This window comes from Haemorhous mexicanus, chromosome 6 (genome assembly GCF_027477595.1).
Source record: "Haemorhous mexicanus isolate bHaeMex1 chromosome 6, bHaeMex1.pri, whole genome shotgun sequence".
Classification (NCBI taxonomy): Eukaryota; Metazoa; Chordata; class Aves; order Passeriformes; family Fringillidae; genus Haemorhous; species Haemorhous mexicanus.
Window position 1 is genome coordinate 42,179,141 of NC_082346.1, and position 70,998 is coordinate 42,250,138.

At 38.5% G+C, this 70,998-nt stretch overlaps 2 protein-coding genes across 3 annotated transcripts in view; one reads left to right on the top strand and one right to left on the bottom strand.

Annotated features, from left to right (window-relative positions):
- Nucleotides 1–31,979: 31,979 nt before the first annotated feature.
- SEC23A (SEC23 homolog A, COPII coat complex component) lies at nt 31,980–60,256 on the bottom strand. The gene is made up of 20 exons (XM_059849941.1): nt 60,115–60,256; nt 56,440–56,679; nt 54,629–54,686; nt 54,283–54,369; nt 52,872–53,108; nt 52,706–52,785; nt 51,683–51,827; nt 51,182–51,340; nt 50,215–50,330; nt 48,693–48,816; nt 47,551–47,631; nt 46,221–46,310; nt 44,872–44,978; nt 43,729–43,882; nt 42,887–42,964; nt 41,743–41,904; nt 40,185–40,271; nt 38,308–38,463; nt 37,644–37,709; nt 31,980–33,422 (listed from the first exon to the last, which is right to left on the bottom strand). Exons 2-20 carry the CDS (start codon nt 56,658–56,660, stop codon nt 33,333–33,335), a joined length of 2,298 nt encoding a protein of 765 aa, XP_059705924.1. The 5' UTR covers nt 56,661–56,679; nt 60,115–60,256; the 3' UTR covers nt 31,980–33,332.
- A 3,034-nt stretch (nt 60,257–63,290) lies between these two features.
- GEMIN2 (gem nuclear organelle associated protein 2) overlaps nt 63,291–70,998 on the top strand; it is an 8,160-nt gene continuing 452 nt past the window's right edge. The window contains exons 1-9 of one of the 2 annotated variants that reach the window (XM_059849944.1): nt 63,293–63,457; nt 63,980–64,064; nt 65,245–65,334; nt 67,289–67,348; nt 67,505–67,615; nt 68,197–68,241; nt 68,948–69,016; nt 70,345–70,455; nt 70,662–70,720. In XM_059849944.1, coding sequence (XP_059705927.1) covers nt 63,336–63,457; nt 63,980–64,064; nt 65,245–65,334; nt 67,289–67,348; nt 67,505–67,615; nt 68,197–68,241; nt 68,948–69,016; nt 70,345–70,455; nt 70,662–70,720 — 752 coding nt within the window. In that variant the 5' untranslated portion in view covers nt 63,293–63,335. Of the gene's footprint in view, nt 63,458–63,979; nt 64,065–65,244; nt 65,335–67,288; nt 67,349–67,504; nt 67,616–68,196; nt 68,242–68,947; nt 69,017–70,344; nt 70,456–70,661; nt 70,721–70,998 lie in introns of both variants that reach the window. The other variant, XM_059849945.1, reaches the window with a different exon arrangement.

Below are 70,998 nucleotides of genomic sequence, written 5' to 3' on the forward strand. Positions count from 1 at the left end.
AGAGAAGACCTCCATGCTGTTTAAACTTTCTCACAAGAAGAGGGGACTCAAATCATAGGATGGAACAGACACAATTTTAGAAAAAGACATAATGGTAATGTCAGATTTTCTCTTTGTTTCTTTTCTGCTGTTCCCTAGTACTCCATAGTGCAAAAACCAGTGATGATAAGATCTTTACTGGGTAGTAATAGATGGCTGAAAGCTCCTGACCCATACACAGAAAGTGATGATAACACAAAAGCTGAGACTTTTGACAGTCACTTTTCATCTGACTGCTTTGAAAATCTAGTGTCATTGCTAAGTTTTGCCACATCATTACTCAGCTCCCAGGTTTATACATGAGTAGAATGAAATCATTATGCACATGCACAGATCTTTCCTACACACTACTTCCACTCTCCTTTACGTTGTTAAAAATGTCTCTGTCCCTCCCTTTTCCTCCCTCTTTGTTAATTTTGTTCTTCAAAGCTCTTAGATGATCTAAAGACACCATAGGACAAAAAGGAAAGTTTTCTCACACATCAAGAGTTGACTAAAAAACAGGCACAGAACAACTGGAATAAGTGGAAGGAGCTTTTTGGTACAAGCAGTCAAATGTCCTCTGAGTAGTGGGCTTTCAACACTTTGCTTGCTTAGTTCTTGCCCTTGTAAGGCTCAAAGGAATGACCAAACTTTAAGGCAACTTTGACTTTAAGGCTACAAAACCTTCTGCTGTGCTTCCTTTCTCTTTCTTTTTTTTTTTTTTTTCTGTAAACCCTCTTTACCAGCCTCTTCTGTTAATTTGTCTGATTTTTGTACCCCTTGCTGATGAGGTGATGGTATTTTTCTACTTCCTTTGTCTTCCCCTATCCCCACCCAAAAATGCAGAAATCTTATTTCCTTTGTGTTTCCATTAGTAATCACAATGGAACAATCATCAAGACTAAATTATCTCTGTTGTCCTGCCTGATACACTTCTTGAACCATTGCTAGTCAGGGAAAGTGTATTCATAGTACAGCAATTTTCATGGCAACAAATATATGAAAACAACAGCATTCACAGGAGCAGAATTCCCTTTTACTTTAACATTTTTTAAATTGTTTACTTCTACCTAACCCTACTATGTCATTTTCTATCATTGACTTTTTTGGAATCACTGAAGTATAATAAGTAATTTGGAGTATCTGTTCAACCCACAGTTGAAAATCCTAAAACAGACATTGAAAGAAACTTGTCTTCTGCGGCACACCAACATTGAATTTCTGCTCTATAGCCAAGAGGAGTATAACAAAAGGATTATTTTTAGCAGTCAACAATATTAAACCAGAACATATCAAGACATATAAAGGTCTCAGAAAGCCTTGAAGCTGTTTGTTAATAATACAATTTCCACCATTTGGAATAGAATAACGATATTTTTCTGGCTATATTATTCTTAGATTTGCAATTCATGGGACTCCAAACACATTAACTGACACCACACAATTCTGTTCTTGTGTGTTTTTTCCCATCTGGGTATTGCTGGATGGAAACTTCTGGAAAAACTTGCCTCAGGGTTTCCAACTGAAGGTCTCATTTTCAATGCTGATAAACTTCCTGAACTCTATGAGCCTGGACTAAAATTTCCTGTGCCTTGGAACACAAGGAAGAACTTCTTTGCTGTGTGAAGGAGTGCACACGAGAACAGATTGCCCAAAGAGGTTGTGAGTCTTCCTCACTGAAGATATTCAGGAACTGTTTGGAATACACAGCCCTGTGCCATGTGCTCTGGGATGACCCTCCCTGAGCAGGGAGGTTGAACCACATGACCCCCTGTGCTCCCTTCCAACCTTACCCAGCCTGTGATTGTGTGATTTAGTTCTGTGATTTTCCATATACAACTAGCCTTTTGGGAGAGTGAAAAATAAACCAAAAAAGCCAACACTACAGTATAACTATTGTTTCACAATTAAGTTTTCAATTATGCCATTAATGCTATGCTCTTCTAGTTAGACATTGCTGTCTTTGTCTAATCTAACTAATACCACATACACACACAACAATAAACTGGTTTTAACAAACACACATCCACGTGTTTTCTCTCCCACATGATATAATATCACTGTCAGTTGCTATGATAAAAAGTCTTTTTCTTTGTTATATTAACTTTTTTCATGTGTGCCTCATTATTTCTTCATGTTGATTACCCAGTGGAAGAGTTAGAATTCTATTTAAGGCTATGGAAAAGGTCATGGACAAAAGGGAACTCGAGTCTCTGTTTGCCATTTAAAAAGAAAACTACCACACTTGTGTTAATATTTGCTTTCACTTACAGCAGGTATACTTAGGCTATCTGAATAGCAAATCATGGTGGGCAGTGTGAATGAAAAAGTACTGAAGTTATTGATCTCAGGAGAAGGATGTAGACAGGCAACAACTGATTCTTTTCCAACAGAAATCTCTGAAAATACTTGGGATTTTCCTGTTATGGTTAAAAGCTGTTCAGCTACCCAAACTTATCATCTACCCACTGCAGAGAAGAGAAATGGCATTATTTGTATCTGATATCCAGAGAAGTAAAATAAGAATCAGAACATGCAAGTTAAAAGAAAAGTCTATTAAAATAAATGAAGCAATGCAAAGTAAAAGTTGCTACCAAAAAAAAAATTATTTCAATAAAAATAAAGTTACATGAGCACAGGACATGAATGACTTCTGAGTTTGGTCAGCTGGTTGGTTACTTTTGCAGGGGGGGAGTGAAAACATTGTGAGAAGAATTATGGTTGCAATTCCAGTCTTAATTCACCAGACAGTCTTTCTTAAATGCAAATATTACCACTGCCTTCAAGGAATGGTGTCAAACCAGGTTTTCTAAGAGATAATAAAGGTCAGGATTTGAGGTTTGCTGCCTGGATCCATCAATAATATTCCAAAAACCAGTATATTTTATATTGTAAAAAATTATTTATTGAGAGGCAATATTTCAAAACTTGCAGAAGTGTTTGATTGCTACTTGTGAGAGTTTGCAGAGACTGTAAAAAGGGTTCAGTCAGGTCAGAATCTTCCAAAACAGGCCCTGACAGATACAAGCAATATTTACCTTGCCTGCTCTGCCTTGATAACTGCCTTGGTTGTCAGAAGTAAATAATGCAATATATCCATTCCAGTATGATATTATCTCTTTCCTCACAATCATTCATCCTTTTGCCACCTTGCCCATCTTGTAAGTGGGAGCAAACAGAGAAATTAAGCACAAGAAGATCAAGTCTGTCCCTGCTTCCAATTAGGAGAAAGGCTGTGAGCAAAATGAAAAGTGCACTGAAGGAATATGCAAAAGACTGTACTAAAAATGCAATTATGCTCCTGGTAGAAGACAAATGGCAGGAACTTGCACCTTGGAAAAGTTGATACAGAATGGTATTTCCTCCCACACAGCTTTGGTAACAATATGCTAATGCTGTATATTTGACAGTAGTCTGCTCCAGCTTCTGCATCTGTGACAGCCAAGGCATGAAACAGCATTTAAAATAGCATTTGCTTATTATTTTAAAGTATTATCTAAGTTCATAGCTGCTATGGTATTAAAACATGACTCAGATAATCACTAGTCACTGTTCAATCCAAAATTGCAGTTAAACTGGAGTTACTTATATGAAAATGGAATCCTAACACATGTTAAATTCTTCCTTTAGACATGTTGTCCAAACAGCCATCCTGGAAACAATACTTCACACATGCCAACACATCAGGAAGGCTAAGAAAGCTTTGTAATGTCTGAAAATTGCAAGGCATGGTTTTTTGATGGGATTAATGTAGGTGTTATTTTGCCTTTTTAACATAAATTAACTTCATTTTTGCTTTTATAAGCTTTTAAATATCTATAAATGACAGCTTGGTACAGCTATTCACTGCAGATTGACTTATTCAGTCCAATTACTTCTTTTCTAATGTTATATGAAAGCATTACTCATAAATTCAATTTTATTGGATGACTGATCTAAAAATACACCTGCATCTCCACTCCATTTTATACACTAAATGAACAGATAAACAACATAATTCATTTCAACAAGTTTTTTTCTTTAAGAAAATTGTAGACTTCAGTCCACAGAATTAAAAAAATTAAGTTGTACTAAGTGATTAAAAAGTACATAGATGGTTTTGAACTCTGCAGAGATTGAGAACATAGAAGGCAGTTAACAAAAGTTTCAGACCAGAACAACCAAGCAGGGAACAACAGGACATGGGGTGCTAGGGGAAAATTAAAGTGTTCAGGATTGTGTCAGAGGCTGCTTCTAGTGACTCATTTGGCAAGAAGAGAATGGTTTCTTTGTATTAATCCTCAGTGCCTCTCAGTTCACCTAGAACAGGGAACGTTTTCTGTAACCTGCCCAGAATGCACTCTATTTCCTTTCCCGTGGCCTCTCCTAGAAGCACACCATCAAAATGTACCCTACCCATTCAGCAGAGTACCCTGGGGAGCAGGGCATGAATGAGGAGAAAGTATCCACACCCAAAGACAGCAAATAAAGTGACGGTCACCATGTCCTCTCCAAGAGGAACTGAGGAAAAAAAAACAAGTTTCTGCATTGCCTCTTACTTTCTCCATTCCCAATAACTTTTGAATTGGCTGCTTTCCCAAGCAGCATATATACTCATTTCCACACAGGCAAAATGTGCAGGCCAAAACCACAGAGGGGGAGAAGGAGCACACAGGGAGAAACATCTTCATACATTTGTCAGTACCTTCTCTTAGTTGACCAATATAACAATGAAGGAGTTACTGTCCAACATCAGTGGTTTGAAATAGTTCAGGATTGTTAGTAGGTCAGGGTTAAAAATAATCTATTTCCAAGATTCACAGCACAATAGTTTATACAATTCTGCTTCTTTTAATACCTCACAGCTTTTATCATCTGACATTTTTCTTTTTTCCAAAAAAAAAATGCAGCTTCCTTAGTGTAGTGCTGCTTATTTTATTGCTTTCATTTCAATTTTCTCCCTTGCACTAAGATTCCACCACAGAGATTACATAGCCATTCATATGTTCAGCAGGGCTAAACACTTACTGGACAAATCCCAAACCATCTTACTGCCTGGGGGCCAAGAAAAGGAGTTTTCACATGTCTGCAAAACCATTCTTGGATTGGAATTACTGACCCTGAGAAAGTTCATATCATCCTCTTTTCCTGCCTGCTAATTGCACTGCTCATTTCCAATCAGCATGTTCCATCTTGAAATAATTGCACTCAAGAGATTACTTCTACAGTCATGTGTTCAATCTCAGAAACTTCAATTACTTGCACGCATCACAAACAACTTTGGCCCATTTTTTATGTCACTGAATAAAAAGTCTTAGAATTTCACTCTCCTTTCAGAAGGAAAACACAGAAAACCAGGAAAAACTACTTTGTTATACAAACTACTGCAGTACCAAAGCACTGTCACTGTACCCCCCCTAGGAAGGGAATAGTGTGGCAAGTGCATAATAAACAATTTAAGCTTCTTTCTTCTTTCAAATTATTGAAGAATAATAAAATTATTATTCTTCAATAATTTCTCCTAAAATGATTGCTTGCCTCACATATTTAAAAAACAAAGTATATAAGTTACAGTTAGGACTGTGATTTCCCAAGCACAAATCCTAAAGTTGGACTGAATCCCAGTTTCACATTACAGTTGTGTGTTCCAGGTTGCGGGAAGCTCAGATTTACAGCCCTGGGACCACTGCTATTTGTGAAGTTTAAAACAGAAACCAGCTCTTCCCACCCTCACCCTGAGCTTGCCCTCCAAGAACAGTGTATTCCTAGATGGGTTCCTGTTCCTAGAAACAGGAAGAGTTTCAGTCACGACCACTGCCTGACTCAAGAAGAATTTTGAACATTTGCAGTGTTACCAAACTCCTCTTCCTTTCTCAACCAAGTATTTTCATAGAATCATTTAGGTTGGCAAAGACCTTTAAGTTCATCAAATCCAAGCCTTAACCTGGCACTGCCAAGTCCACCACTGAACCATGTCCCTAAGTGCCACAACTACAGGAGATGGTGACTCCACCACTTACCTGGACAACCTGTTCCAAAGGTTGAAAAATCTTTCAGTGAAGAAATTTTTCCTAATATCCAGCCTAAACTTCCCTTGGTTCAGATATTGAAGGGAGAATGGTAATGTGACACAGCTAGTAATGGTAGGTTTACAAAGTTGTAAAAAAACTAAGCATATTGAAAACAAACTTTAAGAAGCACTCAGCTGATATTTTGACTATCTGATGATGCACAGACATAGGAAAAAATGCATCACTTTTTAAAACTGAGTTTTCACCTCTAGATTTATGAAGAATTTCTTTTAAAAGCATCCTACAGAGTATATTATTTATAACTAGCATCAATATAAAGAAGAGATGGTGTAGGAGAAGTAGAGTTACTATTCAGTGTAAAAGTAATCAACAATCATCACACTCTTTCAAAGACTGCTGAAAGGTCTGAACATGAAGAAAATCTTTTGACAGCCCTTGTAAAATGGTCTCAGAATTCCAAAAATTATTCTTTTAATGGATATAGAACACTGTATCTGCACAAGCCCATGGATACCTGAGGTCAGAACCTTTCAGCCTGGTACCTGCATTGCAAGTCAGACTTCCAAGCCTTTCTGTGGCCTTCAGCTTTCAATACAGTCAATACACTTAAACATTCAATCTGCTGTTGCAGTGTAATTTTTATGTGTTGACTTTCTTGTTCTCTGTGACATTTGCTTTTCCCTTCCTTTATACATTCTTCCTCTGTCAGCCTAAGGCCTCTTTCACATAGCTACCTCTTTCACTATGCCATTAAACCACTTTTTCCTGTGATTCATTGATTTTAATTCTTTCCAGCTAGTAACTGCGTATTTCTATTTTATATGAGCAACTGTCCACAAAATGGATTCCTGATTACATTTTCTGCTGAAAAACAAGGCAGATTCTCCTTTATTCTAATCCATCTTTTCTTTTAATAGAGATGAAAATTGGGCCCTATATTCATATTTTCCCCTGAGATAACACATTTACATCAATATTTCATTATATAGTTGATTTGAATTTTGGGGATTCTTTGTTTAGGTTGATCACAGTAGATACCAGTGTTCATAATATTTTCAGAGATGGAAGTGACGACTAGAAATCACAATGGTTTCTTTCAATGTCTTCCAGAGCAACAAGGGGGCACGTTGAAATAGCAGGACAAATGCAAGCAAAGATCTTTTCTGAGGAAATATCCACAATTACTGTAACTTACCTGATCCAAACAGAGCAAAGTAACAAAGATAGATGGGTTGATTTTACTGAATATGAGACATAATGAAGTCTGGTATCTTTGTTTAGAAGGAACATACAAAATCCTGTTTCTTCAGAGTGCCAGAGAACTCAAAAGGAAACAAAAAGTCTTTTCTGAAATCTTCATCTTTTTTCCATTGGTCAGTACCTAAGCCTCAACACTGAAATCCAACCTTTCTCTCAGAGGTTCTGTGTTCTGTACAATTCTGTACAAAAATTTTAAATTTTCTACTTTCCTTTGTCATTCCCCACTTTTTACATCTATACACCAAGATTCCTGTGCCTCTATAGTCCTACTTTCTGAGGGGTCTGACCATACCACAACTAAGCAGTGACACATGCAATTTAAGATGGAACTTGCTTCTATTTAAGGAAAAATAGGTTTTTCCCATCATAATTGGCAAAAGATAGCATTTGCACATGCTGACTTTAACACCTCTTGCTCAAAACAAAAAAAATCTCCAATAACTACTTGGAATTTCCAGGGTAGATTTAGAAGTGAGGACAACAAAGTTTTTTAGACTTAGTAAGAAACAGTGCAAGTAGGGGAGATGAAAAGTTCAGCTGCCTCTCCACCATTTCCTGCAGTAACAAATTCATGACATTATTACCTCAGCATGGGACAGCAAACCATAAGTCTTACTGCTTGCATTGCAGGAGGAGCATGGACTTTCTGTTGCCACGATGAAGTAATGGGAACATCACTGTTGCACTGTATGTTCTGATTCAAGGATGACAAGATTGATATTTAGAAGTACACGTTAGCCTAGAGACACAACCCAGCTCTTCTGAAAAATGTGTGCTCCATGCTTGGTACAGCAAAGTTTCCTGCAGTTGTAAGCTATTAAAGATTTGTGTAAAAGCTTCTTTTTAGCAAAATACCTTGAAGTCACTTGAAAAATGCTTGTGGTTTCAGGTAATTATTGCAACCATTAGTAAAACAGATACAAATCCCCACTAATCAGCTCTACAGTGGATGCTTTAGTCATTAAACTGCAAGGCAAATATTTGTCAGTTGTTAAGCTACAGATCCTTGACATTTACCAGGGCCATCCAGGACTCTCTAGTCTTCTACCAACCCCGAGGTTCTAGGAACACTTCAGTTTTTTCAATGTATGGCCCTGGGTATAGGGAAGGCAGTCTAACCCTTAGGCTTTCTCAGTTGAGATCATTGACAAGCACTCTTTCCACCACAAAATGGGCAGATTTAACTAGTTTTTAAAGCAGCATTCTATTTAAGAACAAATGGTACACATGCAGTCTGAGCAGGTTCTGAAGATATCAGTTCAAATTAATATCAAGCCAAAACATCCTGTTTAAAAGGTAAAATGTTCCATTCATTTCTCCTCCCAGACCTTCAGTTAACAATCTTTTAGAAGAAAAAGTCAATTTCAGGGAGATCTGAAAAGAGAATGGTACTAATAATTATATCCTGTAGTTGTTCAACCTTGTAAACTAGTTCTTCTCTGAGAAGAAAACAGAATGACCCAACTTGCCACAACACAGCTAAAGTCTTTGACAGCTGACTCACCATGTCATAAGAAAGAAGAAATTCAAGCCATGCATTTACTAATGTTTCCAGAATTAAAGAAGCAACAAGAGTGTGAAATAAAAAACTAAAGGTAAATTAATAAATCAAAACTCTTCTAGAATATTTGTTCCCTAATATCAAATACTATCACAGATACGATGCAACTTCAGAAGTCCTGTTGCTTTCAGTTCCCATTACAATTTTGGGCAATTTCAGTTGGGTTTTTGTAGCTCTTTGGCTTAGCGCATGATTTTCACCATGGGTATCATTGTACAACTTTGGAAATATGCAATCTCATAGTTAGGAATCATCAAGTTTCATTCCCTCTTTAATATCTATACAAGTTTAGTTTTATTTTTTTAAAAAAAAGATCTTCCCCAAGTGAAAGAATATTGACTTAAGACACAGACACTTAAGAAAAAAAGATATTGTAAGAAATCTTGACTAGAGAAATAATGATCTCCTAGTTTCATAGTTTATAACTCATTCAGCAGGATTTTCAAACTTCTCACAGATCCCTGAGCAATGGAAGCTTATGTCATGAATTTGAGGCATGATCTTACAAACTACTTTCTCTCCTAGTCATCATATAAGAGAAATTAATCTGACCACACACACAAAAACCCAACCACAGCTATGAGCACTAACCAAAAGAAAAAGACAGGAGAGCCAAGCAGGATAGAGATCAATTGTAAGTGGACATAAACAGTTTTTGGAAACTTGGGTTAGAGAATGGACACCTTCCCACCATGTTTTGAGAACACTTCACCTCAGATAGCAAATGCACCATGTTCACAACCTATTTGGATTTCTACTTAGGAAACATTGGCAGTGAATTCAGAACTCCCTTGATCCCAGGAAGGTCATAGGAGAGCTACCTGCTGATTAAACATTCTTGTACCAATAAATTCATTTAACATCTGTTGTAAGCTGAAACCCTCATGGTGCCTCATTGAGCTTCTTCTGCTTCACTGCACTTTTGTTTATAATATGAGGCTATATTTTCAAATTGCAGCTGAGTCTAGAAACTCCACACAAACTAAAAGGAAACGTAGCAATAAAGAACATTGATATTTTTTTTCCTCTTTTTTGCTTTTGTTTTTAAAAAAGCTACCAGATTTCATGGGGAAATGATTTAGAAGAAAAACACTGCAATTTCATAGATGTCCTAGAAAAGATGAACAACATGATTCAAAGTAAGACATTTCTGCTATGGAGCATGCTATATATATTTTGTAGTATTTGTGACTGAATTTCTGCAGTCTAAACTAAATCATACCTGTGACAAGATGACCCTCCTCTTGTCAGCTTAGATCAATTTTCCAATTTTCCCTTTCTCAGCCAGTTGATATCTACTGATATTTTACCAGAACCCTTTAAGGTATGGCAAATGTTTGTCTCTATAAAGAAATACATACAAGCAGCACTCCCAAAAACTGATCAAAGCTTGTATTTCTCAACACAGGCTTCGTTTTTCCAACAACCTCTGAGAACTTCTGCACTGTTACACAGCTGCTTGATACATCCCAACTGAGATGAATGCCTCAGGATCTGTGGACCCCTTCCAAAGGACTGATGCCCTTGCAGAGACTTTCTCAAGTCTGTTTCAGAAGCAGAGTTATGGAGTCCTGAAGAAGTGCATAGGACAAGCTCTGCCCCAAGACTGCAGCTTGCTGTCAGCCTGGCCCATTTCTGGCATATTGAAGCTGGTGTATTCCAGCAAAATGCACAAACACATCTCAGAGCTGACACACCAGTGCCAAGATCCACTCCCAGCTGGCAGTGTGGACAGGTTGCACTAGGTTTGGCTTCCTCCCATCCTCTAAGACTATCCCAGACAGCTTCACACCCTAAAGCATACTTGCATGTCCTTGTGCCAAGTTCCAGGTTTTCATGCTACAAAGACATGTCGTTTCACAGGTTCTGAATTCATCACTTCTACCCTGGATTATAGTTGAGTGGGACTGAGGCTCTGCATGGGGCTTGCAAGAGATTTATGGCACTACTACAAGTAAGCTGTGGTACTTGGCCTCAGTTCCTTAACACAGTTCCTGGCTCCATTTCACCTGGAACAGACAGAGGCTCCGATTTCTTCAGCCTTGTAACAGAAATCAGCAAGATGTCCTACTTTTTCTGAGATGCTCCCCTTATTCCCCACACCAACTTTCACCTACACCCTCAACATTCATGAAGAACAGACTCTATGTTTTGCTTTCCTTTGTACTCCTTCCTTCTTCATCTGTGTTGCGAACTTGTCAGCTCTCAGGTGAGCTGTTGTGGTTTTGCACTGACCAGTGCAGTCACCAGCTCAGCTATTCACTCCCTAAAGGAACAAAGATATACTTTTTTTCTTGTCCTTTTCTCCATTGATTGGGTTTTTAGCTGTTGAAGCACTCCTAAAGCCACATATAACAAACTGAATTAATTCACCAAAGCCCTTAAGGCACAATCTCAGCATACAAAAGAAACCTGCCCTTAAGAAAACAGATTCACCACCTGCAAAACAGGCAACAACAAAACAAAAGAATCTGTTGTACCAAAGGAAAAAACGTAGAAAACTCCAGTTACATCCTTCTACTAAGATTAAGTACAGCCACTGGCAAACTAATATTTGAAATGCCAGCATGAAAAGTGCATAAAATGTTAGAGTACTCCTTTTAGTATGAGGTTTTAAGAGAAATGTTGTCCTTTTTTTTCCACCAGTATCTGATGTCCCAAAACAAAGAGGGATAAAACCCAAACACTCACAGAAAACAAAACATGCCATCCATCTTTAAAAAAAAAAAAAAAAAAGTAAAAAAAAAAAAGTAATAATAACAAAGATAATTTAGAGAAAAATGCATTTGGGCAACATGTATTTAGACAAAAACCTCTTCAGTGTTAGCCTAGAATAGAAGTCTGAGAAGCTCTCCTCCACCCAGCACCAGTTAACAATGTAAAATTTCCTGGACTCCAGGCAGATATCTCTCATTGGTCACAGGGGAAGTGGGGAAGATGTCCTCACTCCACCACTTCCAGCACAGCTGACTGAACCTGGCACAGCAGTATTACTGGGGCACTGACTAATTGAAACAAATTAGTATTGATTTTATTCCATTTTTCACAGCTCCACTCAAGGTCTTGTTTCCCCAGGTTCTACAAATAAACACAGAGCTCTGCTTTCTAAATTAATCACTTTTATAAGACTATCCTATATAACACAGGTTCTTAACACTGGTCCCTGTAAAAGGCAGCAGGAATAATCACAGAATCCTTTAGATTGGAAAAGATGTCTCAGATCATTGAGTCCAACCTACTTGATGGCACTAAGTGACACATCCAGTCATTTCTTGAGCACCTCTGGGGATGGTGATTGTGGAGGCCCTGGGGGGGAACTCCTAAGTTACACCCCCTTGGCTCCTTCCCCTGCTCCTATATCCCTTCCTATGTTCCTGAGCCCCTCCCTCCCATTTCCCTGATTGGCCCTTGTCTTTGTACAGCCCCGAGACCAGGGTCAGCCCCGAGGCCCCTGGGGCGAGAAAGCTGGACCCTGAACGTGTGTGTGCCTGGGACCTGAACATCTCACCGCACAGCTGAATTTAGCATCTGTGGATATTATGCAAAGGCCCTTTTTACTTCTTTACCTTGGACTTTACCAGCAGCAGTGCAGGCTGCAGCAGGTGATTCCACCACCTGCCTGCCCAGTGCATTCCAATGTTTAACAATTCCGGGCGGAATTCCTCCTGGTGCCAAACTGTACCTCCCCTGGAACAGTCTGAGGCTGAGTCCTCTCCTCCTGTCCCTAATGTGCAACTAAATGCCAGGAGAGGATTAGGGATGGCCAAAAAACCAAAACCAGTCCATTTTACTGGCAGGTCAGAGGGCAGGTGCTAAAGGACACAAATGGCAATTATATCCAATACTCCAGAAACTTGAACCGCTGAGCTCCCCAGCAGCAGCACAGACACATCACTGCTGAGCAGGCAGATAAGCCTACATGCTTGTTCTTACATGGTGCAAATGAGTGTGCAGTTACCTTTCTACTGGTGCTTTGACAGAAGAGACCTGCCCTGTCTGACACAAACTGCAGAGCACACAGCCACTGCCAAATGCTTACACCACATTATCAGCCTAGTTACGAACAGAAAGGTCGTTTCTGTTTAACAAAGATAAAACCAAAGCTGGCTTTTAAGCATAAATGAAGGGGGAAGATGAAAGAAATACACTTTTTCTCTTCATGAAACCAGGAAAAAAAGACATTTGTAACAACTTGATTTATAGATCACTTTTCCTTGCTTTTCTCAGGGGAAGATCAGAAATAGCCACAAATAGACTTATAGGCAGACTAGCCCATTTAAATGTTAAATTGCAATCCAGTCTGGCATGAGCTAAAACATCAGTGCCTGGCTTTCCTATCTGTTGACACCCCACACAGCAAAATCCTCCAATTAAAATGGAATTGCTTTTCTGCTGGTGATGCAAAAGGGAGTTTGGGTGGGGTTTTTTTCTTATTACTTGATGCTAACGTTTTCCATTGGCCTGGGCATCCCTGAGGAACTAACTTTTCGCTGATCCACTTCTCCCCTTTCCATGAAGGGGAAATTGCTACAATTGCTGCAGAGGCTTGGATGAGCAGGTTTCATAATTGCCTTGCATTGCTCAGGTGTCAGATTCCAGTTCAGAAAGTCTCAAGTTCTTAAGGTAGATGTGCCCAATACAGACACCATTCCAGGGAATGGCAGACTGCTGAACAGGTCTGTCTCTTGAGTATGGTTCACAACATCTCATAATGCTTCTCTTCAGGTACTTTGTACCCTCAGTCACCTCTGTGGGTCAAACCTCTCAAGCAGGTGCAGTCTCCTGTAATGCACCACAATGCTCCGGAGCACGAGGCGCCGCACAGTGACAGAGCTCAAGGCTCGTCACTCCTAGGGAGAACACAGGCTGGTAAAGAGCACAGGGACATATGTTACCACTCCACAGAAAAACTTTGGGATTTTGTGTAACCACTCACTTGCATCTATCCAAAGCTGGCAGTTCAATTAAATATACAATATCAGGTATTCCAGGGAGAAACCTAAATATTTCAGCATAAGTGTCAATGACACAAAAATCCTTTACAGATCATCCCTGGACTAATTTTAGAAATTCCTTGCTAGCTAGTGGAGGTCAGGGAGGATAGATAGGATGCGTCTATCCAGGAGGCTGTAGCTTTCAGCACTAGCTTCCTTAGTAATCTATGCTGAAGCCTCAAATCTAACATTTAATAATGGCTGTAATATTTTGACCACAATGTAATATTAGACCACTGGTGATGACATATACAGACAAAAATTAGAAAATATAATAAATAATGAGTACAGCACGTGAGCAAAAACCCTGTCACTATGAAGCCATGAACCTCAGCACATTCCTTAATAATTTGCTTGAACAGTTTTATCAAATGATCTTTTCTGCTTCCAAGGGCTGTACTAACTCGCAATAAGTGGGAGTGCATCTAAATGTGATGAAAAACCTACTAGTAAGGCCTAAAAATATGCTCCAGTTTCTTCCCAACACCATCTGTATTGAGATGGGATTAGTAGTATTTTAAACATATACCAGCCCACATTTCTTCATCAGTTCACTTAGTTTTTCATATTAAACTTTTCCTCCTGTGGCTCTCAAAGTTTAAGCACTCCCCTACTGTCCTTCTGCTTGCTATTTTTCCTGGTGTCACCAGTGTATTAGAGGAAATTTCTCACTTGTGGAAATTCTTCTGTTATCAAGTCCCATACTGGTACTTCCCTTCCACCAAAAAACACAATAAAATATGGCTATATTGCTTTGATACTTTGCAGCTATCGTGGAAAATCATCTTTAAAGAGAGGCTATGCTAAAAAGTAAATAAAAATTAATTAAAATTAAAATATAAGTAATGTCATTTCAACATTTTTATATGCATATACAGAAAAATGAAAAACTTCCATTTATTTTCCTTCAGTTCAAGAGATTTCTCTCTTCTTGTGCCAGCTGCATTACTTTGAAGTTATACTTGCTCACAGAGATTATTTCTACTCTCTTTCCACTTCCCCTTTGGTATTTTGGCTCCCAAAAATATCAATGAAACTTTGTAGAGATAAATGCAAACACCCCTGGCCAGAAACAGAATCTGTAACTGTCCTGACTGTCAATAAGCTAGAAATAAGACATTGACACTTTGTGTGGTTATGTGAATGAAATAAACATAGAATTTTCCATCTCAAAATGGCAAAACAGACACCTCCAGAATTAGTGCTACCTGGTTTTTATTGCCCTTAAATGAATCTGCACAGTGGTAAACATTCGGGGGTGGAGATGTGTTTCAAGTGACTTATCCCAAGTCACTGTGAAAACAGTGACTATTTTATTGCTCTGCAAATATATTTACTATAACTACATGTGAAAGTTGATGAGAGAGCTAATTCTAACCGAAGAAGGAAAGGTAAGAATTAAAAGGCCATTTTTCTTCTTAAGAGGAAGTACTGGAACTGGGGGCAGGAGTTAGGGGGGCAAGCAGGGAGAAACCAGTCATGCAGATAAGCAGGGCCAACTGGCTTCCTTTGATGAGCTGGGTGAGGAAGAACTAATTTAAAAACCCAAGGTGAATGACAAAACATCTACAAATAAGTTCAAGATGCTGGAGGTGCCAATTGTGACCTCACCATCTGGAAGTCTTCCAACTTCTGAATCAGTCCATGGGGGCCTGTTCAGAACCCTCCTAAAGAGCATTCAACCATCAGGACACACAGATACCAGCTATGTCATGAGTGCCATAGCTGCAAGGCTTGTAACTTAGAAAGGCATGTAATACTCTGTGTGTGCACACATTGAAAACCAGTGGGAAAACAATGTGCCTTTTTGATTATTTAACTTGACACTCTGCTCCATTATATCTAAACCTAATTTATTAAAATAGAAGTCAATGGAATATTTATAAGCATCACAGAACACTTCCTAGAATAAAAAGTGTTTCTGTTTCATTCCTTGTCAATGTCCTTAACTAGCAGCAGACAAAACATACCATTGTGCTAGCCAAAATGAAACTAATTGGAGAATTAAAATCCTTCCTGTTACTGGAACAGAATTCATTCTAATATACATCATTTGTAAATTAATCAGCATGGATAAGCCATCACTTATAACACCAATCTACTTGACAAAACAATTTCTGTAGTTCTGGGCCTGTCACTGAGCCATCTCCCCCCCATTGCAATTAGCTCCCAGTCAAACGTACTGGCTTCCGTTCAACAGCAAAGTTTAGAAGTGTCTGACTGTTTACTTTGTGACTGAAAGCATGTTCCCACTTCTAAGGACACAAAGAAGGGCTGATAGAAAGAGGAAAAAGAGTGAAAATAACATTATCAAAGCAGGTCAGTCAATACAGTAAACTTAAAACCTAACCTACTAAATCTCAGTCTGATCAGCACACAGGGAAGATTGCCGTCCTTTTTTCCTGTGGGAACTTGTACATGGGCCACTGCTATAGAAGAGGTATCTTGTAGGTCTTTTCTGGTAATGTTGTTTTACTGACAACATCTAAGAAATTAGATTTTCCCATATACCCCATGTGAGAGAATCAGCTCAAGATGGTCAGAAATCTGTCCTGCATAAACCATCTGAAAGGCAAAAATCAAACAGTAACTTCTTCAGGGACTTGGTTGAAAAATGAAAGAGTTACAAAGGCAGAAATAATAACTTATTTTTATTTATTGTAAAAAGATTATCCTAGATGTAGATGCATTTTTATAATGAAAGCTGCATAATACTGCATTTGCATGACAATTTTATGTGGTCATTAATATTTCCTTTATTTGTCACAGTTTATCACAGGATTAGCTAATAAAAAGGTCTGCTGCATCCACTAAAGCTTTAGACTGAGAATTCTACAGAACAGCTTATATAGCAGAGATGAGGTCATGAAACAGTTACTGCTGCAATTATAAGCAGTTTCAGAACTTACTTGAATGTTTTAAGTCATAGCCAGAAATTTGGTGTAAGATTTGCGATCATGCAAGATAGCTATCCATATCTCATGTCACTGAAAACCCTTTCTGGATATTGAGCAGTAATAAAAATGTTAAATAGCAAATCAACTAAGCCTGGGCAGGAAAATAATTGAGTCTAGTGAGTTTAAGAAAAGTGGACCACATTAGAACCCAGTAATTACAGCTCTTCATTTTATCAGCATTAGTGAAATTCTTGCATACTGCACAAAGAATAAAATTTTGGGAACATGGCAGCAAAAGAATGGTCCTGGAGGATTTGTTGGAATAAATGATAACACAGCTCACCTTATCTTATCTTTGACAGCTAGTGAAAGGGAAAGCTCAGGCTGAATTGCAGAATCAGTCAGGCTGGTATGGAGCAGAGTGGGTCACCTGGTCCAGTCTCCCTACCCAAGGAATCCCTGCACAAGTTAAATCCGAGCATTATTTGAGCTAGCCCCAGATGGCATTCCAACTCAGGAGCCTTGCCCACAGTGTACAGCAACAAACATGAACTCTCACCCTCACTCAGCAAAGGTCATCTGGAAAGCTGAAATTTGTGTGCTGAAGATTGAAAGATACTTGGATAGAAAATCTGTTACTTGTAGAGGTAAGAAGTTAGAGGTAGCTTAAATCCCTATATATTTGAAAGACCATTTCATATCTGCTGTTGTACAACTGTATTTGTAATGAATGCATTTTATTGGTGTGTTTTGAAAGCCAGCTTTTTCTATTTTATCTGTTTTCTGTTCAAGGTCTTATGTTTCTCCAAGCATACAAAAAATCCCACAATAATGACTGAGTTGTTTAAAACTTTTTTTCCTGTAACAGCAAAGCCTATGCAGGTATGACACAATATTTTCAAGCTCTAAGAGAAGTATGAAGATTTCACACATGACCAGTGCCATATATAGCACATATCCAGCGTTATTTCAGTTCATACATGGGTAAGAACCATTAAATCTAAACAATCATTGCATAACTAAACTTGTGGACCAGTTCACTGAAACAAGCCAGAAAACACTGGGTGAGCAACAGGCACACTGAGTGATTTTGCTACTGCAGTTGAGACAGTGGTCACCTCATCACAAACCAAATTGCAAGCAAATCAAAATTTCTTAAAACAATTTTAGCAATACAACTTAAAATGAGAAAAGAAAAAAAGGAGCCAAAAATAAATTTAAATCTTAAGGCCTGGTTTGACTAAATTATTATCACAAAAACTATTACTATTACAACACTATTTATGGCCTAGGCAAAAGCTACAGACCCATTTTGAGAACAGACAAGTTAACTCTTTAAACCCTAGTTTTTAATCAGTACAGTGACATGATCTGAGGTAGATGCCTAAATGTAGTGGACGTACTCTAGACTACCATTTCAAGAAGAAACAGATTTTAGTCCACTGGACAAAAAGCATCAGAAGGCAACCTTAGTTACTGTGGGTCTGAGGAGAGTTGTGTAATAATCCTATGATAGCACTGAATTTAGACAGGAAGCTCTACAGAGAATGACAATCAGTCTTTGTTTTGTGCATTTGAGGACCATTACTGCATTGACATATGTTTCAGGCCAGAATGCTGAGGTGTCACACTTTCCCCTTAAGGTGGGGAGCATTCTCTTGGGATAAGATTACCTTCCTCTTAACATTAAAACTGTAGTGTTGTGGAAAATGCAGTTTACCAGTTCAGTTTGGTTTTCCTTCTACACAATACCCCATTAAGATACCCAAAGACTGATAAAGATTTCGTTCCTCTTGTCAAGTCAAGCATAAAGACCACGCAGTCATGCCAGAAAGGCCTCAAGGAAAATTATTTGCTAGCATTAAGTGGCAGCTGCTCCAATTTTTTTCCTGGCCTGTATCCACACACCATCCTTCCATTGAGTTAGGAAATATCTACAGTGGCACAGACAAAACTCCCTGCAGCCCACCACATCATACCATACTCAGAGGAATTTCTTAACAGCTGGTCTGCAGAACCAAGCTGGAGGCAACTTTTACAAAACACATGTATGTGGTGGATTTCTAACCACAGCTGAGAGAGTGGACTCTTCATTTTATATGAAAGATTATCAGTGTGATACATTTCCTTAATGAAAAAAGTTACACTATATTTCATTAGGCTATTTCTGTTTCTACTGTCATCAGCAGCATCTACCACTTGTTATTCCACTTTTTTATCTGATATGTAATACTGGTTCCCTTCCACACCATATAACATTTTTTTTTACTTGAAGACTTTTCAAGATAGGTAAGGGCTGTTTAAATCTTGCTCGAATAGGATTTCAGCTAGGATAAAAATCCCCAAAAACTTTGAAACAGAGAAGGGCTGGGGCAAAGAACAAAAAGGAATGGGAATTGTGCAGGATGGCAAGAAATTCCCTAACCACCATAGTTCAGATTTGCAGCTGGACCACCAGAGGCTTATCATGACATTTCAGTCTGTTCTCTTGGAGGTTTGCTCTAAGTGCAACAAGGCTGAATGCATTCAGCACCTCTAACTGCAGTCTGTACACTGACATGAGCAAAGAAAATGTCTGAGGAGTTTCATGCTCACAGGGTTTTCTGTGCCTCTTTCAGTGTCAGAGTGGGGACAATTATTTCATTCACCCTACATGGTGAGTTGAATTTGGACTATTTTCTGGACATACGTGCATATCAACAAAGTCAAGACTGAAGACAACTGTAACTCAAGGTACATAAAACATATTTAAACAATATCCCTTTTTGCCATTAAGGAGCCCTAGACTTCAGAGAGCAGCAAAAGCTCAGATGTTTCAAAAAGTCAGAAAATTTCTGACATTCAAGAAATTTTAAGCCAGCCTCTGTTCTCTTACTCCATTTTCAAACTCTGTTTCTAATAGAGCACCATCCGTCTTCCATTCTACAAACATAAAGTTATTAAACAAATAGGCATCTAAGGCAATTAGTCACTGATTCTAAGACAATTAGTTTCCTGATTCTAAACACTGAGGCTGTTTAAACTGACAATTCTCCCAGCTTCCCTGGGCAGATGAAATTGTTTGATACATATTTCCCATATGTTCATGCATATTTCACTAGGTCCACAGACATTTTGTTCTCTAGCTCCCTCAGTCTCATTCCTTGAAGTTCCTGAAGTACTTCAACTGTGAAGCTGTAGTTTTTGTTTTACACTTTGATAGTAGAGGTGAAAAAATCCATGGTATTCAAATTCTGGAGAGCCTTATGATTTTTTTTTCACCTTCCTCCATGTCTACAATATATATTGGACTAATAGTCACAGGATTTCTGTTACATTCAGTTAGCATTAAAGTAGATAATGAGAAAACGGATTTGTTTTCCAACATTGATAGTAAAAGTTAGCATTGATTTATATTGCAACTCAAGGAAAAAGGGTTATCAAAAGCCTAGGATTCCTGTCTCTACGTCTGCTGTGAAAAGCATTATGAAAACAGGTTACTACATAGAGGATAAAAGGAATTCCAAGTGTTATGGCCTACATAGTAGGAACACCCAGGATGTGACTTGCCACTCAAAAATCAGGCGTACCTGTGTCTTCAGCTATGTGTGTGTCCTGACAGAAGTAGAAAAGCAATCCTTTTCCACATTGAAGTATGCATAGCCTTCAATCAGAGATGCATGCACAGTTAGAGCAACCAGGACTTTGCCACATCACTCTCTGACCTGAAACTCATTCTGAGCATCAAGAGTGGCAGATCTTACAGGGCTGGGTGTATTCTAAATAACCGCATTCACAGTCTTTAATCCTATAGGAACTTTCTTTGTCTCCTATGGAACCCAGCAGAAAGCAGCAACACAGATTTTTAGGGGAAAATTTTCTAGGTCATGCTGTATTCCAAAAGCCATGTACTGAATACACAAGGAAGTAGATGGGTTTGATTTTAATCAGCACTGCACTTCAAACAGGCTCTCATCTAATCCCATTTGAGGATGCAGTCACACTGAACAAGGGAGCTGCACTGAAGGAAGAACAATGCTGCACAAAAATCTGCTGTACAGATCAGGCCACAGTTGTGACATATTTCACAGCAGTACAAAAACTACAAAGTTAAGCCACTGGTACTTTAGAAAGGAAGAAATTGTCTCCCAATTATTTCCTTTCTTCCTTTTTGGGTTGCAGGATAATGTTGAAAACTGCCCATATTTCCAGCAAATAGCAGAATGAGCATTCTTTTCTGTAATGAAAAAACCACTGTAAAGAGTGGAGTCGGGTTCTGTCTGGTGCTCAGGTGAATAATGGTGGCATCAGCATAAGGGTGGCACCATATGCAGGCCTTGCAGAGGTGCTCTCTAACCTACCCCTCACTAGAAAGTCATAGGGCAGCTTTAAATAAATCCTCCTCTCAGGTCCTGCTGGCGCACTGAAGGGAGTCACCAGGACAGTACAGCCACCCAGCGTTTCCTCACACAGCTGACATTCACCATGTCACCATGCGTGTGGCACCTGAGGCTCGGTCAGACTGCCGGTGACCGCACTCCGGGGAGAAAACAGCTGTGCCAGCGCCTTCCCAGCACGGAACCCTGTGCGTGGAGATGTGCTCCTAGAGTGCACAGGGGAGCAGTTTGGACCTTGTCACGGCACCAGGGTGTGGAGCACTTTCAGCAGGGAGCGTGGTTTTGTGCTTGAGGAGCCCAGGACTCGCCTCACAGCAGCAGTGAACCCAGCGCTGGGTGTGCTGCTGGAATGGGAGTTCCTGCACTTCCCTGGAGACTGAAGAAGCCAAATACCTCAGTTTCTGACAGGATGCCCTGACAAATGTTCCTTCCACCTGAAACTGAAGCAGAGGAGCCAGGCTGTGCTGCCCTCACAGGAGGGAGGAGGGCAGGTGGCAAGGACATGGCCAGGCTGGGTGCCGGCAGGCTCCTGATCCAACACAGTAAGCAAAACGAGGTGTTACACAAATCAAATGTCTTAGTGCCTGCTCCCAGAGCTCTGTGGGTTTACAGCTCACTCCCTCCAACAGATATTTCAAGCTGTAAGTGAAGCCTGAGCCTGTACCTCTGCAGCCACAGTTCAGGAAATCAGCTAATTCAATCACGCGGTGAGAACTGCTGCTTCATGGCGCAGCAGCTCCTGTCTGCAGCTTAACCTCTGCGTGCAACAGCTGCTTGGCAAGGGAAATCAAATCCTGCCCTTACCAAAGCCATCGCTGGATGATCCCGTAGTAGAAGGTAATTTTACATTGCCTGGTTCTGAGTAAGTTTTTTATTATATAATTTTCTCTGTTTTGAATGAAAAAAAATTTTTTTAAAAGCTATATATTCAAGCTATTTCCCAAAACATAGGGTCAATATATTCTTACTACTAGTAATGAATCTGAAAATTGATTCTTTGATCACAAGTTACCACTATGACCTTGTTCTTTTGGATTTTTCTTACAGTCAAAATCACCTTTTTTTTGTTACTGATCCCACTCACCCTATTACTCATGGTATGGAACAAGCCTTGACTTCACACTACTGGATATGCTGACCTTCAACACCTCTTTTTCCCAATAGAAAAATCTTCAATTCTGTTTGACATGGGAAGAACTTAGTAAGGTCTCCATGGTCCTCACATACATAAAAACCTTCTATCAAAATTGAGTTCTTGTGACCTCAGCCTTCCAAGCCAACAACTGAGACTGATATTTGTGGAACAAAGATTTTCTTTTCTCAATTTGTGTACCTTGAGTGTTGTGTTCAAAGATAAAAGCAGTTTTATCAAAAGCTGAGTCCACCAAAAGCCATGGCCTTATGCAATATGCATGTACAATAAACACATTCCGTGGTGTATGACATTAAAGACTTGGAAATAGTGAAGTATGCATTAGCAAGCTGAATAAAGATAGGTCAGCTGGATCTCAGCTACATCTGCATCTTGCAAAGGTTACCAGTGAATGTCACCTTAACTACATCTGCATTGCATTAAAGTAAAAACTCCCAATTACTGAACGAAGAAACAGAAGGGAATCATTCAGATTTAAAGTAGCTCCTGCAGGGCAGGATTGTCATAAAAACTGGGGCACAAGATCTGTGAGTTGGCCAATGGCAGAATTTAGCCTAAAAATAATAAATGGATAGATGTACCAAAAAAAAAATACTCTTGAATTCTAATTAAGGGCTAATGTTGCATACTATGAAAAACTTTGGCAAAAGGCCCAACTGACAAAGCAAGGAGCAGCTAATGAATTAAATTTTTAAAAAAAAATCCAAAAAGCAGAAAAAAAAGACAGGCAGCAAAGGAGGACTATAAAGTATTACTTAGGCAGTCAGGGATGGTGTCAGGAAAGACAGAGCCCAGTTGAAGCTCAAGCTGCCCAGGGGCATAAAAGGTAAAAGGAAAAGAATCCTGTAAGCAGCCCTGTAGCAAACTGAGGTTCAAAGGAACTGTGAAACTGGTGTTTAACAGGGAAATAAGGAAAGTTTTTTTTTTTTGCCTCAGTCTTCAAAACATTTCCAGACCTCCATACACATGTGCAGTTTGAGGAATGAGGAAACACACAAGTGAGAGAGCTAAGGACTATTTGGAGACAAATCCAACCTCTTGACACCCTCCCAGGGGTATCAGCTGCTCCCAACCTTGCGTCCTCAGTGACTTGGCTAGGAAGGTGTTTGCCCCTTCATCCAAGTTAAACAGTACAGGGCCCACTGTTGAACCCTTTGGGATGCCAAGTTTAGTGACAGATCTCCAACTAGGCTCTAGTTTTGCCTGCTTCATGCCATAGGACAGCCCCCAAATGAGTATTCTGTAGGGATGCTTAACTGTACAAGACACAGGACACTGATCAGGTGTCATGGTCCTCTTGTTCTATGAACTAATAATTCCTTATGTATTATTCCACGGGGTTTTGTTCCTAAAAATGAACCTGGAGTTATCCAAAGCATTCAATCAATCCTAAAAATCCTAACTTAAGAAGTTTTCTTCAGGCCATTTTACACCTTCTAGATAATTGTCTTTTTATATTAGTTCCAGTTGAGTAAACATTTTGGGCAAGACTGTGACCAGCCTCTAGACACAAGACATCTCATTTCCTTTAGTCAATCACAGCCTGTTTTCCTCTTTTCACAGATATAAAAAACAAAAATATGCTCACAAATCAGTGTCTGTGTATTCAGTTTCTTCTCATTTTGTATATGTGTTAGAAGATGAGGATGAAAAAACAGGATCATTGTGCTGAATTTCCTCTCTGGTGTTTATTTGTGCATGTCTCAAAAGTTCACCTTTTTAAAAGAATATGCTATGTTACACCTAGGGGAATTTCAGGTTTACATCAGTTTTTTGTAACTCTTTTTATATTATTTCTTAATACAATGTCAAAAATCTTTATGACAGATTGTTTCCTTTAAAGTGCTGTCATTTTTGTCATAAAAGTTCGAACTTTAAAAATAAATAAATAAATAAAATATTTCTGTGCTTTTCTAAGTGAATGTGAATTTAACTGAAATTCTACACTGATTGGGTCCACACTTTTATGGATGTATCCTGGTTTCAGGTGAGATAAAGTTATATTCTTCTTAGTAGCTGGTACAATGCTGTGTTTTGCATTTTGTATGAGAATATTATTTGATAGCACACTGATGTTTTAGATGCTGCTAAGTAGTGCTTAGCCAAAGTCACAGACATTTCCTAGTGCACAAGAAGCCAGGAGGGAGCCCAGCCAGGACAGCTGACTGAACTGGCCAAAGTGATGTTCCATACCATAGAATGCTATGCCCAGTATATAAACTGGGGGAAACTGGCCAGGAGCTGCCAATTGGTGCTCAGGGATGGACTGGACATCAGTCAGCAGGAGGTGAGCAACTGCATTGTGCATCACTTATTGTTCTTGGATTTTATTCCGTTCTCTCCTCCTCCTTTTCATGACTATTATTATTGTTGTTACTGGTTAAAGGAAGATGTTGTATTGTGAGGCAAGTACCAGCACTTAATGCTAAATAAAGATAAGCCCTGTCATTTGCATTCTGTGTTTTTGTAGGACTGCAGGAGCAGGGCAACTTTCATTTTATTTCTTTTCAGTCATTAAACTGTTCTTATCTCAAACCATGGGTTCTACCTTTTTCCAGTTCTCCTTTCTATCACACCAGAGGCAGGGTGGGCAGTGAACAAGCTGCTGAGTGGTACTCAGTTGTTGACTGGAGCTAAACCACAGCAGGATGTAAAAGAGGAACAATCTAAGAGACTCGATTACACCAGTAACTAACTGGAACAAGAATCAGAGCAGAAGCTTCATGTATCTACTGCCGTCTGGAGGTTTGCTCAAGGTAATGCAGTGATGGAAATACTCCCACTCACTGGGAAGCTGCAAATCCATATAACTGTTTTCTCTACAGTTGGTCTGCTACTGCAATCCTACAAAAACATGGAATAGCAGCTAGAATGAGGTGGAAAGGGCTTAGCTGTTAGCATTAAGTACTGACACTCATCTCAGAAGAGAACATTTTCTTTTAACCAAAGCTCTGATCCTGCAGGAGATTAGCACACACACTTGATCTGCACACAAAGCAAAGCAACCACTTATTCCATTGGGATCAAAGCTGCAAAATCAAATTATGCCATTCCTTTGTGAAACTAGAGGCAGAAGCTGTAAAAGTATTCTCTGCTTCTTGCAAGGACACAGGAACTGTCAATTGCAATGGGCAACACAGATTTCAAGTATGACATCTTTCTGAAATATAGTTCTCTCAGCAAATGAAATGGTTGCATCTAAGATTAAGAAGCTGCAGAAACCTGACTAAAACAGATGTCCTATTTGTTCTGTTCAACTTAATTCCAAGTTATTTCAAGCTCTGCTTTGAATGGCATTATATCATACATTACCAAATATAGCAACTCAAAAAATAAATCCAGACTTATTTATATACATTACTTAACTAGGACAAAGTATAATTTTTCATACTGATGCAATTGGCCCACTCTGCGGACCTGTCACTTCATGTATTTAAGACACTCACACATAGGGAACAATTTAATTTTTTATTTAATCTGCTTTCAGTCTACTTATTAAGATGGATTAAGTCTTGAAAGCATCCTGCACATGTTTTCTTTTCAGTTAAAATCATCTCTCAAAAAATACTCCCTGTGTGTTTATACACATAGCTTTGCACCATGCCAAAAAGAGCATAGGAAGCAGAGAGATTTTGGTCCACCTCCTGCAGTTTGTGGGACTGTTTCCATTTGGGCTACAATTATGTTGGATAGCAGGTGCCAGTGCCAGGACTTGTCTTTAAGTTTGTAAATTTTCAACTCCTTTTCAAGTCAAAAAGAGCCCTCTGCACAAGATCCTGGGAAACCAGCTGCAAGTGTGCTTGCTTGAACAGGCTGGACAAGAAGGTCCTTTCCAGAGGTCCTTTCCAATCTTTAGCTTCCTGTGATTCTGTGAAAAGTAACACATACAGTAAAAGGACACTCTACCCTGCAGCAGTTCACATCTAATTACCAAATCCATCCATTTTCTACAGTTACCTATCAGGATTGTATTCTCCCTTTCTTAAGGAAAATTCTTTCATATCCCTTAGCCAGAAAGAGGATATGAGGTTAGTAAGTCATTTAATCACTTCGATCTGGAAGCTGCAGGCATCAGTTTGTGCACCTGTGACCAAAAGTATCCTGGCAACATGCAACTAACACATCTCATAAGTACAAAGTAAATCAATTTCAGGTATTCACAAAGGAAAGGAAGTAAGAGCAGAACATTTATGCACTAAAATTTCAGCATAACCATCTATTTTATTGTAGTCAGCCAAATTATAAAAATAGCAATCACAGTGTACTTGGCTCAATTTGCTTTTGATGGGCCAAAAATCAGAAAACAGAATTAAGAACTTTTTGCCATGAACATACTGTATAACCTATTCTGCAAGAGCTGCAGCAGTCTGCTCCACCACCCATTCACGGCACAGCTGTGCTTCTGGGGCCTTTTTGCCTTCCTTGGAAACAGCCACTAACAACTGCTTGCTCTAGGATGCCAAACTGGTGCTCATAATCAAATGAAAGCTCCAGGGTGTCTTGCTAGCATTTCACATTAAATTAGCTTCCTGATTGGAACATAGCAAGGATTCTTCTGCTCTGGTTAGATTGGCAGGGACCTCCAAGGTACTTCATTTCACATGGCTAACTTGTTCCATCACCTGGGCATTTCACTTAAAATTCTTTGCTATTGCAGAGAATCCCAGACACATGCTTTCAATCTCAGCTGCTTTTTCTGCCATATCACAGAGCAAATTTTATCTTACATTTTTGTGAGAGAAGTTAGCTTTTCAATAGATGGTAAAATATTCTTTGTGGCTGACATATTATTCACAGAGGAAACAGCAAAACATTGACCCACCTGAGCAAAGTCTCTGTTACGCAAGTACAGCTGTGGGGACTAAGCTGATGGCAATCTCTCTTTCCAGCCCCATCTGCACTCCAGTGAGAAACTGCTGGATGTTCTGCAAATGGTTTTAACTCCAAGCAGACTGTGACAAAACCCTCAGTTTCTAAATGACAAAATACACATTCTTCAGAGTTCTGCAGTAAATTAGCTTTCCCATTTCTGCTTTTACAGGGCCAAAAACAGAGAACAGTTCCATTGTCTGGTTCAATGCCATCATTTAAAGGGCGTCATCTCCATTTACCTCCTCCTCTAGCAGATGAGTGGGAGCAAGTCTGAAATGAGAAGTTATATCCCTTGTGCTCAAGCACTGCTCACACCACATCTGGGCTATTTTCCCCCTCAGTGCAGTGTGTAAACCTAGAGTGGAAGGAAACATCACAGCAACTTGTATGGGAGGGTTAGATTTTGATCCTAAGTAGACTGGCAGCATTGCCTGAAACCATGAGCCCTGAAACCAATAGCCACAGCTTGGCCCTTGAGAGCCAGCTTGGCCAGCTGTTAGTACCTCCCCTTGCTGTTTGTCTCTCACATCTGTTCTTAGACAAACGAGTGTCAGCAGTTGGGCTTCACACAGACAGCAACTGGGGTAGCAAGAAGAGATCTGAGGTTTGTTCACTGCTCTTTTGGCCATTTCACACTGCAAGTAGTGTTCTGCCCACCTATAAACTTCCTGTGAGTTTTCCAGAAAAGTTCATGTCCTTTTTAAAAACAGGGCTAACAAAAGTACACCCAAGGATGAATGAAGACCAGCAGTGCCATAAAATCCTTACACAAGTACTTCATTAGCCAGGTGTGATTTGTTTGCAGATTAGGATAGCTCAGTTTAAACTGTTCATGTTTCAACTGGTAATGCAAGCTATCCTGTTATGCTGACATATCTAGCAGGAAGAAACACAATAAAAAAGGAAAAAACAATCTCTCTCCCAAGGAAGCACTTGCTTCAGGTCACAGAGGATAGGGCCTTAAAATGTTCACAACAATTCAGATCAAGACTCAAACATCTATGCTGCTACAGAAAACAGCAAAATCCACACCAGCTCATGGTATGCAGCTGAAAAGGAGCTCACACTTGAATGCTAAAAACATAAAATTTTCTTTGGTACTTATTAAATGCAAGGGCTACTTCATACCAATCTAGTGCCACCTAAGCTTGTCTGGGTCTCTGCCTTGCTTCAGTTTTTCACACATGGCTATGCTCCCTTGCTAAATAATAACTAACTTTTACTAATAACCTTAGAAAAGCAATGCAGTTCCACCAGCTATCTGTAGACTATGAACTCTGGTACATGAGTCACTGGCACGTCTTCTGAGGTTGAAAGGCTGGTAACCACAAAAAGGTGAGTTCTAACCCAGAAGGAAGTGCATGTTCAGGGAGTTCAGAGGCTGTCCCAATTTTATTTTGACCCCACTTCAAACAACCATTACGGTTGCAAGTTATCCCCATCACATAATTTATACACATGCTTTGAAAGTGGTAAGTCCCTTGAGTGGTTGTCTGTTCCCAGTATTCAGGAAGTGAGACTATGACAGGGCTGCCATGCCTGGACTTTGTAAGATACATGTTCTTTTTCTAGTAAGGTGTACTGGTATATTGGTCTTTGCCCATTCTCTAGCCAAAGAAACATTCCCTAAATGTGAACAGTTCAAATGCATTCAGCTGACTGCAGATCATGACATAACATACATATTTCTCCCCAAGAAAGCCAAAGAACAGCCTACCAAGCAGTAGGTAGGCTGTTCCACACACATTAGCCAACAAGCAAAGCCTTACCTGCTTCATGGCAAGTGTACCACACAGCTGGATACCTCCAGGCAGTCACAGAAAAGGATGGAAGGACACACAAAATGGACAATCTGTAGGAGCTGAGGACAGCCTCCCTTATTGAAGTATGTGGGGATTATTTTGCTTCATTTTTTCTAAAATCAATTTATGGACATTGATTAAATTGTTTATCTTTTAGCATTGCAGTTCTTCCTTCAGACAAAAGCTTACACTATTAGGAACAATCTGCTATTTTAAACAAGATTTTAGATTAAATTCAGAGCAGAGCAACAGCTTCATTAATTTTTCCATCTGTTCTGTTCAGGCTTGTTGGCTTTCATGTAACATTTAACTTTTGTATGAACACAAAATGCCAAAAGCTAAACTGAGCTCAATTCTATTGTGCTTCACAATCTGACAGAAGGTAATCTAATAATTTGCCTTAGATTTGGTTGAATAGGATAGGCTTCTCATCACTATTCACCAACTATTCTGTTTAGCCAAGGAAAAGAGGGAACACTGAGAAATGCAATTTCCCTAACATTGACGGCAGCCATAGGACCACTCATTGATGTCACCGTTCCACACACGAAGATGTGAAGTGCTAGGAATTTAACAGTATTTGTATTTCTAGGTAAATCCACATGCCTTTAAACAACTTAACTTCAACTTTTGGCTGACCTTGTTAAATCTGTGTCTAAACCTGGGAGTTATCCCATCCAAGCAAGAGAAGACAGTCTACAGTTAACAATCCAGTACTTTTTCCTCTGGAAGAGGAAAACAAATTATTAACAGTTGATATTAAAAAAAAACAAAAAACAAAAAACAGAAAATACAAAACAGAGTAGCTAAAAAAAAAAAACAGTCCTAGACTCTCAAAAAAAAAAAAAAAAAAAAAGTGATCCTGTAGCTGTATGGCAACAGATTAAACTATTGTCAAGTATTTCCCAAGGTTCTTAACACACTGACTGCACCAGACCCAGTCCTGTGAAGCAGGAACAGCCAAGAGGCCAAGCCAGGACATTTATCAGAAAGAGCTCTGAGTCAGCAAGAAATCAAACAGCTGAGACTTGATGACTTGCTAGTGAAAGAACAGAGCACTGTTCTTTCAGAGCACAGTCAAAGATGTTCTGACCTTCTTTCCAGCATACTTAAATCTATGTGGATGGCAATGATTCTGGTTTTGCGGCCCAGTCAGAAATATTTCAGAGTTTAAAGGTTTTCATACATATTAAATTATTATCCACATTTTAGATTATGGCTTCTATTGCTCTAAATGGCTTGTTTCAAAATCATTAACTACCATTTCTCTTCCAGAACGAAGGGTAGCTCTCACACTTACAAGAGCTAATCTTTTAGACACTGACAATAGGAGCTTTGTGTAGTGGGCTGATCCAAACTTATTAATGGCACATCCATTTTATTTATATATATATATATTTTTATATATATATATATATGTGTCACAGTCCATAATAAAAGTACCTTACAGACCAGGCACTTTGTAAGCACTGTCAATCACAATGTGCTTTTCTATATGTCCTAACACCAGACACAAGAACATCAAAGAACAGGAACAGCTGCTATATTGCTGTGAGCTCCATCTGATTTTATCATCCTGGCAAAATTTTAACTTCAGAATCTTCCATGTTGCTCTCTGAGACAAATGTATTTCCCAGATGGCAATGCTTCAGTTTTACACATGTCAAGTGAGGAACTTCAGATCAAGAACAGATCTTGCACTGTTCTCAAACCCACAGCCTGCCTAACATGAAGAAAGCAGCACCTGGCTGCTTGTTCCCCTACCTCTGATTTGCCATGGATAATTTTCAGTCTTTTACTTGCCAGTCATTTACAGAATAGTCAGCACTGGTTTATTCCTTGTTCTGCAGAAGGTTAGCTCTTCCAAGCCTTCTTTTCAAAAACATTTGACCAACTCTTCATCTGATTTCCGATCTGTTTCCAGCCAAAATCAAATGTTCAAAGGAATCGTAAACAGATCAACTTTGAGTGTCATGAATATTGCAGATTGGTAGAAACTCTTCACCAAGAAACCCAGTAATACAGACACTAGCAAGGACTTCAAATTGTAGCAAATAATCTTTTTTAAACCACTTTCTCCCGTAGCACGACCCTACAAACACATTAATTTAAAATGTTGATCAATTCTCAGTGAGCAAATGGCTTCCTTCCCCTACTGCAGCTCACCTCACCTATGCCAATGTGCAAGAGGTATTGGATCAAGTAGATGAATGAGACGTTACAAATTACCAGGACTGGATGGCCTTCACTACGGAGTTCTAAAGGAAGTGAGACATGGAAGGGCAGACGTGCCAGTGAACACTTGTAACTACCATTACAGGCAGTCCCTGGGCCAGATGACTGGCAGACCACTGCCCATGTCACTCTCATCCACAAAAAGGGCTGTTGAGGGAATCCTGCAAGTTACAGACTGATGAGCACGATCTCAATCCCCGGTAAAATTGTAGAGCCTGTAGTAAGACTTATGAGCCTATGGTAAGATATGGACACTTTGGAAAGCATCAACATGCTTCTTCAGAAGGAAAATCCTGTCTCACTAACCACAGAGTCTCTGGAAGAGGTGAATAAGCAGAAGGAAAAAGGTGATACATCAGACATATCTGGATTTCAAAAAAGTCTTTGGCAATGTTAAATACTTGATAAGCTAATCTTGCTAAGAAATTGGATTAAAAAGAACTATTAAAAGGTGAAAGCTGGTTAAAGGGTAAGGAAGGAAAGCACAAAAAACCCATTCATTATCATGACTTGGTGATGAATTTATTTATAAGGCAAACTACCTAACTGTCAAATAAACTGGACATATTTACCGTTACAAAAAAAGTAGTTAAAGTAGTTAACTCATTTAAATTAGTTTAAATTAGTTAACTAGTTAAAATTAGTTAGCTAATTTAACTACTGGAAGTTAAATTAGTTTGATACCAATTATTACAAGAACAAAAAAATTGAAGTTATTCTAAATTTTATCACTACTACATTTATTTCCACAGTTCATTTCAAGAACTGACAGAAACCAGCACAATAAATACAAAAAGTGAGAGAAAAACATGTATTTTATTTGTTTTGAGGCAAAAGGAGCTCATCTCATTTAGACCAAAGAAATGGAGAGCAAATGATTGAATCAAGTTTTTAAGAATTTACAGAAAACAGAAAAACCATCTTCATGTTTATCACACCAAGAAGCAACTGAATTTCCTATGAACTCTCTATTCCTTTAGACTTGGCACATTTTTTTATCGCCCACTACTGCACTTCACCTCTTTGCTTGTCAAAATGTTATATTACCTATGTAAACATCTGTTTCATGTGTAAACTTCAACAAGTTAATGGGAAAGCCTACTAATTTATCCACCCCCCAAAAAATCAAGTATGAACTAAATATCAAATTAATTGCACCATATTCTATGTAATACTGTTTCAACAAGAACTATAGCCTGTTGGATTCATAACAAAAAGGATGCAGAAACAAAAAGCAGATGTGCAGTGTCATGCATTAGTGTAATAACATTATAAGGCAATAGTAAAAAAAGGTAAAATTTATTTTTAACTATACTCACCAAGACAAAAATCAAGCCTGTTCTCTTAGTTCATTTTGGTAGTGTAGGATTTCTTCTTAGCTCAAGCTGAAAGTGTTAACTTTTAGCATATTCACCTGTTACTGAGCTTAGTAATAGATACTTTGGTCAAACACATGTGGATTTAAATTTTGTGCAACAGTGGAGTTTATATGTTTTTAGTTCAAATTCTTTATGTTGAAATAAAGAAAAACTCTGTTCCCAAAGAAACGAGTAAGGGTAAATGGGAAGAAATACTTGAAATTAAATACCCCTAAAATCAGCAATTCATGAACAGCAATATCTCTGCAGAAAATAGAAGTTCACCAGCCTAAATCAAAAGACTGAGTTAATACTATTCTTATAGTTTTTTGTTGTTGCTTTGTTCACTTCAGGCTCAGATTGAGTGAACAAAAGTAATCATATGGCAGTCTGGAAAGCCAGACATCACCAAAGACTTCCTTTATTGTTCAATGGGCCTTTGTACTGCAGAGCATAATCAACCCCAACCATTTTAAACAAGAAACTGAAATCACATCTCAAAGCTGTTGCAAATGATCTCAAAGTAATTATAGTATCACAATAATCAAAATGACTGTTCTTTCCCCTCTGCTTATAACTTAATCTACTACCTGTAATTTTTACAAACTGCAGTTCACATTAAAACATTTGCTGATAACAAAGCTTTTCTTTGAAAACAACACTGCTTTACATCTAGTCAGGCAGCTTGTGCATATCAGAGCATTCTGTCAAGAGAGACATGGAAAAGGGTAAAGGAGAAAAAAGCTGAAATATGGCTGCAGTTTATCTGTGCCTCCAATGTACTGCAGAATTTCAGGCAGCACTTGAGACAGCAAGTTTCTTCAGATGATCCATAAATACTTGTAAGCTGACATCATCAGTAAGAATGGGCGCTCCAGACTCCTATGAAATAAGGGAAAAAAAGAGAACTGATTATACACATTGTGAAGAAAAAGCATTTTAAGACACAATATGTTCCACTGAATAACATTTTATAAATTTAGCAAGATCTTAGAAGCGTATCATTGCTGAAATTCTAGAAAAAACCCCAGACTGTACATTTACATAAATTTTCATACATTTACATGAATTCAAGCATAAACCACAACTACATTCTTTTCCATTAACACATAGAGGAATGACTTGCTGTATAGCAAGATCTTCACACCAGCCATACAAAACTTGAGAGCTGCCAAATGTTAACTTACAAACTTCTACATGTAAATAGAATTTCCACAGCACAGTTCCTGCATCATTCCCACCTCAGCAGAGCAAAAGAGAGAGAAATAGTAATATGCAAATGACACAACCAACAAATCAGTATCTGTCAGTGAAGCTCAGACATATCAAAATGGTGAAAGGAGGAAACAAATCCCCCAAGGGTCTGATTTGACACCAAGTGAAGGTCATCTGGCTTTCCCAAAGAGAGGTGGGCCTATTCTCTCCTATGGCTCTCCACCACCTCAGAGAAAGACCAAAAACAGCTGAAAGTCAGGAGCAATCAGATCACAAAATAATTGAAAAAAACCTTTTGGGTGGATTCTTGCAATTTCACAAATCCAAGAAGTTCAAAATGGTCATGTTTTAATTACTATTTTTAAACAAATTTACCAAATTTATCAAAGTCAAAATAAACAAGCAGTTGGCAACTCTGCAAATATTATACAGTAACTCCCTTAAGTCTTTAGAGACCAGTCTACCACTATTTCCATTTACAGATACAGGAACAATTCCTGTACAGCTCAACAATTCAACCTTTTCAAAGGTACTAAGCATTCATATTTCCAAATAAAACCAGAACTGTCGGACCTCTTGTAAAGTCCTCCAAAACACAGACACAAAATTCCTAATGAGGATGCTCAGAACTGGTGCTGTTTTCTGAGACCTGGCCAGAAACAGTTCTCAGTGAACGATCAAGAGACAAATCCAAGTGCAGCAAGATTTCTTGGATCACTATGATACACAGCCACTCTCAGGGAAGGCACACTAAATTAGCTATCATCTGATGGCAGCAAGTTCTACTTCCAAGCCTGTCAAATGCTAAGTCTGAGCTCTCTTATGTAAGAATCACAGAATCATTCACGAAGAAAAGACCTCTAAGGTGAGTGAGTCCAACCATTAACCCAGCAACGCCAAACCCACTGCTAAACCATGTCCCTAAGTGCCACATCTACACAACTCCTAAATACCTCCAGGGACAGTGACTCTACCACTTCCCTGGGCAGCCCATTCCAATGCTTGACAACCCTTCCTATGAAGAAATTTTTCCTAATATCCACTCTAAATGTCCTCTGGCATATTGAGGCCATTTTTTCTTTTCATATTGCTTGTCACCTGTGAGAAGAGACCAACTCCTACCTGGCTCCTTTCAGGTAGCTGTGGAGAGTGATACAGTCTCCCCTGAACCTCCTCTTTTCCAGACTAAGCACCCCCAGCTCCCTCAGCCACTCCTCACAGGACTTGTGCTCCAGAGCCCTCACCAGCTCCATTTCCCTTTCCTGGACATAGTCCAGCACCTCAGTGTCCTGGGTGCAGTGAGGGGCCCAAAACTGTACACAGGACTCAAGGTGTGGCCTCACCAGTGCTGAGCACAGGAGGACAATCCCTTCCCTGGGTCCTGCTGGACACAATATTATTGATTCAAGCCAGAGTGCCACTGGCCTTCTTCACCACCTTGGCACACACTGGCTCATGTTCAGCAACTGTCAATCGGCACTCACAGATCCTTTTTGAAATTTTCAACTGCATCTTCAAACATCAACCATATAATAGAGATGCACAAGAAGTTCATCATTATTTTCTGAAAATGCTTTCCATACTATTAAGGCACTTGCCTGCTTAAGTTTAAAGAAAATCTTTACCTAGAATATTAAAAACCAAACTAGGCAATCCATCACCTCCTGAAGCATGCTTTCAGTGGTGTGTGGGTGCCCTCTTCAGGTCAATGTGGACCTTCAGTTGTGCACAAAATAAAATATGAAACAATCCAGCAAGGTCATGAGAAAAAAAGAGCAAAATGGAAATCAGCTTTAAATTTCTCCCAGACATAAAATTTCTCATTTCACAATTAGTACTTGATTCAACTTTTTTTCCCCAAAAAACTGCAAATACAAGAGCATATTATCTTGAGCACACACACTGCAGTGCCCCTGGAGAGGTTAATACACCATTTCTTATGTTACCCTAGAACTGAATTCTTTTCAGCATTAAAATGGACAGCTATCTTTTGCAAGATGTATCGGTCTCACCTGTCCAGCACAAAACATTATCTTACAGATCAGTTAAGGATTTTTTTTTAATTTACATTTAGAATACTGTTTCATTTGCTTATTAATTAAACAAACAGAAAACAGTTGTCCTGTACAACTGGAAATGTGGAAACTTCAAAAAATTCCAGGTAATGTTTAAATTAAAAATAAGACCTTCCAAACTACAGCACTTGTGTGTGTGTTGAGGGGAAATATGATGATGAGAAGCACCAATGAACTGCTGGTCAGATTACCAACTTTGGAAGCAAAAGAATTTGGGATTTGTGTTCAAATTGTGCTGGACCTGACTCAGTACAAAATTTCCAAGTATTTTCACTCTGGACATCAGTGCTGTTCACTGCCAGAAGCTTCACTAGAACCAACTCATCCCTATGAAAATGTAGCCTGATAAAACTTACTTGAAAAAGTGACTGCCATAAAATTATTACAGAGCTTTCTCACTCATGACTTCAACACTGTACACCATTTAGCAAAATACTGTAAGAGCACAGTTAATATGTAGCTTCAAATGTCTGATGCCATTAGATTTGCCTGAGAAGATGACACTGCACTAACACTTATTCCCTATAGAAACTAAATGTAGAAGGAGATCAACTAAATGTAGAACAGAGATACAACATTCAAGAAAACGAGCTGCTATAGAATGTTTAACTTCTGAACATAACTTTCTTCCTAAAGAAGAGAATTGAAAACTGATTCCTGGTCAACTGGGCCACAGAAATTCTGGAAAACATCAGTACACTGGCACTGGTGTGTTTTCCAGTTCTTGCTTATAACTACCTTCAACACTTATCTCCCCTACGGCAAAAAAAGTCCCTTGGACTTCATGTAGGGAAAGCACTCATTTCCAGTTTTTGAAGGTATTGACAACAATGAAATCTAAAGCTCTGTGTCACAGGTGGACAGGAAGATAACAATACAAGGCTGCAACATGCTGACTTAGAGAGAAGGCCACCAGGCGAAGGTCAAGCAGCCTTTCTAATGGCTCAGCCAGGCAGAAGAAGCGATCTTGAAGTGATACTGTTCTGTTCTGCCCCTGAACAATTTTCATCCACAAGACAGCTCAGCCTGACCAAAGCTGCCTAAACCCTCATTGTCACTCACTCATATATGAAAAAACACTCAATATGAAAATGATAAAGTGGCTGCCTTTCTTACATCTTTCACAGCAGCAACAGGGAACATCCTATTTGACTGCAGCAGGTATAAAATTACACTAATTCCACCGTGGCATGGACAAGAATATGACTCTACCTTTCAGACAGGCTTTTGGGTTTGCTCGTCTTCTGCTCCAAAGCAGAAGCACTGTTTGGTAAGATCTGCATCTCTGCTACTAAGAAGAATGAAACTAAACTTAATTACTGGTGAAGTTAAGCTTAATGAATTGTAAATGGCATACTTAGCTTAATCAATCATTGTCTAGCCTTAGAAGATTTAGTACCAAGGCAGTAAGTGCACTTATCAGTGACTATTCCAAATCTTTTTATCTGTTGCCTCAACAAAATATCTGCTTTTGACTTTGCAAAACTGTTTCAGTCAAAGTTCTAGGAGGGGCTCTGTCAGGCAAACATCAAACCCATAGTCTTAAGACAACACTGTCTAAGAAAGTAGGCTAGACATAAAAGCAGCCTAACAGAAGCTTAAAACAGTAAACCAGATCATTTCTGTCTGAAGAAATAAAGCCCATCTTTCTTAACTTTATAATTTTGGTCACATCAAACCAAAACTACATTTCTTTTTCAGTTTCAAAGCTTTGCATTATTATTTACATGTACGTAATGTGCCACTTCACTTGCCTTCTGAAATAGGGGGGGAAAATCATGTATAAAAGCTTCATCAGCAGATTCATACTCACCTGTCCCCATGCATACATGTTGTTATGAGTCTGAGAGGGATTTACTTTTGAAAGCAGGAAACGAGCCTTTAAAAAATAAAACAAAAACAAGAAATTGATCTTCTCAAACAGAATTTTCCTGCACTCAGAAAAAAACTGTGTATGTATGAAATATGTCATTTCTATTATTCAGAGATACAGACACTGCAAACAGCACCTCTGAAAAAAAAGCCACTCACTGATTCCACAGCCCTAATGAAGAACTGCTAACAACTTTCTGATACAGCTGAAAGAAAGCTTTTGTCTCTCAAGCACTAGCAAAGCTAATGTGAATATCAACAAGATATTAATTAATATTTTTTTTTAAATGACACAAATAATAATTCTGGTATTGGTTCAGAGACCCAGACAAGTACCGTCTTTTCTGCCCTATGCACCTTACACAAAGAATCTGAGAGTCCAAGTCAGTATGATTAAAATAATAATACATAGCAGGATTCACAAATTAAGGAGAAAGCTTCTATTAAATATCTTGTTCTGTTAAAGCTTTAAGAGTCAAAACATTCATTTGCAATTTATGTATATTTTAGCAGAGAAATGGATATCTGACAAAATTACTAATATATCTGACAAAATTACTAATATATCATTTCATTTCCAAGATTATATAACACACACTTCATACCTGGCTTCCTCCATGCTCTGTATCAATGTATCTGGGCATTGGAAATCTGGAATGGAGAATTTCTTGGGCATCGTCTACTGGAGCTTGTAGCAAGTGGTGGAAATTTTCATATTCTGGCATATCTTGGTACCCTGACTTACACCACTGTGCTATGGTCTGGGGACAGCGGAAAAAAAGAAGTTTAGAACTGATTCACCAAGCTTTCTTAGGGGATACACAGGTCTTTTCAGAGGAGAATGTGCCATTCCTGGCCTCTTTTCTATCACTCATCCCTTTCTGCCCTATAGTATGCAAGTTAATTTTTAAAAGCCAAGATGTGCAGGTAACATGCTACTAGATTTTTTTTTCCAAACTCTTAACAATTTGTGGTCTGTTTGTATTTCCTCTTTTTTTTGTCATCTTTTACACGCCAAATATTTTGTTTGGAGGAGGTCAAAGGAGCTCTAATATACATGTCTATGACATAGAAGAAATAAGAAGAATAAATATAAGAAATATTTATACTGATACCTTTCAGAGTCTGTAGCACAACCTCCCCACCCTCTAGGAGTGAAGCTGGCTGCACAAGGTCAGCTCACTGATACAGGCAGCTGCTAGGATAGCCCTGGAGGGACCCTCAGCAGGAGCTCCTCCCTCCTCTGCTTGGCAGCTGCTTTTAAACTGAGGGTCTCATTCCTGGCTCCTGCCTGAGCTACATGCCTGGACCAGGCCATGCACCTACTGACCCAGAATAGTATTTTTCAAATTCTCAGCTATGAGCCATTTACAGTTGCAAAGTAGTAAAAAGCAGCAGCTCAATTCCTCCAGGGATGCAGAGCAGTAACGAGTCACAAGCACTTTAATTTTATTACTAAGGAATGTCTATCTACCAAACTGCCGGGAGCAGTTCCATTCCTCCCGGACAGTACAGACAAAGGGTAACTATAAACTTGGTGTTCTGACTACCCATCCCTGAAGAACCAATTTAAAGGTCTAAAATAAATGAGTGAAAAGTTGTAAAATAAAATGAAGCCACAGGGGCTAGCTTCTTAGCCGGATAGCTGATCCCTCGTAGAGTAAGCGCCCCAGGCAAGCAGTCTCAAGGCCGGATACCTCAGCCCTCTGGAGGCTGGGATGCCCTAGGCCAAACTGCAGCTCAGCCGTGACCCCTAGCAAGCTTAATGATTGTCAGCTCTTAGTGAAAATCAGCTCTTTTATGATTTCAGCTCTTAGCTTGCTCGTAGGGGCTGTGGCTGGCCATGGCTTCTGGAAGGCAGACGAGGAGAGAGAGAGAAGGCGGCCAAGTGTTCCACGATGGTTTATTCTGAGGGTCTCACGAAGGGTCTTGAAGCTGCTCTTCTAAAGAAATGGGCCAAGACAGCCTCTTTTATAGGGTTAGGGGGGATTGGAAACTGACCAATTGTAAGGGTTAGGGAAACTAGCCTCTGGGGTCACAGAGAGATGAGCAGGCCTGAAGGACCAGAGTGAGGACTTCTGGTTCAATTCCTATGACTCAGCAAATACCTACCTCTAAACATCCCTCCACAGAGCCGTAGCCGGCCCTGCGCCTGCTACAAAAAGTGGGGAGGAGGGGAAGGCAGGGTATAACACTGTCTAAAGTAGGAAAAATATTGATCTAAAAAAATACTCTGCATATTGAAGCTAATTCATCTCATCATATAAGAAACAGGACCAAGATGTCAAGTCATGTCAGGTATCTGCATATAGACATGTTAAACTCCCAACTACAAACACGAACTAGGACTCTGCTGTCAGCCATGCAGATGAAAGGGTCAAGAACTGAGGTGCATAAGAACTGGAGCCTGACTTCCAGTGATTTCCATAATGTAGCAGTCCTACAGAAGAAGAGTATTTATGTAAGAATTGACAACTCTTACCTCTCCATGATAAATAAGGATTTGGAAAAAGGTGTCCATAAGGAGAATGCGATCTGGTAAAATGCTGCTGCTATCCAGAAGAACAGGCTAAAATTTAAAAATAAATTTAAAAATTATCAACTGATGCAGAATTGAGCGATCATGTGCCATTGCCAGATTTTTTCATCAGTAACTTAGGAACTTTTTCAATCACTTACTAAAGCTCCATATTTGCTCCTTTTCATGTTACACATCTGTAACCCACACTATTTCATTCAGAAGTTATCCTGCCTGATTCTATATCTGATACTTCATGAAAGTAATAAAAAATGTATTCAAGAGCTGAAACCCCTTTCATTATTATGCACTTTACTAGTCTTTCATGTACCTCTGTATTTACCCATACAATGCCATTAATTTGAATTGTATTTCAATGCATAAGGATCCAGCAGTTATTCAAGTGTAAGGTGGGGTTTGTGGGTTGTTTGGGGGTTTTTTTAAGTCTTGTTCTTGCAGCATATTAGTACTGTGTATATATATCCCCCAATATTGTATTTAGTAAATACTCATGATTTATGAAATATAATACAATATTTAAGGTTTTCAGTCACCTTTTTAAGAGCACTGACACTGTATCAGAGCTATATGATTTAACTGTATCAGTATTACAAGAGATAACAAAAATGTTAACTATTCCAAGAATCAAGAAAAAAAATATTATTCATTCTACACTAAGACATCAGCTCCTGTTTAATCCTATTTATCCTTCAATCACCAACAGAACTACTTGGTTTTGATACATTGGAGACTTGCAAGCTGCACTTCACAAACCACCTTATTACTTTCATTTGAACTCCACTTCTAAAAGTCTTTTTTTATATCCTCATGAATAATCTAAAAAAAAATAAAATAAATCCTAAAAAAAGTTAGAAATACAACTTGCCAAGATCCTTGACTACTATGTTTGTTTTCACTGCCTCACTCTCTCTGTTATATAACAGACTACTTTCGTTATCTGCTGACACAAAGAAGTGCCTGACACTTCTTCCAGAAGCTTCTTGGAAGACTAGCTTTTTATTTTAGGTTTATACAGAATGTGCCATGACAAGGTCAGCTGGAAAGTTCTGTACTAAATCTACACATAATGGGAACCATATTAAAATTATAAGCTTTGGATTAAGGCAATAAAATTGAGGAAATTTTGTACATTTAAAAAAAAAAAAAACCCTCAACTTTTCTTTCAGGCAACAGTGAAAGTACATTTTTAAATTAAATAATTTTTGTTTATATTTACATTCTGGCTCCACAAAGCCAAAAAAAGCTCTCAAAAACTAACAAAAAAGTACCATCCTTAAGTTTAAAACATAACTTCTTTACAAAGTGACTTTTATTCTCAAGACTGCTACATCAAAAATCTGAGATACACCTTGTTCATAGCTGCTTTAAATTAAATGAATGTTATTTCTCATACAATAAATTTTAAACCAATACATTTTATAACATGTAACAGTGAAGACAGCAATCACCTCTTTCTCAACAAAGCACCTTTTAACCCACTATGGAGTTATTTTACTGATACCTCTGGAGGTCCATTGAAAGAGTAGGCATAAAGAATTGGCTGAACCATGATAAGTGACTGGGTTAGATCTTGACGCATAAAATGATGACGATAGTAGGAGCTCTCGTCTGGACTGTTGTTAAAAACTTGTAAGAAAGGAGATCTTCTCAAGTGAAACATGAACTGCAAAACAAGAACCACTGCTCTGAACTTTGACAGACCAAAAGGATAGCTGTACAAGGAGAGAAATATTTTCCACAAACTGCATGAGACCAATGCCACAACAAAACTGAATCCCAGCTCCTTTAACATTTTGAATCTCTGTAGGCATGTTTGCTAGTTTTGACACACTGCCATGACAGGAACAAAGATATCAGAATGGGCAGACCTACAAAGCAGCTTTGAAATGCTCCTTTGACTGTAAGTTCTACCATTCCTATGAGGGAGGTTCCTGTTATAGCATATAAACAGAACTAAGTTATAGCATATAAACAGAAAAAGGAACATTAACCACAGCTAAGTCAAACTTTGCTAGTAAAAGCATATGCTTTCACTGCTGAAACAAATTCTCCACCTGCTGATTCAATCTCTACACAACACTTAACACCTACAGACAGATGAGTACATAACTGAAACAGCAATATCATGGAAGTGCATGAAGAGTCCAAAAGGGAAGTATCCAGAGCTATCAGAAGGGAGAAATGTATCAGAAAGGATTATTAGCAAAGAAACTATTTGAAGTTTAATACAGTCAAGGCCAAGTTCTTTTCACAGAGAAATGTCTCTTTTCTGGCCAGTATCATAAATCATATGGGAAACAATATAGCAAATCCATTTATTCTCCTCATGTTTTCTGAATTTCTTCATTAGAGCAGCCCTTTTAGAAGTGTCATTATATGAATTACAAATTCAGGTGAGATAAGGATTTCATTGTAGGAGAAACAAAAAATATACATAGTTAGGCATTTAACTGTAAGGGCAGAGGACAAAAGGGAACATAGCAGCACAGACAACAGAAGTGATTTTCCAAATGTCACATGCCAGACAGTTGTTAGGGGTCTGTTCATTCTGCTATGCCTTATTATACTCAGTGCCACAAGGACTCTTTCTTCACTGAGCATTCTCTTCCATCCCTACAGACAAACCTTCCTATAGATAAACTCACCTGTGGATAAAGTGAAAATGTTTCTGAAAATCTGAAAGAGCTTGGATCATCCTTGTGATATTCTCCAAATTTCTGACACTGGGGTAAACAAGAAAGAAAATCTATATTAAGAAATATACTTGCATGGTCATGCCATTACTGTAAGTTTGGTTTTAACAGGCACATGATTTGTGGTGCTTGCAACTTTGAGAACAGGCAGAAACCTAGCAAACACTGACACAAGTTCTCTTTTTAACAAGCAGTAATTTTCTTGCATATGAAGCTTTAAGAACTTTGTGTGTTGGTTGTTTTTCCCTCTAAAATCACTAAGCAGACTTAGATAATTAAACAGCTCAGAAGAAAGTGTTTAAAATTAAATTATTAATAACTAATTACTTACAAATAAAAAATTAAAATACATTAAAAACACCAGACAGAAAATTGAACTTTTGAAAAAAAAAAAAAATCCATATGGCTTTCTAGTGGTTTTCTAGATACTTTGCCTCCTTTTTTTTTTTTTTTTGCTAAAAATATTTACTCTACAATATCATTACACACAACAGAAAGTAGAGAAAATGATAATTTCTGTTAATCACATGCGAAAATTTTTCTTAATTCCTGGCAATTAGGCTATATTGAAGAAACAAATAAATGAAAATACATGAAAAATAAACTGAAGACACCTGCTCTTTTTTAAATTTAAAATAGAAAACCTCTGTTAATTCTGTATAACCTGATGTGGAAATTAGGCATTCAGTTCATTTTCTGCTTTTATTTTAAAAGAAATTATCACTGAACAAGTAATCACTTGTGTGTCTACAAACAAGAAACCCATCTGAGTCATTCACTACAGCTCGTTTTACCAGTCGTATAAGCTGTCTGTCCAGCCACCTCAGCACATCAGGGCCCTCCTCTGTCTCTGCCCTGTACACTGCCAATCTAGCCATGAGAATTGCAGCAGCTTCCTGGTCAAAAGATGCAGCAATGTTTTGAATCTGTGTCTGTGCATCTGCCCAGCTGGAAAATAAAAATACAGGTATTTGTGTCACGGTGAAAGGAAAAAATCCAACCTCAAAGCATCCTTTCAAAATTAAGGCAAAGAAACCTTCACAGTTAGCAGTTTAACAAACTCATGCTGAAGCTTCAAAAAATCTACTAGGCAGATAGAATGAGTACCCTCCCAGTTAAGAACTCTTTAATTAGAAATGTTCCTTATTTATACAGATGCCATGCAACCAGTGAAATAAAATATAATGTCACTAATAGAACAGGTACCATATTTTTAAAAAAAATTAATGATGGATGGTTGTTACAGAAAATACCATCCACTAATCTAATCATACATTCCCACATAAGCAATTTTCTTGTGCACTTTGCCAGCTCTTTTTAATTTACAGACTAAACTATTAATTAGGCCTTTCCTCAGTCACCAGAATTCTACTAATACAACTAATTAAGTTAACAACACAGTCTTTTCAACAATTAGGGCAATGCTTTTTTCAATAAACTGAATCATCCATCAAATTAACCAAGCAATGACCTCCTTCAGCTTAGAGTAAGTAGAAGTCACTGGATATTGAAAAATGTATTCAAAATGCTAAACATCATTTCCTAAGATTGTGAAGCATATTGAATCAAGGAAACTGCAGGTAAAGGTTATACACGGAATACCAGGTATTTACATCCCTCTGAACTGCAGTTAGCATTCTTCAGCTAAACTATGAAGTGATTTTTGCCATTCCCTAACTCCAAACATATCCTCAGTTTAGGCCACAGAATTTCATTCAAATCTTCCCCTTTGACTAAAATCACTTAGCTTTCTTCAGAGCACTCCTACAATAACGTTATACAGCCACTGTAACCTCTCAGAGAAAAAACGGTCCACAGAACAAGAGAGGAAACTGTCTCAAACAAGAGACTGCTTACAAAATCTACAAAGTAAAAGGCATATACATAAGATACACACCCATACTTTTCAAAAATTATTCACCATAAGTTAAACATACTTTCTGGCAACTGTGGTCACTCTGATACGTCTCTGTCCACTGGAATGCTGGTACTGAGTCACAAACTGGATTGCACCACGTCCTCCTTGAGGAATGGGAGCATTGTGCTAAGTACAAAAGGAAAAGAAAATGAAAGAGAATCTCAAGATCTTACAGTATAATTTGAAAATGTAAAACCAATTACCAGAAAATCAAAACATTGTTTCCAATAGGCAGCCCAAGTTCTATTAATGCATTGTCTGGTGCTTTTGTTACATTGAGTACCTTTACTACACACAGATAATCAACTTGGAGATTGTTCAGGGATGTTAGAAGCAGTTGCTGGCTTCCCCAGATATTCTTAAAGCAACCAATGCTCTCTCCTTACACATGCCCTTACAGAGACTACATTTTCCAAGGGGCCTTACAATTCCTGGTTTCACCACATTCTATTTGAACGCCATATGACTCATTGGAATTACAGGATAAGAAAACTGATACTAATCTAAAATGTTGATCAGTGGTTCTCCAACAGCACTGTCAAAACAAAGACTGGAATCCAGGTGTAAACTGAAATTTCAAAACTCTGCTCAGTGAAAATACAGGCTTACATGCTATATAAACAATTCAAAAGAGAAGGAGAGTTGAAATCAGTTATTAGACAAAATAATTAGGCTGGTTTTAGAGCTACTAATAAAATAAGCCCAACATAAATATCCAAGAAGTAAAATCAAAACCTGGCTAATATAAGTTGAAGTTTTCAAACCGTTGCATACATAACAAACTATGAAATACAGCATACTAAATATGTAGAAACTACAGTCAGCTCAGTTCCTGAGCCGCTTCTTGGAATAAGAAATGGTATGAGAATGAGTACCACACTTGCTCCTCACATTCTCATCCTCAGGGAAATGGGAAATCAGACTATTTGTCCTCCATGCATTTCAATGAAACCAATCTTTGCTTGCAAATACTGAGCAATAAATTAAAATGCAACACTGTATAGTAATTACCTTGTAAAACATCAGAGAAATACCGAAAAGCACTTTTAAATACACAGATTGCAGCATTTCCACATAATGCAATTAAAATACATTCAATAAGCAACACACTGAAAGAAAAAATTTGAGTTAGAGATCGTGAATTCTAATCAAAATTTGTAGAGATCTTTAGGGGTCAGTATCACATACAAGAAGATTAGCCCATCATTAAGTAGTTAGTGTTCACCTCTAAACTCTGACAACACAAAATGACAACATCATTTTTATGCCTGCTACTGTGCTTGGGGAATCACATAAAAATACAAGCTTCAACAGTCATATAAAATAGGATTACTATGATTAGTAGACAAGTAGACAAATATTTATTACCTGGTTTACCACCTCAAAGTAGAGTGCAAGTGTTGTAGTAGGATTAAGACCACAAATCTTCCACTGACAAGTGCCTCCTGTTCCAATCTCCTGCAGAAAGATTTTTGTAATGCTTTTATAAACTAGAAGTGCTTCCTGGTTTGTGAAATACAGCATCTAGCCATTATAGGTAACTGTTAGCAACTACTCTCACAAGCTTTCTCCTTGCTCACTCCGTCACCTTCTCAGACAAACACTCCTGCAAACCAACTGCAGTGCTGGACGTAGGAATAATTTAAAAAAAGAGACTGCTGTTTTAAATAATTGATACATTAGAAAGATCAGAAGCTGGCATTAGAAAAAGACTGAAAAGGCAAGTCAGACACAGGAAAACACCAGATTTTGCTTAAGCAGAGGCAAAAAGCAGATGCAAGTGGAATGACCGTTCTACAGTGCAGCAGTAAAACTTCAAGTGATAGCTTACACACCGTATTTTACTTAGTACACAGTCTCTAACTAACAAGATTATTATACACAGAAATGTATTTCAACTGACAATTTCTTTTTGGCATCAAAGCAACATAAATATCCAGCAAAACCAATTAAAGTAATCCATCATCCATAATGGACACAGGGAAACCAAACAAAACTTTTAAGGAAAACTATGCTGGCAATATTGTCACTGTGCCTGTATTCACTTAAAAGCATTAATGCTAGAGGACTTGTCCAGTTACCACTGAAATGAGCTGCATGCACTCTCATGTATTCATATTCAAATTTTAATTCAAATAATTTAAACAAAAAGGGGTTTGGAATATAAATTAATCATGATATGACTGCAAAGCAACAAAAGATCTCACAAGTGAATCTCTACTACCTCCTAGAAAATAGAAATGTAGCTTAAATAAGGATATGTACCTTTAATTTATTTTTGGGATTTTTAATTTTATTGCAATACATTCAATGAAATGAGAAAAATCTGTACCAGATCACAAAGAAAAAAAAACATGCTGGTTATCTTGAATTTTTATATTCACAAAGATGCAGTCATAAATACAAGGAAAATTTAAGGAATAAAAGTGCTTGATTAAAGCAGGCCATTTGTGAGCATTTTCATACTGGGAAGTGCTCTACTATGCAGATTGTAGTAACAAGGGATCTGCAAGGTCTAATACAATTGAATCTGACCTAGTAATGAATGTAAGCTTGCATGTATCTAATTAAATATTGGTAAAAATTGACCACTTTGTTACATTTATGGAAGTTTCAGCCTCTCTTCAAATCCAGAAATCTCAAATTCTGTTTTTCCCAAAGAAGGACATTACCTTTATTTTCAGTGAAGTTTACTTACATTTTCTGAGACACAAGGTCCCTTAGAGTTGAGAGAGACACAGGGTCCAATCGCTCCAGAAATCTTTACTTCTCTTGAAGTCTTCATATTTCAAATAAAAATATACATTAACATGTCACACGAAAGAATTCAGTCTCATTTTATTGTTAGATAACTAAAATCTCAAGGCAGACTACATTACTGATACCTTTGGGAAAAGTTATAATAATGCTTGATACATCTGGAGACACTTTTCACGTGCTCAGTTCCTACACATAACTATGTTTATTTGCTATACTAATTAGTATATCTTAACAGCATGAACATAAATTAAAACATGGAGAAAAGCTTTTTGATTTATAAACATAGGAGCCTGGAAAGTATATGGGGTGATGTTTCCTTTCTAATGAAAGGATTAAAATATTCAAAGGTAAGATCAGAACTGAAGACTTTGTACTCTAAGATAAGCCTACACACTCCTGATAAAGAATTTCTACTCTATGTCCTAAACATATTTAGCTAAATTAGTTATTTATGATCTTCCAATGTCAATTTCCTCTTTGAAGTGATCTGTACATCCCTCTAGAGCTGGGGCTCCCTTTTTACATTTTCTGGGATCTTTCAACAAATTCACATCAATATGCAAAAAAGGAGGCTTCAACTATTTGTCTTATTAGTAAAAATTTTAAAAGAATTTTACCAAAAATGAAAATAGTCTCATATTCTTCTACAATATGGGATTGGAATATTTTTCAAGAAACATCAAGGAAGGCAGTCCTGAACCTACAGCATATTCAGCTCTGAGCTTATCACAATGGTGGAGGCAAAAACAGCATTGTCAAAATGCCAGAATGGATTCTGATAAGGATGGAAAGTGAAAGAAAATTTGTCCTGGAGTACACAGAGAAACTGACTTACCTAAAACAAAAAACCACGGATATCAAAATCTAAACATTCATACTGAATGCAAAGTGAGAAGAACAACAATTTATGGAATCCTGGAACTACAGAAAGATAGCTAGGACTATGTACAGCTATGTACAGGCAAAACTTAACACATCTGTTTAGCATGTTCCTAAAAATTCCTTAAAAAGGCAAAGATTCCAGTTTGTAGCCATCCTATTCCACTGCTGCACAAACAGACTGCATTTTTGTATGCTTACCTTTATTTCTAATGTGCCACCAAATCCCATCTTAAATTGTCCCTGCATATCTTTAGTGAACACTCTCTGAAAAGTTTGTTTGAATAATGATGTATTGAAAGAGTCTCCCATTACCATGTAGCCTCTAGACAACAACAAAACAAACAAACAAAACCCATGAGTTAAATTATACTATTTACATAGCTAATTTTTATTAAAGGCTAAACTAAAGACAATTCACTGTGAGACATATTTTTAACTTCCTAAAATAGACTAATGTTAAATTAGTAGACTTTTGCTACAATGTTAAGGATGAAAGCTTGAAGAGAGCTTCTTGCCCTATGCACCTTAACGTCATTATAGTATGTAACAAAATCTTTCACTGGGAAAATACTATAGGGGACTTTCAAAACTAAGGATGTCTCAAGATCTGTCATAAAAAGTCTTTACTTCTGATAGCTATTATTCCACACTATAGTATTTTGTGTAGTTCATTCATTACTTCAGGGTTAAATCTATGCCCAAGAAGCATGATTTATTTTTATCCTTGGTGACATTCTGTGGATGTAACTACAACAGTTGCCACTTGTCATGAAATATCATACCCTGCCTTTAGAAAATATTAATGGGAGATATTATTTTCAGTCATTTAAAAATGTTAATTAAAACATTTCAGTAAAGTATGTCAGTAGGTCAAACATTACGCCCAAAAGAAGTTTCCACGTGGATACTACAAAATAGAAGAAAATAGACATGGACAGAATCAGAAATTCTTCCCTGTATGCAGGATGCAGCCAAAACCAAAACAGAAGAGCTGTAGGAGAAATAAACAAACTACACATAAAGGCTACAGAAACAGGGCCAGTCAGAGGAGCAGACAGAAAGAGCAAAACAGTATAAACAAAAACACAACTCGAGTTTGATGCAGAAAAGGATCAGGTGGCAAACATGCAGGTAAAATCAAATTTAAACATAAATATCCTGAACAGTGAAAGCTCCCAAGCTAAGGCTATACACACAGCTCCAAAGAGAAGCAATGATTAGCATGGCCAAGCTGGCCTGAAACTCAGGAGCTGTACCTGATAGTCATCTAAACTACTAGCTGAACCTATAAACGACAATATATAAAAGATTGGTATAAGCAAGACAAAAAGAATAACAGAGGGTTTTGTACCACTCTAAAGAACAAGAAACATATGGACAGGTCCTCATCTTTACTGAAACCTGCCACTTACACAGATACACACAGAAAAACAGAAACAGTGTATCTGATATACTGTTTGTTTAAAAGATATCCATGTTATTCAAGCCTCAAAAACATCACATAAAAGAAAACAGCAAACCCACTTCTGATTAAACCCAAAATTGTGGTAACAAATCTGCCAGAGGCCAAGATATTCTAAAATTCCAGTACAAATGTAGCCATCACAGTTTGGCTGATTACACTTTTTTTTTAATAGCAGAATTATTTTCAGGTGCTTCCTGCTTAACAATTTTAAACTGCATCTTCATCTACTACAAAAAAAACCAAACAGACATATACCCAGTGTAGTTGGGACAACACTTCATCTCCAGTAGACCAGTCTGATCCAATGCACATGCATAGATGTCAATAACATGACCATTTGTTGCAGCTCGATTAGCCAGGGCTTCAAAATGCTAAATACAAGACGAAAATACAGTTCATAGCAATTTACAAGGTGAACTCTCCTCATCTTCACATTAAATCCTAAAATCACAAAATTTTTCTAAAACAACATTATCAGATTCTATTCACATAAATGTATATTTTTCCTAAAGTTAATAAGACTGGAATTTTCAACACTTGGGGTTTTTTTTCCTGATCAGCTGAGAGCTTGACTCCCACTAAAGAGGAATAGTGGTTGCTATTTAAACTAGAAAATCAGTTTGATCATCTTCCTTTTCAACATTGTGTTTAGTGCTAGATCCAGCAGAGAACTGAATTTACTATTCTAATCTCAAGCGTCTACAACGAGAGATGCTTGCAACTGAGCTAATTGTTTAAGCTCCCATTATAATCAGTCAAGATGACTTCAACAAGTTTTGGATGCAGTTCACCAACCCAAATTTACATTTTAAATTAAATTAAATATTAATATTAATTAATTAATTAATTAATTAATATTAATTAATTAATATAATATAATACTCTACAGCCTAATCCTTCCCCAACTACAGACACAGTTTTGAGCACCTGTCTTAGAAGCACCAGCCTTACAACACTAGATATACCATTTGGTCACATAAATTTCTGAATTAAACCAGAGAAACACTCTGAAGAACTTTAAATGTGAGACAAGTCCTAACTCAATACACTGAAATTTCCGAAGAAATTTTTGAGACGTGCCACTATTCAGAGCCCGGTGCACAAAACCACACAATTCCCACCTCTTTATACATTTGCTATTACTAACAGCATTTTACAGTGCCCACCAATTTAAATGTTTACTTAACAGGAATACGTATGAGATCCCACGACAATCTCTTACCTTAGTACCCTTTTTAACATATTTTGCATTGTCTTTTTCAATGTCATGCCATGATCTTATAGGTAACTTCAATTCATCCCCTACAACCATGCCAGGTCCCTGCGTCGCTGGTCCTCCAATGAACATCATTATGCGTGCGCCAGTATTAGGGAAAGTGCACTGCAAGAAATTAAAGACAAATAAAACCTTTGGGTTTTGCTGCAAACTGAACAAAAGAATTAGATATGTGGATATTTATCACACTGATAGGATTGTAACAATAACAGCATTTTTTCACTCCCAGAAGTTAAATCTGCCATTAATTCTAAGTCTCAATTTTGGCTTATAAAAATATGTATATGTCTATAAAATTCTAAGCATGTAAGGGATGAGATTCACCAGAATCATCCTACAAATCTAATACATATCAATTAGTAAGGTTTTTACATATTGATTGTGGAAGCTCTTCTGCAAGAAAATTATCTAGCTGTAGTTTAGCACAGCTGCAGCTAAAGCTTTTACCTCAAGGAGCCCAACAGCGATAGATAGGGCCACTCCAGAGGAACGTAAGGGCCGTTTTCCTTGTGGAACAGGCCAAGGATCCCGCTGCAGTTCACCCAAAAGATCAGTAAGATTCATATCAATCTTCTGCACTGGTTGCAAAAATCTGGAAACAAATACATGGAAGTAGTTTAGATTAAAGTTATTTAATAAAAAATTTTATCAATTGCTCACTAGCAATATATTAGACATATCTGCGATGTCCAATTCTAGATTCTGAATTCAGACCAGTGTCTCTGCTTCATCAAAATAAAGCAGTTTGGAATTACTACATACACACTCAGCTTAAGAAGTTGAGCAAAGAGCTTGCAAAACAAACTTGCAGACTTACAGATACCACTACTATCCAGAAGAGCCCACCCTAGTCAAAAGAACGGAGCAGGTGATGACCTATGAATTTCAAAAAGAAACGTGTTTCCCTACTTCAGTGACAATCAAAGATCAGGAGAAAAATTAACATAGTAAGATCTCTTTCGTGCTGCTGCAAGCAGTCTACATATGCAGCTAATTTTTAGAAGGCAGAGACAGCAAAACTGTCTTTCAGTGATTTCATTAATTTCTTCTATGTCACAGTGAAATACACAGGAAAATCAAACACCAGCCTGTGATTTCCAAATGAGAGACCAAAGGGGAGGAATAAAAGAGGGGAAAAAAAGGAAAACACAACTGGATATCTGCATAAGGGGCACTAAAGCATCTATTATCACTTTCCAGTACACCAATCAACAGAAAAATCATTATTATTATTTATGTATCTATAATGTGCCTCTCAAAGCACTTCCAAAAATCATCCAGATAACATTACTATTACCCATTGAGTCAATTCTTCCCAGTACAAACTGTAGGAAAAAACTGTCTACTAGTAAATTTGCCTGACCAAGAAGTTTGGCTGTCAGTTTATTGGCTTAATGGTCATAAAATTTAGGTCTTCCAGTACATTAGCAGAGTCAAGGTACGTGTTTTAAGATGTTTAAAGTAGATTACCTATTAGAAGGTGGTGGCTGCTGCACCTGAGGACCCCGACCGACTTGTGCAACAGCTACTTTTGTAAGCCCCAGCATTTCCTGTAGCCAAACAAATAAGATTTTATTACAAAATTTGTTACCATTAGCACCCTAATGATTTCTTTTTGTTTGCTTCTGTTCATTACCTGAAGCTGTTTTGCAGAGAGGTCCTTTGTTCCTCTGAAGACATAACTTTTGGAAATTCCTTCACAGCCAAGCTCATGAACTTGCACCATTCGGCCAAAGGTAATGAGACCTACTAATGCTGTTGGAGGCAGGAGACTGAGGGACATTTGCATGGATTCCTTCAGAGCTTGCAAGTCTTCATCTTCCATGCATGTATCCACAACATAAAGAAATATCAATGGCATCTGAGGACCACGCTTTAAGAAACAAAATTAGAATCATATGAAAAACAAGCCTTGCCATATTTAGAGGATCAAAAATGAACAAGTAAGGCACATCTTGTAAAAGTTTTAATTTTAGTCATACCAGTAATATCAACATTCCATCTAACCTCTCTCAACTGGTAATCAGGATCCAGAACAAAACCCCCACCAAAGGGAACCCCATACAAAAAGGAAATGCTTACAACTGAAGAAAAGAAAAACTTCTTTCAGGATATCAAATAATTTTGATGCATGAGCCAATTACTTACATCTAGTAAAATACAATGACCTTTTATTGCTCCAAGTGAACATAACAGTCATAAAACTATTCACAATTATAAAAGATTTTAGCCTTATGACAGTCCATGGCATTTCACCTCCTAATTTTACTCTAGAGATCATCAGTACTTTTTATTCTATCTAAACTTAATTTTGCTGTACTGTAAGCAAACATTCTATCTACTTTGCATTACAAGAGTCAGCAAAAAGTACAGATTCTGTTTAGTATTCACTCTTCCTTTCATTAGAATTTGTAACAATTCAGTGAGGATTCAGATTATGATTTGCCTCACTGAGGTCTTACAAATTTTAATCCTCAAAAATTAATTTGGAGGTTGAAAATTTGGAATTGCAAATGTTTGCAATTTAGAGGTTTAGGTCCATTTTTTAATTTCTATTCAAGTAACCTCTATCCTGAAAAAGGGTGAATATTAAAATTCAAACACCTGAATTGAATATGTATTAGCTGTTGTCTCCAAACCAGACAGCACTAGAATTAACTACTCATCATTCAAATACAAACTTAAATTCAAATTATTAATGAGAGGTGAATGAACAGTAAAATCTGAACTGAAATTACTTCAGCAAGCAACAGAGGTAAGCAGCCTCCTGACACAAACATAAATTAAACTCATTGTAAAGACACAGACCTAATAGAAGTATCACCTTTAGAGGAGAACTCTCTTTCTTTTTGAACCAGTCTTATAAGCCATCCTAATGCTCCTATAAAATGTTTTCCTTTTCCAACTGATGGCATCAATGTTCAATCTACTAACAAGCACATAAATACTCACAGTCACTAAAATAGAGTGAAGAACCAAAATGGAAATTTATTATTTTTGTGTATTGCAAGGTGCTAGATGTTCAATATTCTATTTAATGATTTTACCTGTACTACATATTCAATGCTGGAGAATTGAGGCAAAAGTTCAGCTGGCTGATTCATTTCAGATATGCCAGCATAAGTAGGAGGAAACTACAAATAAAAACACAGAAATTAAATGTAAATAAAAGATTATAATTTCTACAAAGGAAAAAAAACCAGACATTTTTCAACTGATATTCACTATTGCTGTTATGGAAAAAATCTCAATGCAATGTCTGAAGATACAATTGCACACTCCTGCTCTTATTGTCAATTTATTTCAGTTTGCAACTGTAATTTGAAAAATCAAGGTTTTCATTTCACCTCATAAAAATTACTTTCTATATACCAGATTTTTTCTTTTTCTTACCTGGTTTCTCTGGTAACAAAAGTTGCAAGCCCAGAGTTTTGCTCGATAATCCACTTGGCTATAAAAATATAACAGGAAAAGTTTATATAGCATGAACAATTAATTTTCCTCCACTGTCCCTAGAATACATGTCTTTAAAACTTTAAAAAACAGACCAGCTTTAAAAAGGTTCTTTCAAATATACTTTGTCTTAAATACCCACATTACAAAGAGCAAATAATATCTGGAGCCTTACACAGATGTATCAGACAAATTATTATGTTTAGGGAGGAAGAATGGTCTTCAAGAAAAAGACGCAAATAAGAAATATAAAAATACAGACTCAGCACCTATATTAGAGCCTTTCTCTATGGTTTTAGTGAATCTTTTAAACTCTCCCTACCTTTGAATTTTTCATCTTTTTTCTGCCTCTAGCTGTCAGACTGTGGGACTAGCCTGAATATACATCATGCCCTAAAATAAGAGGTTCCAACAAGACAGCTACCTCTGTAACAAATGATGAGCCTACCTCCTTTTGTCTACATTTTTATTAGTATTCAGACAGTTAAAATAAAAAATGCCAATTCCATCTTCACACCACAGAGATGTCCTAAAGTGCTAATCACATCTTAAGGGAAAATCACCTTAAGAGTTGTCAGTGTACACTTCTTGCTATTACATCTTCTCCTGTCAAAACATTTTTAAGATATCATTGAATCTTCAGGTAAGTCCCAGCATGCTGTAAACAAAACACAGATCTATTGCTATCTAATTGTCTTTACCAGTTATAGAGGCTGCAAATTACCTAGCCCTAAGTGCTACACGGGCTCCTAAAGTCTCCTCAAATTGAGCTTCTAACCACCCTTTCAGGGGAAAAAAATCCAGTCATTACTAGCACATATAACACAGAAAAAATGTACACAGTTTACAGTAATGTTGGCATCTGACTCCTTATAACTTTGTCTTCTCACTGCTTTTCTTCCAGCCCTCAATAAAAAATAATGCTTCTGAAAAAGTTAACTTCAACTAAGTCTGACTTCCAGCAGCCACTGTGGCTGCTTAATACTGAAACACAATTTTACATCTGTTTGGAAGCTGTATTTTCTACCAAGCAGGGACAAGTCATTCATAACATTAAATTTGTTCTACAGGTTCTCTGACATCATGTCTAATCTCTATCAATCAGGACCCTTCCCTTGCCTATCAAACTCCATCCTAGAAATCATTCTGCTTCTTTTCCATACTTCCATGACAGGAATGACATATGAAACACCTCCTCTGCTTGCAACCCAAACTTACCCATGACTAGTCCACAACCATTTGAGCTTGTGCCAACATCACCCTTAACCTTAAACAGCTTTCTACCTTCTTTCATGCCTACTTCTGATGTTAACTAAAACAGATAACCTGCTTTGGTCCACAGATGAACTAATGTCAGTAATAAATGTAGTTTATTTCACTTGGAAATTAAACTCTATCAGGGCCCAACAGTTCAAAAGATACTATATTAATAACTGTTTTACCCGAGTCATTTTCTAGAGGCAAAATGCAAGAGTATACTAAACCCAAAGACGTAGAGTTGCAGAAAAATAACATACCTAATCAATACTAAGTACATTGAAATGACTCATTAAATGAAAGCAATGTTTTCAGTAAATATGTTACATATGCAAATCTATGTGTAGAACCTTCTAAGGCCTGTAAGTCTGCACTGTATAATGATGTGAGGAGCACTTGAACTTCCATACACCAGATCTTGCACATAGTTCAGCTAGCACCATGATCAAGATTCTAAAGCAAAGAACTGGAAGAATAATATGCATTAAGTTTACCATAAGGGATTCAGAACAGCTCGGCACGTGGTCCTACTGCACAGCACTGGCTCATACTGAATAGGAGGCAAGTCTGGCCGTTCTTTCAGCGGCGTGAAGAGGGCAGCCACCGGGACTACCATTCTTGTAGCTTCCAGACGACTTGAAGGCCAAACATTCCAGCTGAATCTAACTCCATCTCTGTCTTCATTCTGCTGGATAAATTCCAGGAAGGTTGTCATGGTCAACTTCTCTCTAGCACTAAAATAAAAAGATAACTGTCAGGAGAATGTTGACATGCAAAGACTTTTAACTACTAAATGCTGAATGCAGGTAGTAACAGTCACACATTCAAATACTGTGAGTTACAGTCAATAAAACAGAGTAGAACTTAAATCCTAAAAGCAATGTGCAGCATTCTAAGGGGAAAGAAAATACTGCTCTATACATTTTTTTAAGAGTTTCTAATATTTTTGGTATCTCATGATGCAGCCTACATGCAAACATAAAGGAATAGCAACATGACATTCCACAAGAGTACATTCCAACAGCAATGCCAGGAAGTAACTTTGTAAGAAATACAAGTGCCATATTCCAATATATTATGTACCAAGAAACACTTTTCAACAATTCTTTGAATTCAAATTTACCATTTTGGCCATTGACTTAAGGCTTTCAAAATGTTCTGCTATGATTACTCAGAAGCTGGAGAACTGGGGAACACAGACACATCTGAAAAGCTCAACAGGTACCTGTGAACACCTGGTAAAGTCAACAAGGAGCACTCCCTCCCTCCAATCCCCAACTCCTCAGCTATATACACACTGTTCCAGACTACCTGCTGCATGCTACACAGTGTCTTTTACAGAACATATAGCACAGGCTTTTCCAGGAACTAGGATATCTAAACTCACACTCCCTAATAATTAAGGATTTACTGTAAAAGCCCACATGTATCACCTAAAGGGAAGCAGGAATACTCCTAGGTCTCAATTTATACTGTAACAAGTTAATGAACAGCTATTATAAATGCTGAAACCTTCCTGAATTGGAATTTAAATCAGGTATTCTCCCAAGCACACTGACATTCTTAGTTCTGACCTTACATACATTACAGGAGACTCACAGAAACTCTCAATTTATCAAAACCTACTTCTATCTATTAAAATTATAATGGCATTGCACCTTTAGTGCAATGTGACAGCTAAAAACCTTTCAAGTTATTTTAAATAATAGCCTAACTTATTGCTTTTATTCTAATTGCAACTTTTAAGAAAACAGATTAACAAAGTACATAAAGCAAAGGGAAGTGCTGCATTTCACAGTTAATATCCCTAAGAAATAATCAAGTGCCAATATTTTAATGGACACATCTTACTGATATTAGGAGCAAATCTGCTCCTATCTAAACACATCATGGCAATTACAACACAGGGAGCATGAGGGACTTTGTGCATAAGAGCATTTCCACCACTGTTTTTACTCAAATTTCTGCAAAGCAGGGGGACAAAACTGAACAAAAGAGAGAATAACTGGAAGTTGCAATTACTACAGAGAAATCAGAGACAGAAATTAACTCAGCTAAGAGAGGAAAGAACATGTGAAGAGGATATAGAATTTAAGAAATTTCTCTCCTAATAAATCAAAATCCATCCATGTTTTGTAAAAAAGTTGAAAAATGGTATATTAATACAAGAATCTGCACAACGCAACTATCTCCACTATAACCAAAAATTGAATAATCTCTCCATTTTAAAATTATTTCTTGAGAAGACAGAGAAAATTGCAACTTAAGGCTATTTCAGCCATTCACTGGTAGCAACTACAGACTCGCAAAATCCAGCTCCAAACACTGCAACGTGTAACACTTTTGGTCCTGGCCTTGAAAGCGGTTTCTTCACATTTTGCTCTAGCTATGTGTGAAATGGCTGTACATGGATATTACTTTTACCACCCAGTTATTGCTCCTTAAAGGGCAATGTACAAACACCACTGTGCAGTGACTAATCGTATGCACACAGATACATAAACGACTTGTTGGATTTACTGTGTTAAATACTGTTATTTTCTATTAAGTATGGATTTCCTATTCGGAAGGCAAAAGTGGCTAACAATCAAGTTTTCCTCCACTTTTTCTACTATCCTTTTCCTTTTCAAGAGCCAATAAAGCTTACCTATTTCATCATTCATCAAATATGGAATTCTTGGTCTGACAAGTTACATTCAGTACCACTGTTACAGCTATGCAGACACATTTTCTGAGATAGGTGTGGAGACGTATTGCATTATACAAGAACAGCAAACCCTCCTGGCCTACAGGCTACACACCAAATTTCGGACACCTAAATGCCACAAAATACACACTGCCCACCTCAGAAAACCTCAGAGAAGGGATTTTCAGAACAGCTGAATAGCAACAGTTCCCACTTTGGGGTGTCACTGCTTTACCTTTGCTGCAGATTAGGATATCCAGAAAAAAAGCCCTTTCTGGTTTGCTTCATTCCTCCCACTGGTATGGCTAAATGTAGCGTGCAACCCTACACCATGACAATCTCAACTGTGTGTTGCAAAAGAAGCCACACTTGAATTGCATTGAGAGCCACTGGTTGAATATCAGCATCTTTAAATGCTTACAGACCACAGATAAATATGTCCCAATACAGAATATCCCCAAAATAATATCTCCTAATCCCTGCACACACATACAAAATCAAAACATTTTTCTCTACAGCACTGTAAGAGTCCCAGCATAGAGGGATCGAAGTCCCTCATAGCACCATGAGTTCAACTACCACTGAGTACAGTTCACTGCACACTTTTCTTACAACACACCTATTCTCTCTGTTTATTAGGCACTAACAACCTGGTAAAAGAGATTAATAATAAAGCCTTAATTAATTTTTTATGCCCAAATTACTTACGAAATACAAATCTATTTCAGTTCCAAGAAGGAACTTAAAAACACAAGCAGAATGCTTTAAATAGTTATCTAAAGCAAATTGCTGACATTTTCACCACTCAAACGCAGTCATCCTCCAAATCTGCTCTTCCAGACCTCTCACTGAAAACTTTTTTTTTAAACAACCACGGTATGTGATAACCCACCTAAATTAAAAAACCAACACAAAATCAAACGCAGCAGGGCCTGCGTTTCTTGTAGTTTTAGCTACACTGGAAGGCACCCCCCGTCAGTGGCACAGCGGCATAGGTACAGCTCCGGGAGCTCCGGGACAGGAGCACGACAAGCGCTGCCGGAGAGTGCCGCCCTTTACCCCCAGCCGCGGAAAGGCCGTGCCCCGGCGGCCCAACCCGAACGCCGGCAGCCCCAGCCGAGCTGGGGCTACTGGGGGCTGCTCGCCCAGCCCCGGCCCGGCGGGCGCTCCCTGCCGCACCCGAGGCCGCGGGCAGTGCTGATCAGTGGCCGGCGGTAGCCCCGGACCCTCCGGCCGCCGGGGATCCCGACAGCAGTTTCGGGCACCCGGAGATCCCCTGGTGCCACGGAGGGAACGCGGGGAGTTCACACCACGCTCGCTCCAGGTCCGGCAGCCGTGCGGGGCCCCGCGGCCCGGGGTGCCCCCTGTGTCCCCCAGCGCGGGGAGAGGGGCTGCCCCCTCTTCTCCCCACGGCACCCCAGCTCCGCCGGCTCGGGCTCCCCGCACCCTCCGCTGCCCCCTCAGCGCTGCCCTGCCCGCTCACCCGCGTCCCGGCCGCCGCCGCCGCTGCTCCCGCTGTGCTCGCTGTCCCCGCCCGCTCGCTCGCAGCCGCCCCGGCGCTGCCGACGCATCAACATGGCTGATGGGAGAGTCCGCGCCACGTCAAGGGGCAGAGAGCGGGGGCGGGCTGAGCTCCGCCGCTCCCCCGCCCCCGGGGCAGCCCGCCGGCCTGCCCGGCCTCCCCGGCCAGCGCAGCGGGGCCGTCCGCAGCCGTCCCTCAGCTCTGACGGTCTCTTCGCCGCCTTGACAGCTCCTGCTCGGTTGTGTGTGTTCGCTACTCTGTTCGGCTTTCTTCTGAAGGTCGGGCGTCTGCATCTCGATCCCAAATCCATTCAGGAAAAAAGGCATCCCGACCACCGGGGGCAGTTCTGCCGTCTCTCCCCGCCGGCAGCGCTCGGCTCCCCGGCGCTGCGCCCGTGCCCGCCGTACCGGGCTGCCCGCGGCCCCGCCGGTGGCTGCGCTGCTCGGACCGCTGCTGCTCTGCCCGGCACGGAATTCCTCGGGATCGAAACAGCCGGGCTTCCGGCAGTCCTTGAGCTCACCCTGCGTGTTCCCATCTTCCACCATGTGTACTTATGGCAACTTTTTAATCTGGAAGATTGTTTACATGTTTCTTCTGAGTGCCTGGGGGGGGAAAGATATATTGAAATTATATTCCTGAGGGTTTTAGCCTGAAACAATCCTTTATCTTGTTCGTGTGGTCAGCTTTTTATCCCCAAACTCAAGTTACAGTGACTCTTCAGTTCCAGGAATTGTTTTTAACAAGCCTAACATGAAAGGCCAGAACGGTAACCTCTGTTTTTCCTGAGATGTCTTAGTGCAATTAATCCAGACATGGGCGACAACTGAAAAACTTTCTGCTGACTGACTACCATATCCTCCCTCCCTTACTGCAACTCAGAAAACATTCTGTGACCAGCAAGCAAATACAAACAACTAAAACAACCTTTTCCTCTTTTCTTATATGTCAAATGTGATTATGATAGAATTTCTTTGCCATTACCATCTCCAGTCTGGTTTACCAGTCCTCTTCAGACTAAAACCATGAACAGTTAAGCCAGAGAAGAATTTACAGGAGGGGTTTTAAATTTTCTCACCCACAAATCTCACTGCCATTTGTGGGAGTATTAATCAAGAGCTTGCCAATGATGTGTACCATCCTCACCCTGAACTCAAGATAAAAAAAGAAAAAAAAGACCAACCCCCAAACCCCATGACACTGCAAGCTTCAATCAGATGCACAGAAAGTGACTCAGTGTTGTAATTTCAAAAGCATTCAAGTACCTTGTGAAGCATTTTAGAAAATTAGCTAAAAAATAGACAAGTCCTGAAGTCTAAACTGCAGGATGAATTCTATAAATAAGAGGAAAAGAGGCAGCTGACATTTAAAGACACTCAAAGGACAAGAAGGGTAAACAGCATAGTATACTACTCTGAAAGTTCACTACAAATAAAATATATTCAGTATTTTTAATAAATCTTCAGCACAAATCTCATTACATAATAACTAAATTCAATGCTCTAAACTTAAAGAAAAGTCATGCAGCTGTTATGTTGGTGTGAACCACAGAGAAAATCAAGGAGAAAGAAAATAAGTAGAAAATGGATATTAACTCGTTTACTCATTATAAGAAAATATTTTGTTAGCTCCCCATATTCATATCTAGAATGTAGATTTGAAAGCATTTTAATTTTTCATAATGCAGAATTTATGAGTTACTTTGTTTTTTGTTTTGGTTTTTCAGCCAGTGGGGCATATCCATTAATGCAGCTCACTCTTTCTTGGGAAAAGTACTCTTCCTTAATGCCTAAGCAGTTGAGGAAAAAATATACGTTTCCAGTTTCACTTTCCTCTTTCTCCACTGAGTCATATTTGCTAGCCATTGCATCAGCATTGTTGGTAAAACATGTTAGGAACAATTTTATTACCTGTGGAAGACTATCTGCAATAGTTAAAAATATGTTGCTTTGCTTAACAAGTATCAATGGAAAGTTAAGAAAAAGTAATCTAAAGATAGAAAGTGTATTTAAAGTGTATTTATACTTGTGGATTCTCTCTCAGTTCATAGTTCAGGAGTTTACAACATATAAGAAAAATAAATTCTGAATATTACTAAAGTATTAGAAAAGAACTTTATATAGGTGGACTCACCACAGTGTTTGTCTTGATCATCAGCCTTCCCAGAGTTAGCACTGTAGGCTGAAGTGGACAGGTTTTATTTCTAGTGGTGACTGCAATTGTTGCATACTCAACTAGGACGTTAGATCCGGGTTTGAGGAAAAAAAACCTCCCTGGTACACGTAGGTGCTTTTGGAAACACCTTAAAACAAACAAAAGCCATTGGAGAGGAGGAGTTAAGGTAGATGTTTATTTAGAACTACTGAAATACAGACTTGCAGGGCATTAAAAAGAAAATGCTTTTTTTGAACTTATGTCAGAAGTATCTAAAACTACTCTGAAATATTAGATCTAAATAGACTTTGCATGCAGAACTAATTGGAGAGATAATATACTGATGGACATTTTGTGTAACAGGAATTTCATAAGACACAATGTAAATGATTACAGCATCATCCTTCCGCTCTTTATCTTACCTGGGAAACAATGCCCCTTTGTGCAAATGCTACCTCGCTTTCTGGCACATGGATGCTCCCACGTGACAGTCTTCAGAAAAACTCAACCAGCAACAACTCAGGCATTGACCCTTCCAGAATGGGAACTCTGTGTAAATTTATAATCAGTAACTTCTATACATAGAACCACAGATCTCAAAGCATTTCAAGGGAGGGACAATTATGAATACTGGGTGTTCACAGGTAAAATAAGAGCGTAACTGGGCGAGCTTTAAAGAACCTTTGGCAAAAACTACAGTGTATTAGAATAATGGCACAGAGGCTAATGAAGGACGTTATTAAAGGTTTACACCAATTCATCACAAAAATAGCCTAGTTTGATGGGCGGTGAATTGGCAAACCCCTGTCTGCCACTGCTCCTTGGCCATGTTTCCTTTACTCCCCTCTGGAGGTTTCCAGGGCAACCAAGACGCCCAGAGCGGACCGGGACCCATCGGCGCGCAGGGCCCGGCCCGCGCGCCCCGCGAGAGCGCCGCCGCCCCGCGCGCCGTCGGCCCCGGCCGGGCCCGCCCCGCCGCTCTCGCGAGAGCAGCAGAACCGGGCGGGCTCTGCCGCCGGGGCGGCGCGGCCATGGAGCCGGGCCTGGAGGAGCTGATGCCGCGGCTGCTGCCCGTGGGCGACTGTGACCTGGCCGAGGACTTCGACCCCACTGTGCCTCCCAGGACGCCCCAGGAATATCTGAAGCGTGTCCAGTGAGTGGCGGGGCGAACGGGCCGGGGCCGGGCCCGTCACCTCTCTGCGAGCGGCGCGGCAGCCGGTGCTGCCCGGGCCAGGCTCCGTGTCCTGGCGCGCCAGGGAGGCCGCGGGGTGCTGCCCTTTGCCGGCATAGTCGGTGTTTTACACACCTGCAGGAGGGGCGGGTACCGATCTCTTCCCTCTCGTGACCGGCGACACGACTCGAGGAAACGACATGAAGCCGTGTCGGGGGAGGTTTAGGCTGGATGTCAGGAAAAGGTTCTTCGCCCAGAGGTGGCTGAGCACTGGAACAGGCTCCCCAGGGCAGTGGTCACAGAACCAGGCATGCAGAGTTCGAGAAACATTTGGACAGCGCCCTCGAGCACAGAGTGTGATTTCTGGGCTGTCCTGTGCACGGAGTTCGACTCAATGATCTTGATTGGTCCCTCCATGCTTTAATGAGTATTTCAGAGACATCCGGTATATATCGACCCGTTACCGGAAAGAAAAAATGCAGCCCACTTGATTCTGTTTTGTAGGATTGAAGCAGCTCGATGTCCTGACGTGGTCGTGGCACAAATAGATCCCAGAAAATTGAAAAAGAAGCCGACAGTAAACATTTCAGTAAGTTTGAGAGCTTTTACACGTTTTGAGAGGGGAAAACAAGGGGAAAGATGCTACTATAATGATGTTTGTAATAATTTTGGGGAGTCATTGGCATAACTAAATAGCACTGCTAGATTCTAAAAGCATCTACAGAATTAAATGTTTTTGAAGAAATCCCTGTTCATCTGCTGGGTAACAGCAGTCTTTCTCACTGATTAAATTGATAATCCCCATACTATTCAATACACAACAGACTATTTTACTGTCTGAGGAAATCAAATGTTGCATGAAATTTTACAATTATTTAATCATAAAGCCTGCATACATTTTAGAAGAAAAATATATCCATACCTGTCTTTGGGTTTAAGTCTATATCTAGCATAAGGGTAGTAAGTGCAGCTAAGCTTTACTAAAGTTAGACAAAATTCTAGCGCAGCTTCTTTTCTTTTGGGAGGAATATTTTATTGGAATTTTTCCTTACTTTTCCCACAAATCTGTTGAAGCAGATTTTTTTGTTGCTGCACTGCCCTGCTAGCTTGGTTTTTAATCTACTTTCAAATAGTTTGCCTTTCTCCAATGACAATGATGTGATCTGAGATTTCACTATAAGATTTCTCAGAGAAAGTTTCTAATACTGATCTGACCTTGTCACTTCTGTAGCCATTCTCTTCATCCATCTCATCTGTATGTAGTGACATTCTTAAACACATGTAGAAAGATTTTGTTTAATAACCCATTCATGCTAATCTTTAAAGAGGTTATATCTACTTCACTATCAAGCTTATTTTCTAGATGGCTTTATGGTCCTCTGTCATCCTCAACTTACTGTCTTGACAGGTAGAATGCCTAAGATTGATAGTATCTGTCCCAGATAAGGAAACAGCATCCTGCTTTTTATGAGCAGGGAGATTAAAGCAGAACAGTTGCTGAAAGGAAGACCTTAAGTAATTCTTTGACAAAGTATTTTGAACACTTAGTTTTCCTTCTTATGTACATATGAAAAGAGTTAAACAAAAAAAATTTTGTCTAAACCAAAATCTTAACTCAGCCTTGGATATGGTCATGAAATTACCTTTCTTAGATGAAGATTTCAAGGATATTATTTACCTGACAGTAAACATTTACTGATTTTCTTGTTTTTAAGGTTTCTTCTTATAAAGATCTCTTTACATTATAATTATCGCCAGTGTTTTCTCAGATTTCTGGATGTCAGCCTGCTCCTGAAGGATACTCTCCAACGCTCAAGTGGCAGCAGCAGCAAGTGGCCAATTTCTCAGCTGTTCGTCAGGTACAAGATAGTCTGTGAGGGGTCTTGCATGGACTGGATAGAACATATCTGTGCTCTACAGGAGATAACTTTATATCTAGTTTAGAAATGTTGTGATTTTGTAGCAGGATAGGTGTTTATAGGCAAGAGTTTTAAGTTCTTGAAAGCTAATTGAGCATATATTGTGTGGCTTTTAAACCTCTGATAAAACTCTTGAGAGTCACGTTTAAGAAATTCTCCTTCAACAAAAATATGTCTGTATTTACATTAAATGCTATGGCGTAGTTGAGGAAGGAGAAAAACCCCTATGATGTTCTGCAGTTATATTAAAACACTGTGCTAGCAGGAAATGCACTGTTCTGCAGAACTCAGTGTGAACTAAGAGCCAAGTGGATTCTAATCCATCAGGAGATTCATAAAGTCCATTCATACAGTCCATTTAGGGACTTGTTGACAGGGGTGGCGACCCATTTTGAGGAGACATACTGATTTGGTAAAACATATCTGTAAGGTTGTAGAGTTAGCACAGACTTTAATCTTTCCTGATATATTTGCACCCTGCTTGAAGTAACACAACAAGAACAGAAAATTAAGCAGTCTCAAAGGGTAAAGGTTCTAAGTTCAGCTAAGCTTTATTAAAGTTTTAAACTGAAGGAGGTTTGATTTAGATTAGATATAAGGAAGAATTTTTTTACAATGAGGGTGGTGGAACACCGGCACAGGTTGCCCAGAGAGGGGTGGATGCCCCATCCCTCAAAACAATAAAGGTCAGATTGGATGGGGTTCTGAGCCTGATCTAGTTGAAGATGTCCCTGCCCACGGAAGAGGGGTTGGACTAGATGGCCTGTGAAGGTCCCTTCCAACCCAAATCTATGATTCTTCTATTTTCTATGCACAGTTCAAACAGGGTGAAATGGAAAATATAATAAAAATGTAGGTAGAGGTCATTTGTGACTCCAGTGCTGCAGACAGCATGTTTACAGTGCATTGATGCTACATTGTAGGAGTACCTCAAGTACTGAGGTGTGACCAACTAGGAGCTGCTCTAGCACTGAACTCTGCAGGAGCTCATGTACCATGTTTTTTTCAGGGAGGAAAATTTAGTGAAGGAGGAGATCTGTACCACTGCATCTACTTTGTAAACAGTAACTGAGCTACCCCTGTTTCTGCGAGGGATCACATTGCATCCTGTATATTAGGCACAGTCTAATGTTTTAGCAAAACTAAGGAGACTGACATCTAAAGGCTTATTCACTGAATAGGTATTTCCTTTATGCTCAAATCAATTGTCTTATCAGTGCCAGAATTAACACTGTGAAATATGAGACCATCCTAAAAAGTATTTAAGTAAGAGCATCAGAACTCACGTGTTCAACTACTGCATCAGCTGCTGTTACTTTGAGTGTTTTTAGTGGTCTTTTATACAGCTACAGGAACAACCAGAGTGGGAGACAAATTCCTTCTGCTACAGAACATTTACAGCTCTCTCTCTACAAGTAACTGTTAAGCAGGCCAGTTTGTTTACACAGGTTTCCTGCCAGGTAGAAGAAATGTGCTAAGAAAGCACACTTGCCTTCTTTCAAACAATTCTGTAGACCTCTGATACAGATACAGAGCACTGTTGGAAATAGGATATTGGCTTTATGTGTGCTTTTGGATTAAATCAAAGTGGATTTTTTCTTAAGATTGTTCTAACAAGAAAAGTCTAGAACACTGTTAAAGCTTACTGCGTCAGCTTAACCTTATGTAATAGACTTCAAAACACCTTCAGCTTTAACATTACTTCCAAAATCCCAGCATGAGATTCTTAATTACATTTCTGCTAAGAGGCATGGGAATTATTTAGCTAATTGTGCTGGCTATACATCTACTGATTTATAGAAAGTCATAAAATATACTTTTCATACATTTGTGGCTAGGGTAAAATATCCACAGAGTTAAACTGGGATTTGACTATGACTATTTAATTACTCAGAGCCTGAACAAGCACAGGAATCACTGGCGGTCACAACATTTGGACAGCAATGTTACTATGGTGAGTAGAATTCATAACAGTGCTCTGTGGTTTGTTTTCCCAGTTATTGAATTCATTTAATCTTGCTCTATAGTTGCATGCAACAATTTAAGTCTTTTCTCCAGTGTCCTCAAAACACAGTATTACACAGTTTTCATTTATTTTTATTTACTTCAGCCAAAATCAGAGGATGAAGAAGGCTGGAAGAAGTTCTGCCTCGGGGAAAGAGTATACTCAGAAATAGATGCACTATCTGATAATGAAAATTTAGGAATTGATTACTTGAAGGTGAGTATAGGACTTCTAGTTATTTTTCAGCAGCTATTTTCTAGACTAACTACCAGAAAAAATTCTACTGTTTATTACCACTTTGTGCCAAATGGAAAGTAAGCTCTGGTGAGCCCAGGAAGTCCCAGTGTACATTCTTTTTATGCAGAAGCCAAGTGAAGCAGGAATTAAATCTATGTTTTCTGTCAAAATTTGAAGACTTCCTTCATCTCTTATCAGCTAAAGTCATTACTTTGTTCTCACTGAACAGAATGGAAGCTTTCTTCATAGTCTGCTTTAGTGTTTTGTTGCATAGTGATATGTGGTTAACCCTCCTCATATGTGATACCCTACACATGTTCTTCACTACATCATTTTTGTAAAACCAAAACTTTAGCAAGTAACAGTAGAAGCAAGGTGCTCTGATACTTCACTGGACCTTCAACTTTATTGAAGATACTTTTAAAATAAATTTCAAAGCTCAGAACAAACTTTCAAATCCCTACAAGTGTCTGAACATCAAATTAAAATCTTAGTATGTTCTAAATTAGAACAAAGATGTTTGTGATAATGTTTACATTTTCCAACTTGCTTTTTTTCAGGTGGGCTTTCCCCCTTTGCTAAGTATTGTAAGCAGGATGAATCAGGTAAGCCTACCTCTTAGAATCATATAGTGATATTGCCTCAATCATTATTTCTCATGTTCTGTTGCAGAAGGCTTACCTATTTTTCTTTGCCTAGAGTAGGCATTTGTTTATTACAAATTCTATTAATTGTACACTCAGAAGGAAAATATGTATTTGTTATCTCACATTCAGCTACAAATAACTTTACAAGCATAGATTTTTCATTACTAGTTCTGAAAGTATTTTGTTGTTGTAGTTTCTCTATAGCACATTTAATGTTTGAATTTTTGCTGAATACCCCAATAGGTGCTTTACAATGTTTTTAATAAAATTTCTCATTTAGTGTTTTAAGTGCAGTCCTTCCATTTGATTGTGAACTTCTGTGTACATTGCAAGGCTAGAAGAATCACACTTAGCTTTCCTTTACTACATTTCCCACTTGCCACCATTATACACAACCAACCAACCAGTCAGTGTGATCCTTCTTTCCTAATCTCAGCTACTTACCCATAACTTTTCATTAACACAGACAATTAATTCATTTCATACAAAGTTTTTTCCAAAGTGTGGTACTTCAACACTTACTTTACACTTACATGTAACTTCAAACTGGAATAAATACTGTGGAGTAGAAATACTTTTTATATAATAAAATCTTTCAGGTAGAAGAGCAGCAAAACAAAACATTGCAGATACTAAATTTTCTCTTTCTGTTCCTCTTTTGAAGGCAACAGTAACCAGTGTCTTAGAATACCTGATAAGCTGGTTTGGAGAGAAAAGATTTACTCCAGAACTGGTAATTTTTACCTTATTCTAACTACTTGCACATGAATACATTAAACAAAGAATAAATTGTTTGCAGTTTTCTATTAAATTATTTTGATTTTCTAAAGAGTTCTCTAGATGGTTATAACATATTGTTACTTTCAAAACTTTCTTGATTAGATACTAAAATGAGTATTCCCATTTGTTTTAGGAAGGCTAAAATTATAAAACTTAACAGATAGAGACATAAAAGGTACTACCCAAACTCCCTCTGTATCTCTCCCTTTGTATTACGCCCTTTGAATCACTTGCCCCATAACTTCAGCCACGAGGCTTGGTGAGTATCAGGGTTTAGGAGAGGAGAGAGATCACAGCAGCTTTGGTTGTGTCAGGGTGCTGCACACTTTTTACCAATACCTCCGGTTTAGTTAGGAGGTGCATTACAGTGTGCTGGCAAAGACACATTTAATCTTTCACATTAAGCACAGACCAGAAGGCTTAGCTGCATTCATAAGGTGACAAACCTAGCAAGAACTCCTGATTGACAGCCTACATTGGCATGGAGTTTGGCCTCAACTAGGTTGACCAGCTGTGTAAGGGCACTATATCTACAGAAGACCTTGGTGGATGGTCTCCTTCAGTACCACAAAAAAAAAGAGTAAGAAAAATAACATGATGCTTAGCATAGTTTCACTGTTTTTTTTTCAGTCACTTAAAGACCTTTCATGTTCTGTCCTTTCCTGTGGAAGACTTTTCTTTTTAACCAGTATATATGTTGCAGAGAATGTGCACAATGACTTTTAGGTTAGGTTCCAGAATGAAGGCCACTAGACACTGTGATTAAATTATGAAGTTAGACTGGTACCAGAAATTAGGTTTGTAAGAATGCAGTAGAATTCAGAGATGTAAAACTCAAAGGACATATTTTCACAGTGGTGCAAATCTTAAAGATCTAACCACTAATTCCATAAAGATCTGAGTTCACACATTCAGTCTTCAGGAATGTTTTTATCACAGATTGTGAAGTTAAACATTAATAGCCAAGTAATAGTTTAGATATTACTAAAATAATCCTTCTTTCTGACTATAATAGCATCAGCTGTAATAATTTATATCTTAGCCAGCATTCAAAAAAATGCCAGGAAAGTCAAGAGTAGGGCTCACAAGACTCTTTAGATCTAGAGACACAGAACTTACTACCATGTAGTATCTAATGTGGTTTTGAAAATTTAATTATTTAACACTTGAATGCTGTTTTGTTTTGAGACCTACACTTCAGTCCTGCTCTATATAACATTAATTGCTTGAATCTTCAAGGAAATGCTCAGAATTAAAACTTTGTTATTTGAACCTTCACAGGGTAGATGGCTTTATGCACTGTTGGCATGCCTTGAAAAACCTTTGCTACCTGAAGCTCACTCCCTTATTCGACAGCTGGCAAGACGATGTTCAGAAGTCAGGGCACTGGAGGTAAGAGTTAATACAACTGTGCAGAGGACTTGGTTAATTTAGCAGGTAAAGAGGATCGTTTTTCAGAAGTCTTAATTAATTTTTCATGTCTTTAGTTTGCTTAAGAATGTAGGGAAGACTACAAATACACATAACATGGCTTGTAACAGCTTCTCTATTTGACACAGCTAACAAAAGAATTGCTGTAATATTTCTCTCTTTTCCAGGAGAGCAAGAATGAAGAACAAATATCAGCTCTGAACTTGATAATCTGCTTAGTTAGTAGGTAATGCAACTTATACACCTCAACCAGTAATGTATGTCCAGCATAAATATGTGATTATTTGTACTAACCCAAATCCTTTTAAAAGTGAAAGTAAATAAAAATACCCTGGGCCAATGCAGCAAATATACTTAGCTGAAAGGATTTAAGATACACCTAAGAACAAAATAAGCTTATTCCTGTCTTCAGATGAGCCCCCTGAACCATGAAGCCATAATTATGATGAGATAGAAAGCAATGGGTTGGACAGCTTGAAGTAATGTTGCTTTGGAGGTTTCTTA

Excerpts from the sequence above, each read along its gene's own strand:
- SEC23A (XM_059849941.1), bottom strand. The coding sequence starts at position 56,660 with ATGACAACCTTCCTGGAATTTATCCAGCAGAATGAAGACAGAGATGGA. Across the intron at positions 51,341-51,682 it reads TCGCTGTTGGGCTCCTTGAG|TGCACTTTCCCTAATACTGG; the intron begins GTAAAAGCTTTA and ends AATTTCTTGCAG. Across the intron at positions 41,905-42,886 it reads CATTTTCACTTTATCCACAG|TTCATGTTTCACTTGAGAAG; the intron begins GTGAGTTTATCT and ends CTTGTTTTGCAG.